Source organism: Gavia stellata, chromosome 1 (genome assembly GCF_030936135.1).
Source record: "Gavia stellata isolate bGavSte3 chromosome 1, bGavSte3.hap2, whole genome shotgun sequence".
Classification (NCBI taxonomy): domain Eukaryota; kingdom Metazoa; phylum Chordata; class Aves; order Gaviiformes; family Gaviidae; genus Gavia; species Gavia stellata.
The window spans coordinates 98,459,483-98,518,796 of NC_082594.1; the positions used below are offsets into that span (position 1 = coordinate 98,459,483).

The following is a 59,314-nucleotide window of genomic DNA, read 5'->3' on the forward strand; positions in this document are numbered from 1 at the left end:
ATAGTGATTTCAGCAACACATGTAATGATACAGCAGTCACTGGGGGATTTTTAGCAACTTTAATTTCTTTAACTTTCCACTGGTACTCCTTCAGGGGCAGTAATGTGTTTGGGTATGCTCTGGGTCACTCAGCATCATTAGTCCTTAAAAGGATGTTTCAATAATATGGAAAGTAAAAGTCATTCAGAACTAACTTCATCTTTTGTGTTTTGGCAGGTTTAAAAAATGGCTGAAGATGGCAGCGATGAGACTATGTTTATTTGTAAGTATTAGAAAGGAGAATTATCTACTTCTCATGATGTGACTTGTCTACCCAGAATGTTTGACATTAAAGGCTAAAAGAGACCAAGTTTTTATTTAGGAAAGTATTTATGTAAAGGAAGCTCAAACAGGTTATGGAAGAGTAGAGAGAAGGTTGCTAATTTTAAGCATACGCATTCTCCTGGGTTTGTTGGCAAACACACAAAGAGACCTCTGAATGTGAGTTAGTAGAACAGCTTTTTCATGGTTGAAGTAAGTGAGATTGAAGGCCTAGCACACGTCCAAGCTCTTCGTTTATACAGCCAGCTTTAGCAACCAGAGGTGTCTGTGGGGCACTCTGACCTCTAGCCCGAGTGGAAGATCTGCAGCTCCACAGGAGGAGGATGCAGGCTCGTTGTTCTTTCTGGACAAGCCCAGTTTGAGTTGCACCGACTGCCCTGACAAGTTTCACTTGCGGCATTCGCTGCGTGTTCTTGTGCCTCTGTGGCTAGGCCTGCACTTCATGCAGCTCGGCTTTGTGGTCTGCCTTCTGCTGTGTAACCTTGTGTGCCGGACTGGGCTCTGTGACCTGGGATCGGAACTCATGGGGTCATGGTGCGGGAAGAGAGGCTGCAGTGGTGGTGTGCCCAGGGAGTGTGGTGGGTGGCGTTCTATGCTTGATGGAGCTTGGCTAGTATGCTTGTTTCCCAGTGGTATACTAGCCCTGCAGCCTCTCCTTTGTCACCAGCCTGGACATGCAGAATCTGGTGTTACAGTGGAAAAAAAGTTAAGAGTTGTAGAGTCTGCTCACCTACTTGTATGAGCAGAGAGGGCCCAGATATTGTGGATCCGATCTGGGGAGAGCAGAATGGAGCATATGTCTTTGGTGGTATGGATCCACAGTCTTTTACCCTTGATGGTTTCACAGCTGCACGTTAACCTTATGGCAATTATATCAGAAAGTAAGTTGCACTTTTCCCTCCACCACAGATTCACCAGGATTCCTTCAAAAACAGTGTTGACTCAATAGGCATTTTTACTGAGTTGCACATACCAGTGGTGAAGTTACTTTACCTTCCTCTTCATAAAAAGACCCTGGTGGATAGCAACAAGGATTAGGATGTGGTACCATTCCCTATTTGCACAGATAGAAGGTGTCACACAACACGATTTTCCCCCTTCCAGTGGAGGCTGTGGTCATTGAATTTCTTGAGCTTTCTTGTGCTCTCTGTAAGTTTTTCTTGTGGGATATGGGGACTGCTTATGTTCTGAAGAAGTGAGTTGTTTTAAATGATACTGTGCACTTCCATAGTTAACATCACTGAGTATGTATTTCATAGACATAAGAGAGTTTTGGAATATTTTTTATAGAAGTCTGTGAATATACTCCCCCGGGGTATTTTACCATTTATCCCCATGCTTAATTTTGTGTTTCTCCTGTGGCTGTAATCTCTTGAAAGTGTCACATATGGTGAGTGTAACAGCCTTGGGGAATGTCTGCTGTAAGGCATCCCTTAGATTTTGAGAGACACGCTACACAGTGTCAGTATCATATTCCTCCTGCTTTGATCATTCATCCGCAAAGGAGTGAGAGGAATGTGTAGCTTATTCCTGCGTGTAGTTTTGGACAATGGTGTCTGCACCTTGTTGAACCTGTGCAGTGGTGGTCTTTGCAAAAGTGAGGGGTGCCTAGGTGCAGTCAAAAGATAAGGGGAATGACTAAGTGCTTCATTTCCCATGGCAGCAAAGCCTGTTTAAGAAGCTGTCACTCTGGCTATTGCTTCCTGTCCCTGTTGGTTATGACAACCCTTTGTGCATGATAATCCGGTTCTTTTCAGCAGTCTGGTTTACACATTCCTCTGTGGCTCCTCCACCCTCTCTGGTTTTAGAAATTTGTATTTAGCCCAGATTATTTCAGTAATATTAAATGCAGTGTGAGCTACAGGCACACCTAAGGGAGGGGGTGGTATGGTAAACAGTGCAGGATGGGGGAGGCCATTTGGCTGTAGGCTTAGTTTTGATGCTGGTGCTATATGGATAGCACTTGCCCGCTGGTCCTTTCCTCTGATACAGCTGTCTGGTGCTATACAGCAAAACTGGACAGGAAAAGTCATTCAGCTGAAAAATAAACTGATGGGAAAAGCTGTTTGTTTCATTCCTTGGTTCACCAGAAGGCAGCACAAACAGCTGTATAAGAAGCAGTGGCCAGGCTTGGGGGTTGCAGGAGCCAGTACTCCCGTTTGTCAAATGTATGCGGATTTTCACTGCTAAGCTGTTTTTGTTGCCAGAAGAAAAAACAACGTGGAGCTGTATTACTGTAGTTTGGGATCCCTTTTCCACATCTTAGAAGAAATCGTTTTGTTAGTTCGCTGGGACAAATACGGGGAGGGAGAGTTTTCCAGTTAGGAGTACAGAGTAGCTTTACTGGGGGGGCATACCCTGTGATGAAATGGCTTTTGTCTTGTTCTCTTCCCAAACAAGGTGTAACCACCCTCTACTTTGCATCCTTACTGCGGTTACCTGACTTGCCCTTGTGAGCATGGCGCTCAGATGGAAATCGCGTTATAGGAATACAACCCCTGCGCAATGATCTCTTCTTAAGCTGCGTCAGCAGCTGACCAGGCAGGGCAGTTTGACAGCTATTTTTCCACGGTGAAGCAATATATATGCATTTGAAATCCTGTTAAGTTGGCTTATTTTAGGAAGCCTCAAGTTATCCTGGTCTGAAAATTGTTTCTTAGGAACCATTCAGTTCTGGGTAATTTACAGCCACTTAAACTAAAAGTTAATTTGCGTAAGCTGACAGTGAATTAAGAAGTGGCCAAAGTGTATTGCACAGACAGCTGACTTGTTTGGAAAGGCACCAGAAGGTATCTTGGAGGTATCTCTCCATGCGCTGTGGGCAAGGAGCGTGAGTGGGCCAGGCGCGGTTCTGGGTAGAGCTGGGCTCACACCCCGTGCTCGTGCCCTGCTGAGGCCCCGTGCCATTTCCGCTACTGGTACTGGGCTTGTGCTTCCTATCGCTGAAAAGACCGTGCTACCCAAGCTGTTTCTAAAAGCCTGGGTTCTGGTGAAGGTAGTAATGTGGTTTTCTTTAGCTGCTAGATGTTATGGCACTTTATCTGAAGTATAAGGCCATCTTTAAGAGAATATTTACTGTGGATGTAAGGCAATTATTTTCCTTTGAGAGAGAATTTAAACAATTGTCTTCTGATAGTACTGATCACAGTGTGTGTTACCTCACCTACACAGGTGCCAGCTATCAACTTGATGTTCAATTATACATGTCCTTTTAAGCAATATAAATAAACATCTGCCTCTATACGTATTTATTTTGCCTGGTGCTAGATTTTATATTTGGCTTTTGAAAAAAGGAGGCAGCTGTCTTACAAAAGAGTTTTCCATCAACCTTTCTGTATGCTGTCTGCTTCCTTGCAGGGTGCGAGGACTGTGGGCAGTACCATGATTCAGAGTGTCCTGAGCTGGGCCCAGTGGTGACAGTCAAAGACTCCTTTGTATTGAGCAGGGCAAGGTAAGGAATGTTTGTGTTAGTTATGACTAACCCAACACCCATGTTAGTTCTTTAAAGCATATTTGCTGTTTAATGGGTGTCACACTGACGGCTGAAAAGTGAGTCCCAATCTATAGAAAGCACATGGCCTTGATTAAATAGAAAAATTGATGCACACACTTAAGTGCTCTGATGAAATGAAGCCAAAAAATAACTTGCTGCTCATCAGGACTTGGCTGCTTTGTTGAGGCTTCCAGCAAAAAGTCAGATAGTGCCAGATGGGGTGATGACTTCTGTCTTGGTCAAACACCAGCAACTTTTTCCCCTCCTCAGATGTACTGTATTAGTTTCAGAAAAGTGTGTGAGGATTTCTTATTCATATGAATGGTTGTGTCCTCCTGCTTGATATAACCTCTGTAGTTCCTCCACTGAGAAGCAAAACAAGTTGTTATTATTGTGAGTCTTTATGAATGATTAGGGGGACTGCTTCTGTCAGAAAATGTGACAGCACAGCAGAAACATTCATGCTTGCCAAAAGAAACAAATAGACTAAATCTATTTAAGAGAAAACAACACTGAGTAGTGATTTTTACAGAGAAAGGCAATCAGATGTTGTCAGCAAAATTCATATTAAGGTGTAAAATGTAAGGCTAAGGAAAAGAAAAAACTATCGTGAAGATGCAGTACAAATCCTGTATTGTATAACGTGCTTAGGGCTTCCATATTTCTTCTTGGGAAGTCATGGACAGAAAACACGGGCACGTGGGTGGCAAGTCTGACACATGCTGGCTGTGTAGGCCATACTGTGTATTCCCAGAATCATTTTGTAACAAATACTGAATGTGCATGGCAGACGCCATGTGGGTGCCATGACCCCTCTCTGCCTGGGCAGGACGCTCTTGGTGTCCCACAGTGTATGTTGGCTGCATGTGTGTACAAGCCGTAGCTGTTTATTCTGGGCCTTCCCAGAAGAGGAAGCTCCCTGCAGCTTCTGCCAGGCACCGCCTTCCCGTGTCTGGAAATGTGCCATGGTTGATCTCCTGCAGCAAGTGTTAGTGGGGACTACTGTCTTAACAGCCCTGATGCTAGAGGTGCTTTGTTCTTGAAGGTAATTTCAGAATGCCCATAGGAATAATAGAAACTGGTGATGGAGGTGCTTTTCTTAGACACAGAAACTGGGCAGTGCAGTAAGTCTCTAGCCCATACTAAACAGATTCAATGACAAGTTAGACTATTATTTCTTAGCTTTTATCTTTTCTTCTTTTTTTGCCTTGCAATTTAATGATCTTACTTATTTGTACAGTGGATAATTACCATAGTGTCCAGGTGTTCCAGCTGTGAACGTTTGCAAATATGGTGCATGCACTAGTTTTCAGCCTTTTTTGACATACAGATGTGTAAGTGTTGGCTACTGGATAGTGGATTTGAAAGTAGAATTTTAAAATGGCCGTGTTATAGAAAAATGTATTTATTCTCCTGAAGAGTTTATAGCTGAAAACAGGTAACATAAGAAAGGGAAAGAAGAAATATAATTGCAGCCTTTATTTTACATCTAGGGAACAGTAGCTGAGAGAGTGAGTTGTCTGAGGTTGAGGGCAAGTTTAACCACAAACTGGATATGAATCTTTTAAAAACCAGTCTAGTTGCTTAACTACATGATCGTTGTTTCCTCTGTCCTACTGAAAAGATAAAATGGATGCTTTATGGTTAGAAAAGAAGTGTTAAGAAACATCTCCTGAACTTCACTGTCTCTAATTTGCATATTCTGTTATTAGAACTGAAAGAATTTTTTCAATTAATTTGCTTATCACTAAGATTGCAATCTTTTTGTATTTCTCTTCATCTAGACAGGGAAGTGGATCTGCCAGTGTCATCTTCTATAGACTAGTCAGCAGCTTGTCTGATTATTTTTAGCTTTTCATCCGTTAGCACAGACCTGAAAAAACGGGGTTGCATTTGGTGTCTGTAACACCAATATGGTGGTTCCAGTCATATGATTTTTTTGGAAGATGTTCTCTGTGTATTATATGTAGTAACAATATTGACTACATATAGTTCTTCTCAGAAGCTTGTTTGGTAAACAAGAGAGGCAGGGAGCACAGAAGCATTTGTGATCATTGTTTGTAATAGGGGAGCTAGAAGACCGAAGGGAGACTTCCAGAGCTTTCATCTTTAAGGGTTATGATCTGCATAAGTATATAAGGTGTTAATTTGGGGAGGAATATAGGTTAAATTTTAAAATAAGCATAATCAAAATCCAAGATCTGTAGAGTCATAGGATAATTCATTTTGGAAGAGGTCTTAGGATAGTCCGGTCAGAACTAACATCCAGGCTGAACCGCTCGTTTTTCATTTTTATGCATATTGTCTCTTCTACTCTTGACATGCACCCCTGTGAAGAGCTTGTCTCCTTCGTCTCAAAGACATCCCCATAGGGATGCACAGGCAGCTGTTTGGGCCCCCACAGCCATCACTTCCCCAGGATAATCAAGCTTTGCTTCCCCAGCCTCTCCTCACAAGGTGACTGCTCTAGCCCTTGACCATCCTGGTGGTCCTCCCCTGAGCTCACTCCAGTTTGTCAGTCTCTTTCCCGTATTCGGAGCCCAAAACAGGAGGCAATAGACAGATAGGATCTAGCAAGTGTAGAGCAGAGGGGCGTAATCACTTGACTCAATCTGTTGGCTGCTCCTGTTCATACCATTCAGGATGTGTTTGGCCTCCTTTGCTGCTGGGACATGCTATGGCCTCGTGTCCAGCTTGCTGCCCACCACCACCCCCAGGGTCTTTCTCCCTGGTGATGGTAGTGGCTGGGGTTCTTCCTTCCGAGGCGCAGGACTTCGCATTTGTCCTTGGAATTTCATGTGCTTCCTGTCAATGTATCTCTCCAGGCTATCCAGGTCCCTCTGGGTGGCAATCCTGCCCTCAGACATATGGATTGTGCCCCCCAGTTAGTGTGATCTGCAGACTGGATGAGAGTGCACTCCATTGCTCCTTCTAGGTTGTGAATAAAGGTGTTAAAGAGGACAAGTACTGGCACAGACCTCTGATGTACCCCAGTTGATATTGGCCTCCAGGTAGAGTAAGAACCATTGACGATGACTCTCTAAGCCTGACCACCCAAGTTATTTACTTTAGTAGTTGTGTACCCATTCAGACTGTAACATACCAACTTGGATACAAGAATCAGTGCCTTCAGGTGCAGCCAGTCAGGACCCCGGACTTACATGGGTTCAGCTCTCTCAAGTAATCAATCAGTGACTCAGCCCTCCTCCACTGCTGGTAGTTGTTCTCCTCTGTTTGTTTATAAATCTTTGTAGAAATCAGAAAAAAAAGTTTTCTGTCACTGGAGATTGGCAAAATAGATGCTGACGTACTTTCTTCCGTGGATTCCTGCAGCTTTGTCCCATGTGTAATTATTTTTTTCTCAATTCTCTCTTCAATTCTTAGGTCATCTCTGCCTTCTAATTTGGAGATAAGACAATTGGAAGATGGGACTGAAGGAGTGTTTGCTCTGACTCAGCTAGTGAAACGTACCCAGTTTGGCCCATTTGAATCCAAGAGAGTTGCCAAGCTGGAAAAAGAATCAGTTTTTCCCCTGAAGGTAAGACACGGCACATGAAAAGCAATAACAGAGTCAGTTTTACCCATGATGATTTTATGCTATCTACTACTATGGAAAAAAATGTGCGTAGGGTGGTTATTTGGGACATCTTTTCAGCATGCCCTATAATGGACTACCTAAACAAGCATTCTCTGGGCAAGATACAGAAGAACCAAACTAAAGGCTCGTTCTGCATGTTTGAAGTGAACGCCCTTATAGGAGATAGGGCTAGGATACAATCAGCAAAACTGCTTGTCTTTCACCTTCTGCATGTGATGATACAAGAGGGGCTGTGACTATGGCAGATCATTTCAGTTGTTTTAGTGAGTCTCTTCAATTTGATTGTATTTGCTTAATGAGTGACATATGCATTACGTTTATGGAACATGCAGAATAATTTTTTTCTTTCTGTCTTGCATTTGTTTTATTCTTCTCTTGACAAGTTTTGATAGGAAAAATGCTACAGTAAAAAATTAATTCAGGCTTATGTTTTCAGTAATACGTAACTCAGAAGTAAAGATTTAGAAATGTGACTTGGGCTGACGGGTGTTTCGCAGCATGCTGTTTGGATTCCCCTCCATTCTCCTGTATTCAGTCATTCAAATTTTGTGAGAAACTGGTGGCTATAGCAAGAATTTTTAGGATAGAAGTTCAGTTTGTTCCCATCCTGCCCCTGGTAGTCTGTCTCAGACTTACTCATCTGAAGATGCCTGATGCAAGTGTTGAGTCTTGCTTTGTTTCTGGTGTACATTGAATGGAAGCCATTGTAAAAGCAGAAAATAAAAATTCTTCTTAAGTATGTATTATTTGTTAGGGTTTTATTATATGCATATTTTGCTTGGCAGGTGTTCCAGAAGGATGGGCCCCTGGTATATTTTGACACCTCAAATGAAGATGATTGCAACTGGATGATGATGGTGCGACCAGCCACCGAATATGAGCATCAAAACCTAACTGCCTTCCAGCATGACAATGATATTTACTTCACCACCTCCCGGGACATCCCACCAGGAACTGAGCTGCGAGTGTGGTATGCAGCTTTTTACGCCAAAAAAATGGAAAAGCCAGTGCTGAAGCAGGTCACTAGTATTGCCAATGGTATGTGTGGGGGCCTTTTTTCCTTCCTAAGGGCCCAGTCCTGATAGGAACTGATAGTCCCCTGCTGTTGTAGTTGACAGTGCTGTTTATCAAATAGGCTCTGACCCTGTATTTGTTAGCCTTTAGAGTCAGGCTGACCTGCATACATGGTTGCCCTACAAGAAGAAAGCATAGATTCTTCACCATGATACATCTGAGTTTTTGAAAACAGTTGGCCTAGTTGATGATTCAGCCTCTTCAGAGTGAACAAGCTGAATAAATAGTTGTTAACTAAAGAACTGGTGTTGCATCAAAAACATTTCTGGGTAGAAGAGCAAAGGAACCCAAGTGTCAGTCTAAGTCTAAACATATATGCAGATTTGCTAAAGAAGCCATTCTTTTTCAATTGTAGTGAAAATGTTTTGATTTTGCTCAGAACTGTTACACAGTTCTAAAAAACTACTTTTCTCTTATGCAGCCTTACATGAGACCCACTAGAATAAGATAAGCTCAAGAGTGAACTGCCATTCCACGTGATCGCTTGTGCATTGCGAAGAAAGGCAGCAGATTTTTTAGAATCTGAATTAGAATTGCCGGAAGTCTTTTGTTCCTCTTCCCCCTTGTTTTCTTCTACTTTTACATTTCTACAGCTAAAAGGGGTGATCTTTTAGCATTGCAAGGGCATTTTCTTTCTGCTCTTGAGTTGAGCATACTCCCCGAATGGTATTACTGCTACAAATGGTCTTACTGCTAGCTGTGTGTAATTTGGGGTGACAAATGGCTTGGGGAGAGGCCATTGCCATCAGCATGCTTTATGGCTGATCTTGATGGTAAACACAGTCATAAGTGCTACAGCTGAATCAATGAGGTTAACAGGTTTCTGAATTCTGAGATGTTTCCAATTGGTATTAACTGAGAAGTTTCATCTTTTTCCTCTTTAGTTTAACCTGTTCATGTATTTTTGCGTGCCTATGGGTATTTAAAAATGTTGTTCAGGTATGTCCCACTTTCTCTGTTCAGCACTTTCATTATACACTCCAGAATATGAAAGGCACATTGTATGAGATTCAGGCATAAGAATGTCCTGGTTAGGATTTTACATGAGAGTGTTTTTTGCAGGCCTGCTATAGGGCAAAACTTTCTGACTATGGTTACCGTCCTCAGCACAGAGCAAGAGAATCAAAGGGTCTGGAAAGTAAAGAAAAGGAACTGTTTTTCCTCTTCACAGATATGTGCTTGGGAGTGATGGAATCTGATAAAGAGGGGAACAAAAGCTCTTCAAAACCTTTGTCTGCTGTCTTCCCCCATAAAAAAACGAAGAAATCCAGCATACCAGCAGCTGATCCAGCAGGTATGCAAAATTGTGGTATTTTTAAGGGAGATAGAGGACAGATACAGATCTAAAGAGCTGTTAGGTGTACCACTTCTATGCATATATTATGGTTATATAACTTGCAGCAAATATTAATTTAGAGATGATTTGAAAGTCTGGATTTGAAAGTCTGGATTTTTTATTTTATTTTCATGGGCACAGTGCTTAAAATACATATGCAGGTTAAAAAGTGACAGAGGGGCCAATAAACGTTTAGGCAGATGATTTTCATGAAAACCTCAACTGCTTCTGTCTTTGAAGGTGGTTAGGGTTGGGGTGGGGGCAATTCCAAAGAAAATCTTTAGACTCTGTGCAAAGTGTAATAGTTCAAATGATCAGATTCTAGAAGAAAACATGAGACTGGGAGTGAATGTAAGAACAGTGCTGTTTGGAAATGACAAGAACACTCGCCATCCCCAAATTACAATAATACCAGAAGCCTGTTAGAGTTCAGACTGTACTTGATTACAGGAACTCAAATTTAGATAAACTTACAAGCAATAGAGATACTCTTGGTAAAGAACATATGGCTCAGGAAATGACTAGTGGTGTCATAGGAACTCAGTCCCCAAGGTCAATTATGAAGCAATGCCCCCCCACCCTGTAATCTCTGATAAGTGGAACAATGAAATTAAGAACCCACTTAACACAAATTGCCATGTCTAAAAGTAAACTCAGAGTACGTAGTGTAGAGATCAGGATCAAAAGAAAACCATTGTGGGCCTGTTCTTTGAAAAGGTTACTTTGCTATATTTTGCTTACTAGTACTTAAAGTAGCCAGGAGAAGAGGAGAGTTGTTGCAGATGTGTACAGAGCAGTTCCTCAGAAGATCCATTCATTTAACTTGGATATTGTCACAGCTAAAATGTGAAGTTGACTGGGGAGTTGTCTTTCAGTTTGGCATCACTGATTTTTCTGAGGGGAAAAAAAAAATGGAAAGAATTTGATCAGCCCCTCCTACATCCTTCATCCTACTGTCTGAAAGTCCAGCTTCAGTAGAAACAAAGTGCTGCCTATTATACTTTGAGAACCCTAAAGTGTTCCCACTGCTGTAGTGTTTTGGTGTTTCCGAAACAAAATATGCCTCTTTTGATTCTGACTATTTGCCTCAAGTTGTACAAAGCTGTTGCCAACTGACAGATCTGTGCTTCCGGGTAAATTGGGTTGCCCTGCAGCCGCCCTGGAAGCCTGAAGAAGTGGGAACCTAAACAGGACCTGACTCTTCCTGGCAAACCAGTGCACAAGTAGGGTTTCTAGTTTTACTGCTTGAGGCGGCTAAAGCAGCAAGGGAGGTGCAGAGTCAGGGAGAGTTTTCCAAGACAGACTTCAGTTTTGCAGATAGTGCTTTTTCTGTTTTACTAGCCTGCAACTTCATGAGACAGATACAGTAGCTTACATGTTGCTTACCAATCTGACTTTTTTTTTAAAGTTATGCAGAATCTTGGGATTTAGGTTTGCTGGTTTTGGCCTCCCAGGCAGAACTTTCAAGATAAGAAGTTCTTTGTGTAGCCTGTGAAGAAGGAATTTCTGGAAGCATGGATGAGATCACACCTCTCTAGTGCAGAACGTTGAACGTAATTTGTAGCAGGGAACAACCTCTGCCTCAGAGAATCTTTTATTTTGGTTTAAAAGCCAGCAGCGAAAAGGAGGAAGTAAGTTTATTGACCCATTACAGATGGGGTCCTTAGGCAGAGAGAGATTAACTGACTTGCTAACAATCATACAGGAAATTTGTGGCAGAAACTGAGGTACAGTTTGAATCTCCTGTGCTGCCATTCACTTAACCTAATTTCAGTGTTATCTTCCTCCTCTGGGGGAGTCTTGTAGACTGTGGAATATTCAGCTTTGTTTGTACCAAAAAAATTGCTTAATCAGTCCAGATATATCAGATCCTCTTGACAAATTCAGACATATCGTCCAAGGACTTAAAGACAATGGACTGTGAACAGAGTAACCATTTTCTTCTTTTCTTTTTTTTTCATTCCAGTTCCATTAATTCCAGTCCCCTAATTTCTTCTTTATTTTCTTTATCTGGTGTGAGCTGATATGTTAATTAAAACATGAATATGGTGGTTTCATAGAACATCTAATTAACGAAACCGCTCAAAGCCAGGTTATCATTGTCCTCACCCTTACTTCCGTTAATCCAAATGTTCTTACTCTGCAATGCTCTTCACAGAGAGCAAGGAGGCTTCTCCTGCTTCTGTCCTTGGCTGACCCAGAAAAGGACTGGTAACCCTGGTTTTAAAGGTCCTAAAAATTGCTTTATATTGTGCCTTTGATAATTACAGTTCTTTAGAAAGTGATAGAGGGATCCTCAAGGCTTTGCAAGAGCACTGATATTCTCTCCTGGCATCATTTAGTTTCTGTTCTGACTTCTCATCTGTTCTGATGTTTCAGGTGTTCATGTTTGGAAAATACTGAAGTGATCCCAGCTGCCCCTGTGGGCCTCTTACTGCTTAAATTGTAACTTGTGATACTCAGGGAGTTATTGCAAAATAAACAAAGCTACAGGGATTTACCACCTTCCCATTTTCAAAGCTTTTCAGTATTTCTTCTTGTGATTTAGTGAACACTCCAGAAGGCAGTGGAGCTGCAGAAGCAGAGTCCAGCCAGTGGACTTGTAAAGTGTGTTCATCTGCATTCCAGGAGCCTCAGCTGCTGACAGGTAGGAAGTGCTAGAAATTCATGAAAGAGTACTGAGAAGCAGTGGGAGAATTCTGCTCTTCCAGACCAGGACACTGTGAAGCCATGCCCCATCTATGATGCAGTAAGATAAAGGTTTTAGGTTTTGTGTTCCTTTAAGAAAAAGGGTAGCAGGGAAGGTAAAACAGTGGTATTTTGGATATGGCAGTGGTCAGTCTCTGGGCAAACAACTGTGATGTTGAATCTAGAATAAATAAAACTTGTCTAGAAGATGACTTGTGAATGTTAGGAATATCAAGGATGGGGAACTGCATGAGCAGTGTATAAGGACAGTGATGCCAGCTTATACTTAGTGATATTGTCTTTGTGGTATTTATGGCACAGATTTAGTAAAAGAAATAGATTTTTTTTTTTTCTGCATTTCATTTGCAGCTATTTTATGCAGTTTTCAAAAGAACTTAGAATATTTAAGGGCTCTGAATAATTTTTGAAAAGGGGACTTAGGCTGCTAAATAACTTAGGCATTTGGAAAAATTTACCCATTATCAGGGGGAGCAACATTTGTCCAGGGGTATCTAACAAATGTCTTAAAAAATTCAGTCCCTGTGAGTAATTGTTTCAATGTTTAATAGACTGTATGCTTTTATTTAGGAAGGTGTTGTGACTGCTTTTGAAATACTTTGAAGTGAGTCTCTGCTAAGTGAGGGTGACCTGATAGATAAGCTTCAGCTGGATCCATCTGTTTGAGTATTTCCTGACAGTTTCTTTCCTCCTTACTCTCTTATTCTTTACCATCCACCCAGAGCACTTGCTGAGTCACCTGGAACAAGCTAAAGGTGCCCCCCAAACCAGCCAAAATGAGGCTGTTGCAGAGAAAGCAGCAGAGGCTCCTCCTGTGGATCAGCCAGTGATTTGTGATGCAGCCAATGCCAGTACAGATTCAAGGAGGAAGGTCAGGCGGGGAAGAAAGCCCAAAACAGCAAAAGCAGAAACACCTGTTGTCATTGTTGAAGAGAAGGATTCTGCAGGTAAAACAAAATTTAAGAAAATGCTAAGCACATATCCCCTCATACAGCTGTATTGAGGCCTTCTCAGAAAGACCTAAAAAGTAGCACAGAAGCAAGATGGGGGTTTTTAGTTAGATCACTAAAGCAGACGATTTATAAACTTCGTTAATTATCTCTGAGGTCCTTGTCTACACTAAATGTTGCAGCACCTACACTTAGATTACCTGCATTCTCCTGTGACAGTTTTAGTAATAGAGAGGCCCAGAGAAACACAGGATAGTGGATATGAAAGACCTGCCTAGCTTTCTGCAAGTAGGAACAGGAGAGAAAGCATCCTCCCTCTCAAAAGGAGATACCTTCCTCTCTCTACCTTAAGGTTTATTATTGAAAGGGGCTTTTTTCAGGACCTTACCTTCCTTCAAGGGAAGTTCTAGTAGGAAATTTTGTGACGCATAGTCAACTGACCCCTTAGTAATAGGTTGGAAAGGTATGAAATTACGCCTCCGTAAGAGATGGTGGCTACATCTTACTTGTCCATCAGTAGCCACTTTCTCTGTCTTGTAAGTGCTACCTACTCATTAGCAATTCATTACTTGTCATGGACAAGTAATATGTTCAGTGCCACATCTCATTACAAAAGCAAGTTTCTGCATTTGAGGTTTTATTTCTAGCTGTCCACATTAACACTATATTTTTGTGACATGTTTGCAGCAGAACGTGTAGCTGACGTTGTAACTGAGGTCCCACCAGAAGAGGTAGCCCTGCCTTCAGCTGCAGAAGAGAGAATTATGGAATTGGTTTTAGGAAAGGTGCCTAGCACCACAAATAGCATCAGTTCAGTGACAAAGTAAGTGCTCTAGGATGCAGAATTTCATTTTAGGCTTAATTAAGATTATGTAGCATGTAACAACTCTGCTCAACAGATGCTGGTTTTTAATAGCGTAAAATTGTGTAGTGCTGCTGCTGTGGCACAAAGATGCCTTGTGTGCTGGAGGATGGTGCACAGATGGTGAGATACTGGTGGTAGAATTTTGGAGCAAACCATGAGAATTTCATTTTTATCATGTTACTGCTTTTATTCAGTGTGATTCCAAAAGCCTCCTGCAGCTGCAAGGTGAAATGTTACTCTCGTTGAATGTTGGTGATAAAACAGGCAAAGAGATTTTTGCTAAAAAAATTATGCTAATCATTATTATTCAGTCTTGCTTGTCATCTTAACTCATAAATGACTTCATGTTGATTTGTGCATGTGGTACTTCAGATTTAGAGCAGTGGGAGGGGAAAACTTCAGTATAACAGAACCTCAGGGAGACTCTTAAATATAATTTGATTAATTTAGATTCTTTTATGTCTTTTTGTCTTGGTAAAATTGGCTTTTTGGATTTTTTTTTTTTATAATAAAGCACTGGATGTTTCAAAATTAGTTAGTAATGCTAGCTTCAATGCTATTGAAGTCCTTAGCAGACACAGAGCCATCAAAAATGCATTCCAACGGGTGGTTGTGCTGGAAAATAGAACAGTACTGCTTCTTGGCACCCTGCTGCCCTCTTATCATATACGCCTTTTGCATGCGAACTACCAAGCTTTCTGAGCTGAAATAGTGCTAATGTTTTCAGGGGATAAGCAGAACAGATCTTTATGTTCCTCTGAGGGGCCTGCAAAGAGAATCTCTGAGGCTGGTGGCTGCTGCTTTTTTCCTCATTTGTGCTGGGTGAAGATAATTTGGAGTGAGCCGCGCTCTGACATCTGCCGCTTCCAGGGGGTGGCCAGGAGGGTGCCTTGGCAATGAGGAAACTCTAGGCCCCCCTCTCCTGCCAGACGCTGAGCATAACACTCTTCTAGCTTTTGCCAGCTGGTGGGATTCTTTCTTGCAACCTGTGGGATACCTTTCAGTCCCTGCCTTTCTTTCTCTAATCCAGTAGGTTTGCCCATCACCAAAACACCATGTCCCTCAAAAGAAGTTTAATTCTCTCCAGTAGACATGGTATACGGCGGAAGCTGATAAAACAACTCGGGGAGCACAAGCGAGTCTATCAATGCAGTATCTGCAGTAAGATCTTCCAGAACAGCAGCAACCTCAGCAGGCACATCCGTTCTCACGGTGGGTTTGATTTTGCCTTGCTTGCATATTGATTTTGTCTCTTGTTGGTTCCACCTTTGAGTAAAAGAGCTAGGCTATTTTTAGATACTGGGATACGTAATTTTAAGAGAGCTCTTTTTTCTTTTTTTTTTTTTCTTTTTTTTTAACTCTCACTAGGAAACTCTTTTAGTTACGCAGACCAAAGCATAAGAAGATAATAGATGAAAATTGAAATTAGAGTATTTAAATTTTGAATTTAGGTACATATTTTACATGGGGACAAGGATGTGATGGTTTTTCCAATACTATTCTTCCCTTTAAAAATAGACATATATATTGCCCCCCACCTTCACAGGCACATGGGTAACATTGCTGGGTGCTTTTTAGCTTGTGATTTGCAGTTCCAGGGGTTTGTGACCTACTTCTAAGGATTCTGTGAAAAATAATCACTGAAAAAGGGTGGGGGAACCAAACAAAATTGTTGTCAAAATTGTTGCAAAATGTTAAAATCCACTATGTGGATCTCCTGAATTACTAAAGCTTCTCATCACTAGCCTGTTTGTTTGCAGTTGCTTGTGCTTTGGTTTCCCCTGTCTTGCCTGGAGTTTATTATTATCAGTCACTGACTACTTTCTTTTTTTTATTTTATCTTGATTGATCCCCTCAGGTGACAAACTATTTAAATGTGAGGAATGCGCTAAGCTGTTCAGCCGTAAAGAGAGCTTGAAGCAGCATGTTTCATACAAGCACAGCAGGAACGAAGTGAGTGGAAATGACTATTTCTGAGGTCAGGTGAAAATGTACAGTCAGCTTCCAGGTGCTACATGGGGAGCTTGGGTCAATTGTATTTGAGCGGATATCCGTGTAAATAAGTGAGGCAAGACTGATAGGGAGAGGTAATATCTTCTGTTAGAACAGCTGATTAATTTTGGAAAGTATGGACACGCTTTTGAGCATACGAGTCCTTTTTCGTGTCTGAATTTCCTGTAGAAAGTTGTTTTCAGGCATCCGTTACAGCAAGACAAGCTGGAGTTAGCTGGACCTTCATGTTCTAGAGGTGAGATCTAATTTCAGTTTATGGTACTAAATAGGATTTTTCCAGTCTTGTTTGCTTGTCCTGTTTCATTTATCCCCACCTATAGCATCGTTTAATGCATAAACTCTCTGGGTAAAGGCTGTGTCATTAAGGGCTGTGCACACATGTGTGAATGTGCAGTACTTATAATAGCAGCACCATGCCTGTTGGTGAGGGCCTTTCAGTGCTGCTGCTGTGTAAATATTAAAACGTGCCTGTGGTGGGGCCTTATCAGTGAATATTTCCATTCCTGCTCAGCATCAAGGTTCTAAGCTCTCAGATTGATGGCATCTGTTCTGGAGCTGGAGGATGAGTCACATTACATCTTGCTTCTCAAAAATTCTGTCTCTGTGTTGGACTGAGGGCTATCAGGAAGACTGTTACATGCACACAGGTGCATGGTCTACTTTTTCTTTTATAGTATAGAGCTCAGATGTAGGAACGTGGCAGGATGATATAGCATCAGAATTTTTCATTAATGTGTATTTCATTGTCATGCTGAAGGAAGAAAAATTGGAAAAGACAGAAACAGAAAAAGTAGTTGAGATTTAGAATTTCTCTGTCAGACATGACTTGGCTTTTTTCCCTCTTAAACACTTACTGTTTGCAATCCTCAGGTTGACAGTGAGTACAGATACAAGTGCACCACGTGTGAAAAGGCCTTTCGGATAGAGAGTGCACTGGAATTCCATAACTGCAGGACAGGTGAGAACGGCTAACCGTTCTGCTTCCTCTCGTCTCTACTCTGTTTTGTGGGGATGTCCACAAATCCATCTCAGCATAGTAACTACAAAGGGGGAGTAAGCATTTAGATTTTTTTTTTTTCATCATCACAATAAGCAACCTGCTCCTTTCCTTCCCAGCTTCCCTCAGTGCTGTGATAAGAAAAGTATAGCTCTGTAGAGCAACACATCCACTTATGTATTGCTTTTTTTAGTTTTTCCTGCTCACCTGTCTAATATCCTCACTGGTATTTCATTTCTGTGTTCACAGATAATCCTGTCACCATGTCTCTTTAACTTGCTTTTCTGAAACTAAGTTTCACCTCGTTTCTCTGAAATAGAGGAACTGGAAAGGGGGACAGTTTTCGGAGATTACAGTTTTCTTATGCTTTCTCGTGCTTTCTGTCTTAATACTTGCAGTAGTCTCTCTAGGTGTTTTTTTTCTTGGTATCACTAGAACCTGTCCTTTTCTCCCATAGCCATCCCTTGTGGTTACTCATATTATTTATGATGAGTGATCTTATGCTTAGAAAATGACATCGTGACTACTTTTATGAACCCATGATAACTGTCAGTCCAGAATCACCTGAGTAATTGCCCCTTACAGCACCATTCAAAGTAGGTTTTCTCATTTCCTTTCAGAGGGTACAGCTTGTATAAAAACTCAGCCTTACGAAGAATGGAAAGTAATGCCAAGTAACCTCAGTATTCTGTTTATTCAAAGACAGCAGCTCATTTTCCCTCTGAGCTGACTGTTACCAAAATGAGCAGCAGTTTTTTCTCTACTCTTTAACCCATCAAACTGCTACTTCTTTGTAATTGCTGTAGCATTGACACATTCCATCTACAGGACTATGCTTTCGTGTTCCAACAAAAGTCACAACTACTGAATACAAAACAAATTCCCCATAGGCCTAGTATCACATAATGGTCTGGAGATTTTATACTTTCTGGCTCGTATGAGGAACCAGTGCTGGCAGAAATATTCTGGTGCTTAGACACAGCTGTTCATGTGATGTTGTGTTGCTGTATGTGCAGTGATTTTACCAACATTAAAAACTTGAATCAACTGTAACAGAATCCGCTCCAAACATAATTTTAATGTATGGGCAATGGAAATTGCCCATGTGAGGAAGTTAGGATGCAAGAGTCAGTGTTCAAGTTAGCATCATGTATATTTATTGCCTTTAAAGAAATGTCCTCCAATGCATTCCAGTGATATTTAAACTCATAGGAAGCAAAAATAAACTCAATAGGTTGTTTGATGTTTATTATCTTTTTAATGGGAAGACAAATTTTAAAGTAAAAGAAAAATACATGCTTTTGCATTTCCCTCCTCAATCTGTATAATGATGGGTTATATGTTAAAACTCAGGTCTAAAAAAAGACCTGCCTATCTCATAAATATAGAAAACCTGTTTTCATCTGTAAAGAGCTGCATGGTTTCTCTTGCTTACAGATGACAAGACATTCCAGTGTGAGATGTGTTTCAGATTCTTTTCTACAAACAGTAATCTTTCAAAACACAAGAAAAAGCATGGAGATAAGAAGTTTGCGTGTGAAATCTGCAATAAGATGTTCTATCGGAAGGATGTCATGCTAGACCATCAAAGACGACACTTGGAAGGTAAGTATAGTGCAGATGAACCTAATTATTACCCTTGAAACAGCAGTAGAGGTAGGAAGGTGAAGGAAATGATTGCACACTAGATTATTCTAGATGGTAGTTGTCATTTTTTTGTTAGTTACCTGATCTAGAGTAGCAGGTTTCAGCAAAATGTGACATTTATTAAAAATAATAGTAATGGATCCTGGAGGGGAGTTGTCTAATTCTATGGAAAACTTTCTAGGAGGTCCACCTACCTTTTTTTCTCAGCCTCAGATGATTGGATCCAGTGCTACTAACAGTCAGGAGAAAGTTGCTTGGCTTATTATGCAGCAGTTTAGACTAGCTGATTTTAATTATATCTTTTTCTTTCTTTGAATTCTATTCTTTCTTTTTTTTAAAAATGTGTGGTAACTTGAAAATTTGAAGGCAGAGAATTAACTTGCAATGTATGACTGAAAGTGACTACTGTATAAACATAGGATAAATGGAATGCTCTGTGATGTTATCTTTCAAAACCTTGAGAATATATGAAGATGAGATTATAAGAGTTTACTGTTCAAAATCTCAAACATCTAAGGATGCTATAGGTACTCAAAGACTCTGGAAAAACGTGGGTGATGGTAGATTGCCAAAATATGTATTAAAATGCCTCTAGCAATCTAGATGATAAGACCAAAGGTAATTTTAAAAAAGCATTCAGTTTGTCTAATTTGGTGCTTTGGGCATAGCTGACCGTCACTGGCCATTCTTGTGATTCAGACCTTTGTGTCATGAACTAGAGGACAGCTAGAGGACAAGGGGTTGAATGGCAATGGCAAGGCATCTCATGTTTAGCTGTCACAGAACAGCAGCAGCCTTCTTCCCTCCTGAAAGTAGCAGAGAAAGAAGTCTGAAATCCTCTTTGAGCATTAAAGATGATGCTGGATGGTTCCCTCTCTCCTTGGAGACTGAGAGGGGGAATTTCTGGGCCAGATACCTGCTCAAAGTGCCAAGACCTACTAGATCAGCCGGTTTCCTGGTGTTGACAGTAAATATCTGTTCTCAGACACTTTACAATTGATGTAATAACCAATAAGCCATAATACATCATTTTGGCAGACTGCTTTTATATTCTTAAGACACCATTTTAGTTTAGAAAGTATCCTTCTGTTAGCAATTAAATTCTGCATTGTGGCTCTTCCCAGTGTTTCACTCTTCTTTACAGTATTCACCTGAAAGGGCATACAGATTGGAGTGGAAAACCATGGTTTATTTTTTTTGTTTTGTTTTTTTGATGGGGACTGTTCTGTTAAGGGGTGAGGCGTGTGAAAAGAGAAGACTTTGAGCACAGCACAGAAAACATGGTGCGCTACAAGAAGGAGCCTTCGGGATGCCCTGTGTGCGGGAAGGTAGGTGTCTTTGCCAGCATGTGCCATGTGAAGCTCTGCATTGTAGCTCCAAGGATACCCCAGGGGTACGGTGCGCCTCAACCCAGCGCCTCCAAACGTGTTGGCGTGGCATAACAAGTTACTACCCATGTATTAAACCACAATAGTTGCCTACCTGAATAGGCACACAGCCTGCCAAAAGGTTGAGGTAAATGACTTGCACTGAGGTATGTGCCAAGTCAGATTACATTGCAAATGGGACAGGCACGTGGTCAGTTACCAGCGAGCCCTGTTGCCTAGCCAAGATGTTACTCTTTAAACTGCCTTAGCTCCATTTTATATCCAAGCCCACTGTGGCCAGGGATGGTGCAAGCTGTTAAGGCAAAGATAAGAACAAAACTGAGGTTCAGACTAGATTTTTTTTTTCAGGACATGTAGCACAATATAGAGTGTAGCATGGCCACTGTGTCTGTCTGTGAAATGTCATGGCTTATGTTATTTAGAGTGAAATTTTTCTGCCAGAATGTAAACAGGTGGAATTGACTGTATGCATTGGGAATAACTTTCTATTAGAAATCCAAGTGAATTCATGGTGTAGTCATGGCACTTTTGCATTTGGGTGTTTAATGCTCATGATCTGAAGTGCTGTTATCACAGGTATGAAGATTGTGTGATTTTATAAATGTTTCATGATTCGTGGTGCAAGCTGTACTCAAGGAAATCTTAAGCTGGTGTGTAGACCTGTGTTTTTGATTCTTTGGATATGTTACGTATCAATGAAGGTAGATTTTGTGGGTATGTCTTTCTATAGATAGATAGATGCAACGTTCATGATTCAAAAGATTTAAATATTTCTAAATCTACCCTATATAATTCTGCTGCAGCTTTTTTTGGAAGTCCATATCTGATGAACGGCCAGTTTCAGTCAGTTCTTTGGAACTGTGTATATGTGTTTTGCTGTGCCAGCATTTTCTGAGGTAGTCTGCTGGCTGCGTAACAGGAGCTCCTACATGTTTCTGGCCAGAATGAATAAAACAGGACAGTAAATATGTTCTGGATAACTTGCAAAGAATTGTAGCCCTGCTGGACAGAATTCCAAAACCCTTCCTTTCTTTTCTTTTAGGTGTTTTCATGTAGGAGCAATATGAACAAACACCTTTTAACACATGGAGACAAAAAATACACCTGTGAAATCTGCGGACGTAAATTTTTCAGGGTGGATGTGTTGAGAGATCATATTCATGTTCATTTTAAGGTATTGTGTTAATAATTTATTAGAAAAGGCCTGTTACTTAGCAGACATTAATAAATATAACAATAAATATATTGAGACTGTTATGGCCACGTGTTCATACTGGCAACAAAACAGTGATTATATACCCTGTGCAGTGATGTTTCTACAGCAGCCTAGCAGTGGTTGTGCTCTGATTTACCCATGGCTCTGTGTTTTTACAGCTGGATTGCTACAGAGTATATGGACTATAATATCTGAAGTTATTTCAGCTACCACTGCAGAACACGGTTCTGAACGTTAAGGAAAAAACACCTCTGTGACCTTGGGTGAATCACAGAGGTTGCTCAGTTTAAAGCAGAGAGAATAACTTAATAGGAAGGCTGCAGACAGATGTATTGTTCCAGTGGTACTTTGGTTGGGCTGAGGGGTTACTGTCATACCCTCTCTTTGCATGAAAAAAAAATAAACAAGAAAACTAATTGTTCTTGCCCTTTCCATGCCAGTGATTGTGATTCTCTTGTATATATGCCAGCATAACTGCCTGTGTGTTGAGTTCCTCACCTGGCTTTATCAAAATGTTCCAAATCACCAAAAAAAACATATTAATAGTGCTGAATTAGACACAGATTATTTTGACGTAACTAGGTTAACACTGAATTGTAAGGAATTTAATTAAAAGGAATTGTATCACTCAGTGTCTTATAAAGATGCTTATATGGATTTAATACTGTACCAGTTGAGTCTGGGTTTACGTTAAAGTTCCTTTTATACACAAAAAAATTAGTATTATCTGTTTAGATAGGTTGTTCCTTGTTTAGTCATGGACAGAGGAACTTTGCTTACCTGAATTGAATGAAGTAGGAGGATATTTTAAATAATGTTACAGTGATTGTTAATGCAAGGCAGTCTGCATGGCAACAAAAGCTGACTGGGTGTTACCTTTTGAAATAGAAGTTTAATCTATTAAAACAGAATATTCTTTCCCACCCTACACAGGACATAGCACTAATGGATGATCACCAGAGGGAAGAGTTCATTGGTAAAATTGGAATCTCATCAGAGGAAAATGATGACAACTCTGATGAAAGTGCAGATTCTGAGCCTCACAAGTATAGCTGCAAAAGGTGCCAGGTAGTTTTAAATACTTCCAAATTAATTTGGTTTGGGATGTGGGGAGGGAGTGGAGATGTCTATAAATCATTCAGAATTTTAAATAACATTAAGGGTTCACAAAGAGAAGGCCAGTCCACAGGTCTGCTTTCTTCTGCAGTGCTTGTTACTTCTAATTTATGAAGTGATGCTATTCCATAAGACTTCAGGTGGTGTTCTGTAACGTGAATGCTAACACCTAAAAAGAGAAATACACATATATACGCTTACCTGTGTGCAGGGAAGCAAGCAAGCAAAACTGGAGAAAGAAACAATAAAGGAACATTCAAAAACTTAAGCTACCTTTTATTTATGTGCAAATTAAAATTGTTATAGCATTTCTGAATTATACGGTCCACAAATTGATTAATTTTGATGAGATCAGATTGTCCTCTAGTGGATATGTAGTTTGAAGGATTAAGACTGCTGCTTATATTCAGCGTGACTGCTAATTCTTGGCCTACTCTATTACTAACAGAATGGCATTAGAAGTACTGCTGGAATATACCTTACTCAGTTGTCAGCTGAGAGAGGAAGACTTTTTAATCCTCTCACTGCATGGCTTTTGCCATTTTGTAAAGAAGTAATGGGGAAGAATGGGGTCCTTAAGGCCCATCTGGATTCTGTGCCCTTACTGGGTGAGCATGCTGTGGTGGCGCGGGTGGGATGCAAAAGCAATCAGTGAAAACAGCAAAACTGGGCAAACTGACATAAGGACAGGGGCATTTTGGTAGTTAAACCACTGAGTTGGCCCCTGGAAATCAGAGCTTATTTCACAGTCTACACTTAATGTGGTGAAAGTGCTTAACTTATCTCCACGTCTTTAAAATGAAGATAATAATAGTTCAGTTTTCTGTTCTTATCTGCAAACTGGTTTTAAGTGCCAACTGATTTTAAGCTTATGTCAGTAAGCATAAGAAGATGTGGTATCACAGCAGTTAATCACATGCTTGTTTTCAATGTGATAATTTTAACACTTGACACTTAATGGGTACGTGAACTATATAAAATTGTATGCTTCCAAATGAGGACAATCATGCCATTCAAATTAGAAGACTCTTTTTGGAAGCTGGGTATTTTAGAGCTTTTGCAGGTGTTTGTGAAGTAAACAGTTGTGTAAGGCAACAGCTGTGGAAAATGAGTATTACCTGTGATGAGATGGGGAGACTCTTTTTGGCTGAAAAATTCTGTTCACTTATTCCTAAGGCAGAACAACATACAAATGAGTCTTAGTGAAATATCTCTTCTGCGTTCTTAGGAATCTCTCTCTTTATTTTTTTTTCTCATCCCAAAGTACACCTTCACCGAGCTGGGCAGTGCTGTCAGGAATACCTTGACTAGTTCCAAAATTGGAGCAAAAGATCGTGTCATTATGGCACTGTGCCCTGATATGTTGGAGCATATATGCGTATGCAGGATTACTTAGCCCAGGGAGCTAAGTAGTGGACCACCTGTCTATCGTAGTTGTAGCACCTCCAGGAGCTGAGCTAGAACCACTGCCCTGCAGTGCCTAGAAATACCAACTCTTCTGGAGCTAGTGCCAAAGCTTACTATGCAGATTAGAGCTTACCGTGCCCCTAGAGCCCACAAGACATTTTCTTTGTGGCGTCCTTGCTTTGACAGCTAGTGGAGGTTAGATGTGGTTCTCTTCAAGGCTGTTCCTCAGTGCACAAATAATTGGAGGTCCTCTACTTGTGCAGTGTAAGAAGCAGAGATACTGTCTCAAGCTAGTTTTCCAAGTGAGTTGCCTGATGTCCTGTAGCAATGCACATGTAATGGCCAAAGAGGGTCAGGCCTAAATCCAGCTTTCACAGATTTTTCATCTAGTGATACACAGAATATTTATGTCTACTAGCTAAGACTCTAGATCCTGGTAACAGGTTACTAGATCGTTGCTGTTCCTGAGGTCTTTTTTCCCCTTTCATTCACTATTGGTTCATTCCACAGTTAACTTTTGGCAGAGGGAAGGAGTACCTGAAGCACATAATGGACGTGCACAAGGAGAAAGGCTATGGCTGTAGCATTTGTAACCGACGTTTTGCCTTGAAGGCAACTTACCATGCACACATGGTCATTCATCGGGAGAACCTGCCAGATCCTAACGTGCAGAAGTAAGATGATGTGTTGGACTAATAAGAGGAGCTATCTTTTTGAAGTTGTAGTGGCTTTGCCACCTCATGCTTTTAGAGAATTGGGCTGTACTAAAATATCTGAAATTGTATAATGGATGTTAAAATGTTTATTAGAAGATTGAAATATATATCACTAATAATTCACTTCACAAAGATTATTAGTCAACAGCCTCCCAGTTTGGGCTTTGTAAAGTATAAATTTATGGTTTGTGTAAAATATTTTTTTTTAAACTATGATTTGAGGATATAGCAATGCTAGACTGCTCCAAGCTTGCAGTGAGCTTACGGGTTTCTTAAGACTCATTTTAAAAATGCATTTATGTTTCAAGGAACTTTTATAGTAATTAGTATTACCAAATGAAATACAGTTACTGACAGAGATGCCTGAAAACCACCTCTGTCTCAAGAAAAGAATCAGGTTTTGGTCTCTTTGGTTTCAGATACATCCATCCATGTGAAATCTGTGGAAGGATTTTTAACAGTATAGGAAATCTGGAAAGACATAAGCTTATACATACAGGTAAAAATGTTGTGTGTCTTTATTATTATCAATATTAAAAAGAAATTTCTGTTGCCAGTGCCTGCCTTATTTTTTTCAGGAGGAAATAAGTTATGGGTTTTTACTGTAAGTTACAATAAGCTAAGTATTATATTTGTGCTTTTAGGGTAGACCGGTCTAAAGCAGGTAGTATTAATGAAGATATTTGGTCTAGGCACACAATCCAGATTCCTAGTTAATAGGATGCAGGATTCACCTGCTAAAAACCCTAATTCTGTATTCTGTTCTTCCCCAAATTCTTATCCATGCCACCTTCTCACCATTACACAGGCTGAAAACTGCTATTGCAAAATCATTTTAACAGCTCATTATTATTTCATGCTATTTAGTATTTTCCTACCTCAGGCTTTATCTTTTTTTTCAGATCTCACACAAAAAGCCAGCTTTTCTCTCTCTCCAAAGTCTTCTAATTTAGTTTGGGCTACAATATGCATGAAAGATGTGGTTGTCGACATAGGTGGACTGTTGCCCTCTAATTCACCAGTTTAGTCAGTTTTTAGGAGATGCACATTTTTCATTAACATTTTTTTTGTTTATGTTGTCTTTTAAATTTATTTTTAAGGTGTAAAAAGTCATGCTTGTGAGCAATGTGGCAAATCATTTGCTAGAAAAGACATGTTAAAAGAACATATGCGAGTCCATGATAATATCCGAGAATACTTGTGTGCAGAATGTGGCAAAGGTATGTCTAATGCCTTGTTTTCCATTAATTGTGATACTAAATAGCAGGTGAATATCTGGATTAAAACTACTTCCATTTTTAGAATAATGGGAAGGTCCATGGAGTGCTGTAAGTCTTGCATTTTTGAGACTTAGAAACTGTATTAATCAGGAGCCTCATGGTTACATAAACTACCCTTAATTTTATACAATTTAGTTTCATCGCTTGTGAGACAAAACTGTTTTTAATAAAATTTGCTTCTGTCAGATTGAGGAGTGCTTGCCCGACTGAGTTCCAATGCATTTGCAGCACCAAAGTGAATACAAGTTAATTTTTTCATTCTAGGCTGTAATTTCTCTCTGTAATAGCCTTAAGAGTCAAAGTCGCTTCAAATTTTTGAATTGTTCGCGTTATAACTTGAACAAATCTGAACTGGTAATTTAGTGGAAGGCAGTGAGTCTGACATCTCTAATGATGTTTTGTCTTTACTTGTCCCTGCTTTTTTGTTTCTTCCTCAGTGGTTACTCAGATGTTTTCCAGAACTTTTTCCTGGAATTAAAATAATAATGATAATGTGCACTGCTACCTAAACAATTAAAAATATGCAATTGCAGACATGCAGCAAATATAATCTCAGAGCTCTTGGCTAACAATATGATCATCCTGAGTTCTCTGAAGGTAGGAGCAAAGGACTAATTGTCATGCTGTACCTTTTTTCTCACAGGAATGAAGACAAAACATGCACTTCGTCACCACATGAAACTTCACAAAGGAATTAAAGAATATGAATGCAAGGAATGTCACCGAAAATTTGCACAGAAAGTCAACATGCTGAAGCATTACAAAAGACACACGGGTGAGGTCTCTAAAGATGTACAAAAGTTGCACTGAATCAGTTAAATGCTTCCTGAGAGAACTCTTATGTAGAACAGTCAGAGAGTATGAGGAACACTAATAAAAAATTACGCATATTCTGCTTTTTGGAAAGTGAGATTTTGTCCTCTTGTCAGCCAAGACCACCTGTTATACAATTAAGATATATCATTTAGTTGGTTTCATGTTCTGCTTTTTTAAGAGAGGTTGTTTTGGTCTAGGGTAGGTCTAGAGTGTTGGTTTTGTTTTAAGTTAGTCTTCAGGTTCTCATTTCCCAAAACAAAATTTTACCTCCCACATCAATTTCTCTTGGATTCATTTTCTGCCAGATATAGTGGCATGGCTTAGATAAAAATAGCTGGTGAAGCTGGGCTTCTTCTACTTGTTTGGCTGTGATTTATTTTATATTTTTAGTAATACCAGACTCGGAATTGTCCCAGATACCTTAGACTGTTTGACGCTAAATGTGCTTTTCATCCAGGAATCAAAGATTTCATGTGTGAGCTCTGTGGCAAGACGTTTAGTGAGAGAAATACAATGGAGACTCATAAGTTGATTCATACAGGTAAATCCTCTAAAAAACAGTATCCAAAGACAATATCTTAATTTTGTTCCTAGGCTTGCTTTAGACTTGTATAACTAGTGTTATACATCATGTTACAAACATAAAACTGTTCCTCTTGTTAAGATGCTGACAATATGATACTCATCTTTGGGGACTGTTGCTAACAGCATTTCCTTCCTTCTGCCACCAGTAGGAAAACAGTGGACATGTTCAGTCTGTGATAAGAAGTATGTCACTGATTACATGCTACAGAAGCACATCCAGCTCACTCATGATAAGGTAGAAGCCCAGAGCTGTCAGCTGTGTGGGACAAAGGTTTCGACCAGAGCGTCCATGAGTCGACATATGAGGCGTAAACATCCAGAGGTGAGTTAGTTTGGCAGGTAGATTGTGGTTTGGTGGGTTTTTTTTACTTGCAAAGAAAGTTTACGGCCTTCAGTGACTTGAACTTTTTTTTTCTCTCTCTCTTTTTTCTGTTCTTTTAGGGCCAATTTTAGGTAGTGTCTGTTGAGCATGCATTTAACTGAATCAGCCCTTTCATTATGTTATGTTTCAGTAGTAAACATATCTGATTGTCAGTCCCTAAAAATGAAGTTGTTCTGATTATTTAAATCCCTTTTCTTTTTTTACCTCAGCCTTAAATGTTTTTTTCATGTTTTGTCTTCATCCATTAGTGAGTATAATTGGTTCTTTTTTCTCCATTGTGTTCTCTGTATTCAGAAGTGATCTGAAATAAGTGGTGAATAGAGAGGTGATGGCAGCATCTGCTGGTGATACAAAATTATGCCTAGTTTTAAAGATGAATGCTGACTGCAGAGAATCTGGATTAGAGGGATGTTTTGTCTGACCCCAACGGGGCTTTTTCTGTGTTCTAAATTTCTGAATAGCTATTGTGTTTTTCCTCAGCATTTCTTGTTTAGGTTGACTAAGGCTTGTCCATTCCCTTTGAGGCATTTTTTTTTTTATACTACCAATTTATCATTACTATTGCTTTGCCGTGAACATTTTTTTATCATGATGACTGGGAAGGAAGTCAACAAAAAGCTTTGTTTATTGATTTTTGGATTAAAAATGGAGCTACATGTCTGCAATCCAGAGGGCAATTTGTCTCTGTTCTTTGATAAGCTGAGATGTATAGATTCAGCTGAAAATAATGAAGTAGGACACAGTTGATAGGTTTATAAATAGAAATGCTAAAATAATATATTTTTTTTCAGACACACTGTTTGTTTTCTATAGAATTCATCACTTCCCAATGGGTTGTGTTCTGTCTAGAATATGAAAATAAATATATTCTTCTATTGTTATCTTTAAACTTTGCTGGTTTTCAGCAAGAAGGAAAAGATTATATGCCAAAAGGTTATTTAGAAAAAAGCCATGGTTAATTCCCTTGTATTAAATGACACATGTAAGATGTTAGATTACATCATTTTTGCTTTGTGACAGGCTTTATTAGGGCAGTACTGTATTGTTTGACTGTGGTCTGCACTGCTGCAGTTCACCAGCTGATATATCTTTGTCTACAGATTCTTTCGGTGAGGATTGATGATTTAGAGCAGCTGCCAGAGACGACTACCATTGATGCCTCCTCAATTGGGATTGTTCAGGTAAATTCGTCATTGCAGAATTCTGGTAGCAACTAGGTTCCAGGCCTACTGGAGGGTGAGGTGGGGACATCACTTTTTTGGTACATAACGTAGCTGGGTGTAGGCTGATGGGCAAGGAATGTGCTTTTTTAGGGAGTCAGTCTCAGCTCAACATGTATAAGCAGATGCAAGCTGTTGATCTGTTTTGTTGTATAACATGGGTGCTGGTAAAACAGAGGTAATTACAGGGTGAGGTCTCATTCCCTGAAATCAGGTTTTTGCTAAAGTTTGTTTCTTCAGTTGAGAATGAACAGTAAAGCAACTTTAGGTGATAGTCTCTTACTTGGAACTTCACTAAGCAAAATTACTTAATATTTTGTTTGGAAATGTGTTGCTCCAGCCGGAATTAGCCTTGGAACAGGGAGAATTACCAGAAGGGAAACAGCATATGAAAGCTCCTAAACGTGGCCAGAAACGAAAACAAAAGTCAGGTGAGGAGGAGGAAGCTCAAGTGCCTGAGGACCCTGCCTTCAGTGAATACACAGAGAAGGAAGGTGAATTCACAGGGAATGTTGGAGATGAGACTAATTCAGCTGTACAGAGCATCCAGCAGGTGAGCTCCAGTAGCAGGGTGATGGGTAGCAGGCATTGCTTAGAGGGATAACTCTTCTTTTTTCCTAATAGCAAACACAAAAGAGTGGCTGGAACATTTAGAGCTAATTTGATAAATTGTGGTAATATGAAGATATGTAATAGAGACTTTTAAAAAAACAGGAGTTGGATCAGTAAGCTCCTCATGTTTTTTTTTCATTTCCTTTAGTGTTACCATCTCCTTGTTTGCCAGATATCACTAACTGGCTGAAACTGTGACTAAAAGTGTGAAAGTTAATTCAGCTGCTTGTTTTGAATGTTGCATATGCCTCCCTCCCATTACCTCCTTATTTCTATATGTGGAAGTTGTTATATTCTAACCTTTCTATGTTCCCCTCCATGTGTATGATTTCTCTTGCTGGCAGTAGCAACATGTGAGCCCATCAGCACTGAGGTGATCTTTCTTAATCCTTGATATTTGGTAGTCAGCTGCAAGATACAAGGTTGAGGTTACCTTTCTGCTTTTCCTCAGGTGGTGGTGACCCTTGGCGATCCAAATGTCACAGCCCCTTCCAGTTCTGTTGGGCTGACAAATATCACTGTTACCCCCATTACGACGGCAGCTGGAACCCAATTCACAAACCTCCAGCCAGTGGCTGTGGGCCATCTGACTGCACCTGAACGCCAGTTACAGCTGGACAACTCAATTCTCACCGTGACGTTTGACACCGTCAGTGGTTCCGCCATGCTGCACAACCGCCAAAATGACATTCAGATCCAGCCACAGCCAGAGGCAGCCAATCCTCAGTCTGTGGCCCATTTTATAAACCTGACCACCTTGGTGAACTCCATTGCTCCTCTAGGGAACCAGATAACGGAACAGCATCCTCTGACATGGAGGTCAGTGCCTCAGACTGATGTCTTGCAGCCCCAGGCACAGGCAACGCAACAGCAGTCAGGACAGCAACAGGTTCAAACAGAGCAACAACAACAGATGTATAGCTACTAATTTATACTTTGAAAAGTTTTGGAATGGACAGTACTTAGAGACAAAACACACAGATGTTTGGAAAATTTCTAATAGGATTGTTTGCTGGATACCAAACAGAGATGGGAAAATGTTTATACAATGAAATGTAAGCTAAAATTCGCATAGCACCCTGCAACACCCTAATCTTGAGATTTTCACGCTGTCTCTAGACCTTGCACTGTCTTAAAAAAAAGAAAAAGGAAAAAAATCTCACCATAAATTTAGCACCCCCTTGCACTGTGTATTTTGTGCAGTAAGATTGAGACTCGACAGGAATCATAATACATCATAATCAAAGCAGGGAAATCCTAAATATTACGGCACTGATGATTTACAAAACCCTTTAGCCATACCATGTTACTTCTTTCCAATCTGGAAATTACCTTTGAAGACCTTGTTCACAGTGAGGTGGAATGTGCTTGTGGTCAGCTGGTAGAGACTGAAATGTAAAGACACAAATGGGCAAAAGAATAATTGTCTTGCTTTTTATCTTCTTTAGGTCTTGTATCTAATGACATTGGTAAAGTAGGTGGAGGTGGGGCTTTAGGGTGGGGATGAGTGTGGTGTGGAAGAAAATACACCAATTTCACAAAGTATTTCCATTTTAGTCATGGGAAAAACCCTGTACCCATAACACAGTGTTAGTGCTACGTGAATCAGATAGCTGGTCTAATGCTAAAGCAACTTTTATGGTCTTCTAGTCAAGTTTGAATCAAATCAGTTATGAACTGAAAAAAGAATGTGATACAGTTTTATGTAATTTTTCAAAACTGCTCTTTCAATCTTGCTTTTAGCTAATAGGCTTGAAGAGCAATCAGTCCCCTTTGATCAAGTTCAGGATGTGAATTTTTTTCAATTAGTCTTTCATCGTGTAATAAACATTTGAGAAAGCATTCTTTTTATATATATATACACATATATATATATAGCCTTTGTACTTTACTGTGTGTTCCTGGTGAGTATTTGTGTAAAAAACACTGTTATCACTATGATACATTAATTTTTTCATCCCCATATTGCTCTTTTTCACAGAAATAATGTATGGATTCTATTCCTTCTATTTCCAAAATTCATAGCCGCACAAAAGATTGTGTGAAATGCAAGAAAAAAGAATGTCTGAAGCACATTCTGCCACATGGAGGCGGTATGCCCTAGTGTATAATGGGCAAGGTTTGCATGACTATTGGGGATATGAGTAGTGGGTTGGGTAAAATACATTATTGCCAATACTACGCTTTCATTCCATTCTCCATACACTGATGTGCAGTCTAGACTTTTGCATGTCAAGAAGATAGTATCTTTCCCACAGAGAAAAAACAGCTGATATCAAAAAGGAATAAACTAAATAAAAAAGGTTGCTGCCTGGAATCCTGAAAGGCAAATCTGTCCTTCCAGCAATGGCTGAAGAGCAAGGTCCTTTGGGCCAGCAGACTGAGCCACAGAACCATGCTAAAGGTTTTTGCTGAGGATAAAGCAGCTGCTGTGTGTGACAGTGAAGATAGATTGATGGTTGTAAAAATCCTGTCTGTGCCTATAGTATTTATGAAAATGTTCTATGTATTAGCAAAAATATGAGTAGAAATGACTTCAGCTTTGAAGGTATGCATTAACATGGACTACTTGACCCCTAAAGGATGCCTTATAATCTCTACAACAAATTCTTCCAAAGTATAAATGTCTGGATTTTAAAATTAACCTCCAATGGTTTTCTTGGTGCCATAGCAGTGTCCAGAGGCTCACTATGCTAGGCTCTGTGTAAAGGACATGTATAGGAAAGGGGGTTCTGGTGACAGATTATCTTTTACTGGTGTGACAAAGAGAAATTTTTCATTCCTTAGCTCCTTCTGTCTTCCTCAGATCCTTTTCACACAATACCGTGAGGTCCTGTAATTTTATTAGCCTCCCAATATCCTGAGAAGTACAGTTTTATGCCGCTCTATCACCTGGATTATTTCACCACTGGTTTGAGCCAGTTAAGTTTCTCTTCAGCTGTCCTGTCCACAAATGCTTCTCCTTCACACCAAACCCACTGGTCAAGAAGCAGCTAGGTTTTGTTTATGAAATATGTTGTTTATGTACTTGAAACTTCCCCCCCCCCCCGCCATGTTTGGTGCCTAATTGGTAAAGGCACGTTATCTTTTGGCAGGGTACTTTGGAGAAAAAATAAAAGGGAAGGAAAGCAAATGTAGAGGTCCTAGGTCAACTTGTTATGGTAAATAAAAGATGGCTAAGGTCTAATAAAATCCATATATATACACACACACACGGAGGGTTGCAGTGCTGCATGTAGAGTTTCTAGAGTTTCTAGAAGATCAGGGTTTTGTTTAGACATATGTAAATGGTGATTAAGCTTTTAAGTGGGGAAGAAGAGGTTTTTTGCGTTAGCCGCAGTGAGTACATCTGCTCTTATGTTAGTATTACTGATAGTAGCATTCACGATGCATTGAATGAGCCTGAGTCATTTTAACACGTAACTGCCTATTTGATAAGAATTGCATATGGAGGTAATCAACCATTATAGAGACCTCTCTGACTTCACAAAACCTCTTTATCCTGACACGATCCTCTGGTATGCTGCACTCTTACACTGCTGAGCATCCCTCCCATGCTAACTGGCCTGCAAAATCCCATCCAGGCAAGTTAGCGTCTTACCTTTCTGATAATGATTGATTCTAGCTCATTTAAAAAGGAATGATCACACAATAAATGTTTGCTTGTTGGTGGTCACATAGAAAAGAAATGTCTCCCTTCAGTCTCCCAGTATCTCCAAAAGCATAGAATTGTAGAACAGCCCAGGTTAGAAGGGACCTTGAAAGATCATCTGATCCAACCCTTTTTGGGAAAGGGAGCCTATATGAGGTTACCTAGGTCCCTGTCCAAGTGCATCTTTAAAACCTCCCGTGACAGGGACTCTACCGTGTCCCTGGCGAGGTTGTTCTAGTGGATGATTGTTCTTACTGTAAAAATTATCTTAAATAATATTCTGCTTCAGGAGGGAAAATATAACCGCTGGAAGGGCTTTGACTAGGCCAGGCAATAGAAGGTTCTATAAAAGCTAATCTTCCCAGAGCACTCCTTTTAGAAATGATCTTGACTTTCCCTGCAACCATTGCTAGGTACCTCATCATCTCTCAGTGTGATTTTATTATTACTACTGTTATTAACATCCCTATGAGAACACAGCTGTATCCTGGGTGTGCTGAAACATGAAAAAAAATCAAAAATTATTTTGTTGGTTTTGTTTCAAACAAATTACCTTGTTTGGAGATGTTGGAAATTGATGCCTTTTCAGACAGAGCTTACCTTGGACAGGTAGTGACTGCTAGCTGCTCTCCCAACTAAGCCTTTTTCAGATGAATACCAAAGTTATACTGATGCTGTTTTAAACTGCACAAGAAATAAAACTACGTAAGGGATGTGCAATCTAAATTTCCTTTGCCGATTTGTTACTAGCATTTTAAGCTATAGGATGTGAAGGTTATTGTTTTCAGCCATGTGTTGGAGATTTTGCATAACAACTGTTCAGTAACAAACTGGAATTACTTTGAGCCAAAGGAGTGATGTTGTGTAGTGTTCTGTGTATTGTCATTGTTTATTGCTAAGACTATTATTTAATTGAATGCTGTCTGTGGCACATGGGCTCTGAAGTAAAGGAGCATCAAGGTACAGAACCCTTTCTCTACCAGTGTTATTCTTTTCTGTTCCTTAATTAATGCATCAAACATTTTTTTTCTTCAAATCACATAGACTTGCTTCAAAAGCAATAAGCTTAATCATTATCTCATTGAACTTTGTACATCCCACAATGTACAGAAACACAGGGTAGCATTCTAAAATATTTACTCTATAGCTTGTTACTGGGTAATGACAGAAAGCAGAGGAGATTAAATCTTTCTTGGCTATGGTCTGTGGTGAGTTCTCTCAGGAAAACCTACTGTATCAAGTGCTATTACGCTCTCTAAAATTAAATTTTTCTTTTTAGATGTCTCAGTATGAAAAGTGAGTATTTTTGCAGAAACCTACCAGTCAGTCTCCTATCAGTCTAACCAGCTAAGTTTCTGTAGCTTTTTATCATTCCAGAAATTGTTTGAAGTTAACAGGCAGGAAACAGTTTATTTCTAGAACTGAATTTTCTGTTAGTTTGTCAGAGTGATTTGCTAGTGTTTTGCATACATAAAGATGCCTGAACTTCTCTTCTTGGAAACTAGGAATGGAAAAAAATACCATACATCCAAATGACAATCATATAAAAACTATAGGTACTACATGAAAATGGATGGGGTAAATAGCTTTGTTAGCCTTGCTTACATTTATTATTGATACAGGCATACCTGTTGGAAAATCTTTAACCTTTTGTATTTTGGCATGCCTTTTCATGGTGGTTGTGTGTTGGCCTCATCTGGTGTAAAGGGAGAAGGAAACATATTGGAGAAGGGTACTGCTGATCCATACCATGATGCACAGCAAAGCTCTGCTTGGAGTAGTTTCGGAGACAGACTGTGCAGCCAAGTGACTTGCATCTGTGAGATTAGTTACCAAGGTTTGTTTTCACATAAGGGCTTTTGCCCTGTAGCAAACCCGAAGTGTCATGGAGAAAGGAAAAAAGTGTTTCCATCGTGTTTGTCATAAACTCAGTCCTGAGTGGTTTTCTTCAGTACTGAGATGCTACTATGATATTTGCACTATATATGGCAAGAAGCTGTTAAATTTTCTTGATTAAAAATGTTGGAACACTGTAAAAAGCCAAAGGTACTTCACTATACAGTGTAACCATGGTTGGAAAATATGTTTCTTGCCCTAAAATGCTCTGAGAAAACTGTTCTGGATTTATTTTCCCTCCTGGGTGCTAAAGCGCTGTTCTGCATGTGTACTGCTGCCAGCTGCAAAGCGCACAGTTCAGTTCAGACTGGAATTTGGGATAGAGAGCCCCTGCAGTACAGCTAACGATGGCTGACACGCTGGATTGCTTTTCTAGAGAGTCCAAGCTCACTGTTGCTAAACGTGAATTCCCCAACAGCTGTGCTGAAAGGAGCAGAGAGGGTATCCTTTGTGGCAGGGAAGGTGAGCCTCATCCAGAAGACTTCCACTTCGCCCCTTCAGTCAAGATTTCATCCACATTTGTCACGTAATGCTATTCTTTTTCTGCCTTATCCATGAGCTGTTTTGACCAGTTACATTGCCTGGTTAGATGCTAACACTTTTGAAAAGCTGGTTGTTAGTTGCAATGGCTGTTAGAGCAGCTGATGTCAAAAGCAATTAAAATTACTGAGTTTGGGGATTTATTTCATCTAAAGCAAAGTTTTTAAGTTCTAATGTCTTTTTGCTGTCAGTTGAGAGCTTTCCTTTATTTTTCTGTTTAATTATAGATTTTGATTCTAAAAAGCTTTTAAGGAGTTCAGTAAATGTAGCAAAAATTTAAATGGCTACAAAAACCAGAAGTGCAGTAACGGCAGAATGAGGAGTTAAAATGAGGAGAAACTAATGATACCCATTTTCTACACATTTCCGCCCTTCTCCTACCCACATGAGACAGAGGTTCTTGCTGTGACACTAGCTCAAGGAAGGAGACGGCACATGCTCTGGCTCATTTGCCAGAACTGCTCATGGAGGGATCAATGTGCTGCGTGCTGTTAACGAGAGCAGACACCAGCCCAGTTCTGCCAGCCTTCACCTCAAGCCACGTGCTCATTTTAGTATCTCTTCCCGACGCAGCTGGCTGTTTTTACAGAGCTCACAGGAACGTGAGTGTCTCTGAGACTTGTACCTCTCACATGTAGTGAACTTCAAGAAACAGATTCAAAACTGGGGAGGAAGAGGGGCCTGAGAGCTGAGAGGCAATGAAATACATTGGAAGTACAGCTAATAACTGTGTGGGAGAACACATACTTAGCCTGCTGCACCGAATCGTGTGGTAAGTTGTGGTGGATGCAGTGCTGTTAACTAAATATTAATCATTATTGCGTTTAGGTGCTTTTTTCTAGCAGAACCTATATTCTATTACCTGTATAGGGGAAAGTGTTAGTGTGTGTTCAGTTTACCATAAATTAAATTCAAAGGTAAAACACACTCAATGTGTTATATGCAGCAACATGCAGGAACCAGAGAGTAAGATGCTCAAATGATAAGAGAATGAAGCAGGTCCACATTTCATCACTTTTGGGAAGAGCAAAAGCAAGGTTGTGGGCAGCATTTTCTCAAGAGTGACTGTCCTTTCTCACACACGGAATAGACCTACGTGATACCTCTATGCAAGTCGAGCACAGGAGTGCCATCGAGGGGACAACACTGGAATGAAGAGGGGTGTTTTACAATCAAAAAACAAAAAAATCAAATCAGCTCATTAAAGGAAAGGGTGGGGAAGTTCTAACCCTAGTTCCTTGCTGTGCCAAGGAGAGAGAGATAAAAAATAATGGCTCTCAATCTGTTATACTGGCTGGTAGGTAAAAAAAATAATAAATTAACTGCATGAGTGAGATCCTCTTCCCTCCTCTCCACACCCATGCCTGTGTTAAGACCCTAGTCTGAGCTTTCAAAGAAATAAATACCTTTGTCTGACTGATGTACAGATGGCACTTGTGCACAAGGGCCCTAGTTATCATATAGAATTCAGGGTTGCTTTTCAAAGTAAATGTGGGTACATAGGTTGAGGGTAGTTGGGCAGAAGCGGGTTCTTTTTGGGGCTGTGTTGTGTCTTCAAAAGTAAAGAATAGAATATTTCCCTCCTGTGAAGTCCACGCTGATGCAAACAGAAGACTTTTGCTGAAGAGACAGTGGAATCAGTGAGAAATCACCGTTTTTAAAGATGCAAAAGAGACGAGCTTAGATTGCATAATCAAAGAGAAAAATGAGAAACTTTGTCCTGAAGGCAAATGCACCTACTTCTCATTCACTCGCCTCCCTTTTCCACTACTTTTTTTCCCATGAAAGACACGCAAATCCCAACATGCACTAAGTTTTCCTCCAGGCATGATATACTTGTGTGGTTATTTGAGCAAGAAGTGGGTTGAATAGAGATACGAGGTGTTCCCGGCAGAAAAGTCTTGGAAAAGAGTGCTCTATTTACTGCTGCTGTTTTAAAGTAATCCAGTCACCCCTGAGAGCATTTCTAGTTAGTAAAGGGGTAGCTGTCATTCTAATTATACAGCATACACATCTCCTTCTTAATTTACTTTGTCTTCTCGTAGTATAGCCAGTATTTCTAACTGCTTTAAAAAATGTCTAGAAACTAAGTGTAAGCATTTTATCAAAATGAAGAGTGGTTTAAGAAGTAATTCAAGTAGAGCAAGAAGTTGCTGTAATCTATTAATACTTGCAAGAAGTCACAAATTCTGGTTGCACAGGACACTTATCAGAGTCTGGAAGCAGTAACTGAATGTGTGTGGCCTCCTACACTTGACTACAAAGATTTCCAGCTCTCAGTGGCACGCATTGCCAGCTAATGCACTCTTACCTTTAAAGGTGCCTGTGTTTGGTGTGAAGGATATTGAAAATGGTGGGGTTTACTCTAAACTAACAGCACTATAAATGGGAGAATTAGAGGGTGGGTGGCGGTGAGCAGGATTGGTCAGTGGTAGCTACAACAGCAGCCATACGAAGATGTGTTTTAACCACCCTAAATGCCTTTGCAGCCTATTGCCTGCTTCTCTCCTCTGGACATTTGCCTCCCACCAGCAGCTCCCCCGTTCCTACTCGTGAACTGGCAGTTCAGCCTTGGCTCTGGCACCAGAAATGAGGGCCTGCGAGACATGCCACTGTCCACCTCCGAGGCCCTTTGAAATTGCGGGACTTCATCAGCTGCGGGGACTCGTTAGCCTGCATCACGAAGGAAGCAAAATGGATGGAGCCCAGTGAAGGCAGGTCCTCACACCCCCGGCCGCCCGTACCAGGCAGGTGCACGGCCAGGCCTGCGCCGCTCCCCCACCCCCGGCCACACGCGGGGGACGCCTCGCGTTTGGGGAAAATCTTAGCGGGGGAAGGTTTGAAATGAGGAAAATAAACCTCTAAGGCTGCCTCCGCACAGCGCAGCGGGGACAGCGAGGGACAGATGGCCGCCGCGGCCGTTAACGGCCGGTGGGCCGCACAGGCGCGCGCTGACTCTGGCCTCAGGTAAAACCATGGGCTTCATCACCGCGGGGCAACCCACGGCTCCACCCGCGGAAGGGGCGCGCGGTGGAAACGCGGAGGTCGGCAACGAGGCTGAGGGGCACCGAAGGCCTGGCTCGGCCACCACTCCGCCTTCGCTCGGAGGAGAAGGACGGCGGCGACCCGAGCGCGCCCGTTTCCTCATTGTGAGGGCAGAGCCCAACCCGCTCCCCGCCTTGCGTACGGCTCCTGCGCATGCGCACCCCTGCGGCGGGCGCAGGTGTGCGTTCATTCCTGTCTCGCCCTGCAGCGACCGTCCAGTCCCCCATTTCACGTCCCCGCCCGCGGGGTCGGTTAGTGCCGTCGGTCAGGCGTGTGGAGAGCCCCTCTGCCCGGGGGGGCTCGCTCTCCCCCCCGCCCCCTGGCCGTAAGCAGCTAAGGGCGGCTGAGGTGGGGTGTAGAGACAACGGGGCGGGGGGCGCGAGTGGCTGTGGGCGGCTGAGGGGGGGTGTAGAGGCAGCGGGAGGCGCTGAGGGTCCGTGTCGTTATGGACGGGAGGATTTCAAGGTCGCTCCCAGAGTTTTTGCCTCTGGTCTAGTCTGCTTGTTAGGATATTGTGGATACCGGCATTGGTCAGTCAGAATAATTATAACTTGAAGTATTTTGTTCCAGCAGTATTGATATTGTGTCTGGAATAACTTAAAAAAGTACTTGACAATGGATTATTTAATGTGTAGCATAAATGGTAGTCTTCTTACCTTTCAGCCTGTCTTTAGGGATGCCAGCATTTCCTGCTTCAGGTCAGTGAGGTGGAGCATTGGTGAAATAAAAGGCTTGATTGTAGCAGTTTAGATTAAACTGTTACAATGTGAGAAGAGTCCCATTTGCAATCTGCGATGATCAATTCTCTGAGAAGCTTTCTGATAAATTAATTTGCTGGTCGGGGAATGCTTCCAGATTGGTATTTTTAGTGGTGGGAAGTGCAAAGGTATTGCTGGTTATGTTGATAGTGTCTGCTTAACACCATTGAGTTGGCATACTGATTCCCACATGCTTTTCCACTTGCACGCTATTTTTTTTAACCCAGTATTATGTCAGTGCCTGACTTTTTTAATCAGTAAGATCATCAGAGAAGACACAGTCAGACTTTTATACTGATGCTTTAGGCTATTGGGCAGAGTTTGTCTTCCAGATCTGTATGTGTTGATGAGAAAATGAAGAACCTCCTCCCAGCTGCTTGTTACTATCCTCCTTCCAAAGTCTGCTGCTGACTGAGATCCATCAGCTGATCTGCTTGGAGGCTATTTAAACTCTTAAAACTAATCCAGATTGCTGGGAATAATGCAAGTTAGGGAGTGGTCCTCTGAGCAGTTGAACTGGAAGATCTTTGAAGCTAGTAACACAGGGAAGAGTAGGGGGTAGAAAACTACTGACAGTGGGCCAGTAGTTTTTAATGAAGTTTGCTATTGTTGTATCTGTTCAGAGTAATGAAAAAACAGTGGAACTATTTCTCCTTCATTTATATTCCTGTTGCTTCCTTTATACTGATACAAACATGCATACAGTTGAGCAGAAAAATGATGTAGCCATCTGTCTATCATTCCCCCCAAGAATTAGCTTTCAGTTGGATCAGTTTTCTCATCAGTTTAGTGGCTGGCTGTGCCAATTCCAGAACTGGACCTTGAGAAGAACAAGAAGGGGTGGATGGAAGCAGCCCTGTTCAGCAGGAGGTCACACTGATGTCAGGCTAAAGTGACTGTGGAATTGCACTCTTGGTAATGGTTACTTTGGCTTTCTGTGTGGAAAGAGGTTTTACAGTACTGCCGTGGAGTTAAATTACAATGATGGCATCCTCAGCAGATGTTTGGGATGGTGATCATAGGACTCTTACTGTATGGTTGTAATGAAAATGTTACAACTTGTGGCTTCTGGCAAGGTGTAAGTGTTTGCAAAGCATGGCCTTAGAGTCTTAAAATAATGTATCCAGTAATTAAAAAAAAAGAAACAAACAAAAAAAAGAACTAGAACATCTAGGAACCTGAAATCTTAACTGCTATTTTTACAAGAGAAATGTAAGATGATACAGAAATGTAATATGATAACTAAAACTACTCTGTACTTCTAAAAATTTTAGACAATGGCCCCTGGAAGCAAATTTAAGAACGCTGAATTGATATTACCATGTGAATGGAAAGAATGCTGCTTTGTAGGGAAATGCATGGAGGACTTCTGTAATCATATTGCGGAACACTTGGAAGAGTTCCTACAGCACCCCCTGGAAACAGCAGGTCATTTATGTCTCATCTGTCACACAGATTACGTTGCAGTTTGGAAGATTATTCCTAGCCTAGAAAATAATACTGACTTCAGTTTACCTGCATTGCAGATGTTCATAGCTTTTCTAAGGCCCAGCTGCATGAAGCCCTTAGACAAGTGCTTATACCTACTTTTTGCTTCATATCCGATTGTCCTGGATTTTTGTTTGTATTGATAGCTATTACTAATATGGAAAGAGACTGGAGAGGTGATGTCATGAGAACTTCTGCTGAGGATTTTTTTTTCCTAAGATTGGGGCCTCAGCAGGTGCAATTGTCTAAAACAGATTTTAGAAAATTGTTTTTGAATGGCAGAGTTCTTCCTTTTTGGGGAACTGGCCTGCTGCTTAAGAATTCTAAGTTTAAAGTACCACTTGTATGGATCTTTATAGACAAATGGAAACTTTTACTGTTTGTATGGTATTTGCCTTATTTGGATACATACGCTGGTGTTATTTTATGGCAGGTATTGTATTTTACATCTTTTTAATAGTATTAAATGTATGTAAAAGGAAAAACAAAACCATCCAATTCTGCAGAAAATTATACGCGGTCTCTGTGGATGTAATAGCAATAATATACTAGACTTTTTAATATAGCTATTTTGGCTCTTGTGTATCCTGCTCTTTTTCTTAACACTGTAATCAAGTATAATTATAGGTGTAGACATTTTAATTAAAGGTGAATGAGTTTTAATTAAAGGTAAAAAAAGTAGAATTGGACCAACATTAACAGTGTCTCTGTGACCTAAGCTGAAGAGTGTCATACTATATACCTGAGAAAAATACTTATTTTAACAAAATTTTCCTATTGAATCTATGAAATGCCTCTCTGCAAAAAGTTGTGTTTTAAGGTACAAAGCGCTCTAGTATTGCTGCAGTTGTGAGACAGTGGAAAATCTGTTTGCCACTGAGATTTGCAAATTTTATCTAGTCCATTATCAGTAGATAGCAATTACCAGCTTCTCTGCTAAGGTTACTTACAGATTATGAGGTTACTACAAATGTAACTACTATTGGCATTCTCACTGTTGTGGCACACGGTTGCAGATTTCATGCAGTGTTCTGTAAAATGTTACTTCTTTCTTGTGTTTAGAGCAGTACCAGTGTTGGTGGAGAAGTTGTGAATTTGGGGCGAAAGATCCCAGACAGCTGATAACACATGTCAATTTTCACAGTCATCACACCAAACTGAAATTCATAGGGTCTCAGTTACGGGCATTGCACCACGATTTGCCAGCGTGTTTGCAGAACAGCCGTAGCTGGCATCAGTTACCAAAGACTTCGGAGGAGTTTGTTTGCCATTGGGAGAATTGTGATGTAAGTGAAATATGTTGAGATATTGCTATTATTTTTCCTTTCCTAACTTCACCTTAGCATTCTTTGGATTTGACTCACTATTGGGAATTTTTGCTCAATCTTACCTCTGAACAGTGTCTCCCACTATCTTTGTAAGTAATACATGATAATTATTATGGTAGCATTCACGAAAATGCAAACAATGTATTTGTATAACATCTACGACCTGGAATCCAAATTTTCTTTTTGTGGTGACTAAAATTATCTTTTTGACAAAAATGCAACTTCTCTTGTGTTTTAAGAGCATATATGCAAAACTTTAATATACCCAGTTTAAGGATAAATCAATGAACTTGGTAGTTTGTAGACAGGTCCAGAGTGTTTATTGTTTGTCTGAAGAAAGGCAACAGAATATCTGATGTTTCCTTGGTCAGTTAGAAATGTTTGTTGGGTTTTTTTTTTTTTACTGGGACAGAAATCGGACATTTGCAACAGGCTGTTCGTATAAGTCTGACGTTCAAATGTGGCCAAGATTGGTTTCAATTAAAAATGGTTTGTATCTTGACCACTTTTTGGTGTCCTGTATTAAATAAAATCATTATCCATTCAGTTTTGACTGTGCTATTTCTATATCAAGTAAACCAAGATTATTAGCAGTAGCTATCTTTTTTTGACAATGTTAACATAAATAGTCTTGCCTATATAAATTTTTTTCTGCTTCTTGGAGGTGTTCATTCCTGATCAAAAGTGGCTTCATATTGATATGACATTATAGGGAAGTATTTTCTCTGTCACTGTTGGCCTCAGAACCTCAGCTGTTATTTATGGCTAGTGAGCATTACCTTTGTATCCACAGGTGTGATGCCTTGTAGATGACATTTTCTTACTATCTCCTTTTGTGTAACTGTTGAGCAAGATAGGTCTTGGAGAAAGAAGTAGTGCAGGAAAATTGTCCATCTGGTCTACATTAATTTTTTCATGTTGTATGAGTTTTTTGTTTAATTTGAGTTAGGTGATATAACTGAAAAAAAAAGAAAATATTGGCAAAGAAGAAACAACTAAAGTGAGTTGTACTGTGGAAGTCAGAAAAACTGTAAAATTAAACTATTTTGCAAACCTCATATAGGCAAATCTGATGTAGGTTTAGTAATGTTGAACTACAAATCAAAACAAAAAGTTCAATTTTTTCAAAGGCCTTTGATCCTTTTTTCCTTTTGTCTCTCTAGGCCTTTTGGTGGTTCATGGGTTATCATCCTTAAATCCTAGTTCTCTATTATCTATGACTTTTTCTTATCAAAGTTCTGATAAAATTAATTTATGACATAAACTATACTTTTTGAGGTTATAAACAACGACTAATGAGGATGTAAATATTTCCACACAAGGAAATGTCAGACTGGTGGTGCTTTACATAGGTATTGTATCCCTCACGTGCATCACACTGTTGAATGGGAATCAGTGTGGTGTTTGAGTAAATATACTGCAGTGATGGAGTGAAATTGCTTTTGTTTTCTGATGGTGATTATAGCCCATGCTTTGCTTTGCTAACCTTCTCCTTACTATGGCTAAAATTATTTCCAGTTTCCTCTTAACATTTCAGCTTACAGATTATTTGTGCCATAGCATGTATAAAAGGTGAGTGACTCTTCATCGGTATGTTACTACTGGACAGAATGTCTAGAAATATTCATTTGGCTCCTCTGGCTCTGAATTTAGAATATCTGTATTCATGTAATGCTTTGATACCTCTTTTGTCATTAATTTTTCTTTACATGAAATAAGGAATGACATAAAAATCTGAGAGTGAAGTTTATAAAGAGAGGTAATTCTTTCGTTGAGTCAATCTGTGAGAAACTATGTATCTGTAAATAAAAGCTTTTATTTACTAGTGGATTAAGCATGGAAGTACCCCATTCTCTTCTTTTTAAAGCTATAAGCGTAAACATATAATACAGAGCATTATTTGTGATAACTTTTGGATTGTTAGCATAGTTTGATTACAAACTATTGTTACAAACAAATCTTATTGCCATTATGTCTCATGGTTTATAGGAATCATATTTCTTACAGTAGTTACTTTTGTTATTAACGCTTTTTAATGCATACCAATCAGTCTTACTTGCATACTGCAATGATTGGTCTATTTATTTTAAAAATTTAAGAGGTTCAGAAAAACTTCAAAGCCCTCAGAATTTGATTTTCCTGCATCTGTCAGTAAACACAGTCTTCTGAAAAACATGCTTAAAAAACAAGAAAAATTTTCCCGTTAATTGATTTCATGTTCCATTTTTCATTTATTTAAGTGGGCAGTTTTGGCTGATGGAATCTTTTAGTCCATAGCATTTTGCTAAATCTTTTTGTACATGTTTTTTCAAGTTCAAACTATGTTGTGAATTTTATTAATTAAAAGAATGTTTCCCAACTTAGTAGGCAGGCTAGACTAGACCCAGGAGGTGGGGTAGGGCACACTGCGAAAGAGGAGAACTTTGAGGGCAGGGAAAACTGCTTACCTTTCCCACCCTCCTGCAAATATGTTCCCACAGTTATGAATATAATTCTCTTTGAAAATCACCCATACAGCTTCCCCTGACTCTTGTGGTGCCTCCTACTGTGTCAGATTAAGTTTCCCCAAAGGTAAAGCTTCTGACTCAGGCAACAGCCCCAAAAACTTCTCTCCTCTCCTATTTACATATAAAGAAATATTCAACAAAGTTCCGGTGAAACACTTAAAGAGATGGTGCCAACAAATTCAAATGGGTTTAACCCCCATATGGTTACTTTGATTAAGAAGTGAAGAGGTTTTCAGTCACTGTCTAGCTCAATACTTTTAGTTGATTCACCTTAATATGCCTATATGTTTTCATATACACAAGACCTTGGATCTCTCAGATCGTTTTTCAAGCCCTTCAGAGGAAATAAGGGCTTGTCTCCCTGAGGGAGCTATTGTGAAATACATTGGAGTATGAATTTAAAATGCAGCAGTTTGCCTGCATTAACTCCTCATGTGAATGCTCTGTTCTGCACACAGAATGCCTAGCAGCTTAGTTTAATCCTCTCTGCTAAGATGAGGATGCTTAAAACCAGATAATACTAAATAAATGGGTTTTTTCATGTATGTATTTTTCTTTGAAAAAAGCCCAAAAAAACCTGTTTAAATTTGAATCAACTGTACATTATTGGCAGTGGCAGTATCAGCCTAAGCAGTTTCACCTGTTTCCCATGTCCTCTCCGCAGTGTTTTGATTTGGTTGAAAACCAGATCAATTACTTGTCCCAATTCAATGTGTAGCCTTACACAGTTGTGCCAGCACACCAGAGGGGTTAAGGGGTTAAATTATTGGAACTGAGAGGAATACTTTGAATTGCGACTGATGACAGTATGCAGTTGAATGACACCCTATGTTACTTGAAGAAAATGCAATATGCAGTCTACTTTAACTCTGCAGGTGTGGATTTTTGTGGAGTGAGGCACAGGCTAATTAAGGTTTAGTCCCCCTTGTCACATAAGTACTGACTCATGGAGTGCTGTGTCCATAACACCTAATTCAGTTTAATCATTGTGCAGCCTTCCCATTTCTGTTGGAATTACCTGCACTGCCCTCATAGCCTTCTCATGAGTAGGAGCAGGTAGAAGTGAAGGGAGGGGAGAAGGTGAAAATATACCAAAGAAATAAATCAACAGAAATACATTAACAGACACATTCCTGCCCCAAAGAATGGGTAGCATTCACTCAATTAGTCTAGATAGACTTTTCAACTACTAGATGGTAGGTGAAAATTCAGGACCTGGTTTGTGTGGTGGAGACTGCAGAATGTTCTACATTTTTGTAGTTGATGTAATTGTCTCTGTGTTGGGGTAGGTTAATGAAATGTTACTGCAATATTTACTGGTGTCTGTTTGGTTTCTAAAAACACTTAATTTTATGTTTCTGTCAGTTGATTTCCTGCCAGAACTATCTTGTCTTCTCTATGTTTCTATTTTGTTTTTAGGTTACCTTCAATAACCCAGTGTGGTTTTATCAACATGTTGCTATTCATGCCTATGCTATTGAGGAAGAAACTGTTACAGATCAGAAGCAAGCTGTTTATTGTCACTGGAAAGGTAGTTCATATAAAAAAAAAATTAATTTCAAATCAATTTCACTGCAGTGTTTCTTATAAAATTCACTTAATGCTACAGTATTGCATGGAAACTTGTGAGAGATCTTCAGATATTTTTTCGTCTATCTTAAATAGTTGCAGAAACATTTCTGTTTCATAGGCACCATGACTTAAGTAGAATAGTTCCTATCATCCATGGGGTTGAACGCCCTCAACTCCCAATTAGTTTAAGTTGAGAATTGCCAGTGTTGGGTTTCCTCATAATTCTGCCTGTGGTTGATAGTTCATACACCATTCAAACAGATTTTTCACGTATACTGTACCACTCTGGATCAGGGTTGTCTCCCTCACAGTAAACTTTCATGGTGAGCTTACTCTTTGCTTTCCCTCATCTGTTCTCTTCAAATCAAGGGAAGCACACCTATTGCCGTCCTAGTTTTTCTCAACTCTGTGGTAAGGAAAGAGCATTTTTAATGCATTCTCTATATTGCTAGCTACCTCTTCTGTTAAAATTATTGTCATGGCTTCAAAGCTGATGTTCTGCCCTTGGCTCTATTGTAGAAGCCACATTCCATTGACAGTCTTTCATAGCAGATGCCTTGATTGTTTGAGTAAGGGCTAAACTATGGACTGCCATTTGATGTGCATACCATTGAGCTTCAGACCTACAAAGTGTACAAGCAGAACCTCTCCAGAAGAAAAGACTTTCTGCTGAAGAATAATGAGACAATTTGTGGGACTCTGGTCCTGGAACAGATCATTCTGTGCTTGCTTTAAACCAATCAGTTTGCCCATGTCTTGTAAAATGTGTCACCAAAGTCCAGGTTTAATTGGAATCCTCTTGGTGAACCCCCCCACATATGTCTTTTATGGGTTAAAGTTACTTTTTGGGTTAGCTGTTCACTGCAATGATGACAAAATCCTGTCAGTGGATGCAAGGTGACGTAATTTTGTTCCTCTTCCCTCTTGAGATTAGCTGACAGGCGCAGTATTTTTTGGCTGGGAACTCACTCCGGTGACCTGATAGTGTAGAATCTGTAGTCCTTAGGGGAACAAAAGTCACACATCAGTGTGATGATAGCTTTAGAAAATATAACCCATTAGGATAGGTGAAGGGACTCCTCTGACGGTATAGCCTAAATAACAGAATGGGGAAAAGGGAAATGTGAAAGAAAAGGAATGCGGTATGTCTTCAAATATGTTTAAGAAATGTCCTGCTGTTAGAAACAGTGAAATCATCTGTTCTCCATGTCTGTGCTAGAAAGGGTGAGAAGTAATGAGCTTCAGTTGTAACAAGAGAGGTGCAAGTTATGAGTTAGCAAAGCCATTTTAATAGGGTATTTTAAAATACCGTAGCAGTTGCCTGTTGAAATTATGGAGGTTGTCTGTCACTGGGGAACTGAGAAGACCTCTTCTGAGACAAAGGTATAATTGATCCTGCCTCAGAACAAAATAATAGGTCCTGGGTTTTACAGGGTCTGTTGTAGTTTGTGATCTTGACATTCAGGGTCGTGGCATACTTTTGAAAGTGACATGCAGAATCATAATGTCCAGGCAGTGAAAGACAGCTTTTCTTTCACACCCTCAAACTTAACAAGCAAGTACAGGCCAGTAAGGTCTCATCTCTGTGAGGAAGCAGTTGTCATGGAACTGGAAGAACAGATAGGAAGTGACGAGTCTTTTCCAGGGACGCTCTGTATACTAGCTGGTGGTCTGAGCTGGTTTGAATTTGTAAGGGTACAGCAAGAATGGGCTGCCCTGCAAGGGAAGGGAAACTGGGAGTTAAGGGTGACAGTTGGGCAGGCAGGGACCTCACTGACAGGGTGCAGTCTCACAGAACCTGAACAAGAAGAGTAGGTCTGGTGGTGCTAGCCAGGGTCAGCAACAGCCCAATGATCACTAGCCAAGTCTACTGTGACAAGAGAGGTCTGAGGTCAAGCCAGGAAGTCCAGATAGCAAGTCAGAGGCAGGGCCAGTGAGGTGCAAGGGGTGGGTAACTGCAGCTCCCAAGCCAGAGACCACAGGGTGTGTGAGTGGAGGCCCTGGATGAGGCTTCTCACTGCTCTTTCTCACAACTTGGCTGTTTTCACAGAAGTGTGATTGAAGCTTGAACAGCGTCACCATATTAGAGCAGACCTCAAACACAGGCAACGAAACTCCTGAGATGTGTGGGGTGGAACTGGCTGCAGAGGAGGATTACAGAGAAAGATGGCTACAGGCTGGTCAAGGCAACCAGAGTCTGTTGGTGTACTCGGGGCCCTCATATTCATCCGGCTGTCGATCAACACCCCCAGGTCCCTTTCTGCAGGGCAGCTTTCCAGCCACTCATCCCCAAGCCTGTGTTGTTGCATGGGGTTGTTGTGGCCAAAGTGCAGAACCTGGCACTTGGCCTTGTTGAACCTCATACAATTGGCCTTGGCCCATCAATCCAGCCTGTCCAGATCCCTCTGCAGAGCCTTCCTACCCTCAAGCAGATCAACACTCCCACCCAACTTGGTGTCATCTGCAAACTTGCTGAGGGAGCACTCAATCCCCTCATCCAGATCATCGCTAAATATATTAAACAAGACCGGCCCCAGAACTGAGCCCTGGGGGACTCCGCTTGTGACCAGCCACCAACAGGATTTGACTCCATTCACCACGACTCTCTGGGCTCGGCTGTCCAGCCAGCTTTTTACCCAGCGAACAGTGCACCCATCTAAGCCATGAGTCGCCAGTTTCTCCAGGAGAATACTATGGGAGACAGTGTCGAAGGCTTTACTAAAGTCCAGGAAGTTGCCTGTATTCTACCCATTGGAGTGGATGTGGGTTGTTATCAAGGCTATTACATTCTTGTTCTACTTGAGAGAATGTCCTGATGGATAGTAGAAACGGAACTCACGATGCATCTACTTGGTTAAATGAACTAAGCAAATCCTTTTTGTTAAATGAATTTTCTGTATTAATTTCTGAGACCTAAGGGTATCCAACCTGTCATTGAGTTTGAGTCACTTGATTTATCATGTGTCATCCACTAAAGAATATTTTTATCTTTCCCTACCTCTTGCTCTTGAGTTTGAATTTAGTCCTCTTGATTCTCAGGAGTCTTTGATTGGGTCCAGGCTATTTTTTAACCTTTCTAAAAAGGTAGCTTTCTGCATAGCTGTTATCTTTGTTAGGTAGATGAGAGAGACACATGGCTGCTTCTCCTTATGTGATAGGGTAGACTATTCCTTCACATCTGTCTGCAGTTTTCTCCTGAAAGTAGTTCTTTAGCTCCGTTTACACCAACACATTATCATGCTAGGGATTTTCCCCTCGTGTCACATGTCAATAGTCGGAGCTTTCTACTTGTGCTGTTAAAACTTGCACTGTGTCCACAGTACCAGACTGTTCCTGAGCTCAAGAGATCTGAGGACATAGCTATTTATACGCAAAGCTTGTTTGGTGGATAGCTGATTGCTTGTGGTTAACCACTATGTGAATGTGTATGTAAAGATAGAAAATGTGAAGATTAAAAAAAAAGCGGTCAGTAAGCGGAGTTCTTGGAGATGTTCTGTTGACATGTATTCACTACTCCATCTTGTTCTCCTGGTTCTCCAGAGACCGTGAAGATTGCTGGAGTTCTGTGATTTGGCGGGGGGGGGCGCAATAGAAATAGTAATGAATGTTACCTCTATTCTACTGTATAAGCATACACGTGGAATCGAAAACTTTGACACATAAGGGTGGAAAGTATAGCAGCATGGTCTCTGCTGATTCAGAACTGAAATTTTCCTAAGAGGGACACATGACAAACATGTCTTGAAGAATTCTGATTACTGACAAATAATCTGGTTTTGGCATGGATATTTGCTGGGTTAAATGTCACATGATGGTTGTAATACTACCAGTCTGATTTTTTTTTTTTCTAGAAGCAGCTTTTTTTTGTGTTTATAAAAATATAACAGTAACACATAAGTATGTAATAGTCTTTTCTGTTTCTGCATAAGAAAGAATACAGTACTCGTGCAGCTTTTTTTCCTGTTTGTTTTAGATTGTTTAGGCGTATTTAAAGGAAAGCATAAGCTATGGGATCATTTAAGAACCCACACGCAAGAAAGAGTTGTAGCATGTCCTACTTGTGGAGAAATGTTCTCCAATAACACTAAATTTTTTGATCACGCAAAGAGACAAGTTTCAGAAGATAGTAAGTGAATATGCTCTTATTTCTGTTTGTATTTCTAAGAGATTATCATTTAAGGTGCTTTGTGATAATGTGCATGTGTAATTTAATAAATTATTTCTATTCTTCATATAAGTAAATTGCATGAAAGCAGGGTTTAATCCAGGAAGGCAGTTGTTTTCATAAAGCATAGAAGTTCTCTTGACTTTGCATGTCTGATGAATCAGGATAATGAAAGTGAGCAACAGAACACCCTTAGATCCATGTTTCAGCAGAAAAGCTCTTCACTTGGCATCTGTGGCATCGCACTGACTCTCTTCACTTGGTGCCCATGGTACAGCGTGACATTCTACTGACGCTGGCAAACTGCCCATGAGTGGGAAAGACTTTTGGTTATTGAGGAGAGAATATCCACAAGAGCCAGGCTTAGATTACAAAATCTCTGCAAGTAATCCCAATGAGCATTTAAATACTTTCAGGTCAAAAGGCAATTTTTTTCACTTCAGCTTTGCTTTTCCAGTGAGTATTTTCTTCACCAGAACACTCCCTACCTCAAACAACTGTGTATTAGTTGGCATGCTTTTCTGCATGCTAAAGAGGGAGGGAGAGGTAGTTGGTTTTTTTTTTTAAGTGCTTGGAATATATTTAGGAATTGTGGATGTTTAGGTGATGGAAAGTAGGTGCATTCTAGGTAATTGACAGAAGAGCTCAAATTTCAAACTGTTAGTGTTTCGAACTGATTGTTATTCTGTTTAGGATAAAATTAAGTTACTGGTAAACAATCCTTTTCATTAAGCCTAAACTAAATTTTCTTCTGAAGAGTATTGGTAATGAAAAAGAATATTGAATCTGTCTCAATGCTGTGTTAGTTTATTCATGAAACTGGCGGCTATAGGTTATTAATTAATAAATCTTTCATAAGTTATTTGTATTGCCTCTAAATAATTTCTGTTTAAATTCAGAACAAATATTTGTTTGCCAGAACTGTCAGAAACATTTTGCCAACGAAAGGCTGCTACGAGATCACATGAGGGGACATGGTAAGTCAGAGCTTTTTGAAATAAAACTTACTTTTCTCAAGGTCACCTTGTACAGAACAGGTTTGATAAACTACGGAGTTATTATAAGTATCGTTATATCAGCTAAGAAAATTAATGTACGGAACTAGGACAACTGTGTTACAAACGCTGGAAAGTAGGAATTTCTTTGCCAGTCCCTCTGAAGCATGGCAATTCCCTTCATGCCTTCTGATCAAAAAGCTTAAGGGGCTTTTCTGTTTTGCAGTAGGTCCCGTGCAGATGCTTATTCTTCACTTGCATCTCTGTTTACTTGCTTTCATGACTAGGGGCATGGTTAAAGCCAAAGCTATGTTTTAGCTTGGGCTGCAACTCCGCTCACCTTGCAATGCGTAATCAGCCTCACTCAAATGGTGTAGTCTTTCGTTGACCTAACCACCATCTCCCTGAGGTCCCCAAATTATTCCCACAAGTTATACTACAACAGCTATGACTTGCTGGGAAAGAATCCTACAGCATCTAAGCACAAGGAAACATGTGATACTGCTGTTGGACATACAGGAAATGCAGAAGCTGAGAGGTGGGTGGGTCTTTGCTTTGGGAATAGGAATATTTGAACCATGTAGCTAGACCTGGGCACCAGTCATTTAGGTTGTATAAACACACAAGTAGGTTTGTGCAGACTTGCTCAGTCAGGGTAGATTCTACTTTCTAGTTGCATTCTTAAGGAAACATGATTTTTCACTGTCTGCAAGTCAACACATTGATGCTTAACAACTATGCATTTGATTTGGTGCTTACTGTGAGCTACCAGAAATGACCATGTTCGTATTTAAATGGTTTTAGAGTTGACATGCATCTGACTAAAATATCTTAATTTTTTTATTTTTTATTAGAAAATAGAGAATTATTTTTGTTTTGTTTACTAGATTAGGTCTATTCCTTTGTTTCATGGTGATTTGGATAGAAATTGGAAATAAATACAAAATAATTTTTTTTGTTTGTTTTTATTTGCTGATGAAGCAGTTTAAATATGCTGTTGATTTTTTTTTTTTTTTTTTAAATTAAAGCATAACACACATTAAGATAGATTTGATATATTAAATAAAGCATATGGCTAACTGAACTATTTGTTTCTGGTCACTCTGGCTGCACTTAAACCTTTGTGAATTGTACAATGTGCCTGGCTGTTCTCATCCCCTGATAATTCAGACTGTTTTCTGTTTGCACAGCCAGGGAAAATCACAAGGTGGCTGGACCTAGGAACAAGGGTGATGTGAACCTATGTCATCTCCCAGTAAGCCACAGCGAACCAGCTGCAGTATGAACTTGGCTGAAGGAGCTGGGAGGCATTCCTGGGTCCAACTGTTTAGGCACAACCTAAATCCCTTCAGATATTAGAGCCAGTTACTTCCCGGGTTAATGATTCAGCTTTCTTTAAAAATTCTGGCAGCATACGTGCCTGCATGTTAGTGCAAATTGCCAGTGCAGACATGACATTTTCAGATTCTTAGCCCAGTGTATTTCATAACAGCTTGCTGGTATAGATAAATATTGAAATTTTCTTTTAAAGAGCTTGCCTACCTATAAGAAATTATTCTGAAATAAGCTGTGATGTGAAAGCAAATGCTGTAGATATTCTGAAATCACTCCCTACATGGACATATTTACATACCAGACAACTAAGTAAACTGTTGGATACTTCCATTTCAAGAGACTGCTGAACTTCACTGATGCAGTTTTGCAGATTAAGTTATTCCAGACTAGTTTTCCACATGAAGCCATTTATTTTAGGAAGGAAAAAAAAAAAAAAAATTCCTGGTTTAAGACAAACCGTGAGGAAAACTGCCTATGCAGGGAGTGATTCCAGAATAGTTACAGTGCGTTATATTTACTTCCTTTTTTGAGAAAACATGAACACTTCAACTGCATGTTTTTCTTTGGCCACCACTGGGCTGATTGTAAGGTAACGCATTGTTTCAAAGTCCTAAATGTAACAGGTTTTGTCTAAATACAAAACTTCTTTATTGACACTCTTCCTACTGCATTCTTGAGGTTGCTGATTCATATGCAGCAAAGCAAGCATTTGTTCAGCTTAAGATGTTACAGCCCTGCCTGCCAATCTGCCAGAGGTTCTCCCCAGTTCCAGAGTCGACAGAGCAAACCTGTGTCTCAGCCATTGCAGCTCGTAGTCTGGCAGCTTAGCAAGCACCTGGCATTATTACGCCTTAAGCAAATATATCCGAATGTGAAATGGGGAGGCGGAGAACAGACATATATTCTTTCTGCCACCTTTTTAAGAGTGGTAATACTTTACACACTAAAAGTAGTTTTGCCAGTGCTTGTCTGTCAGAAGGCCTCCAGACAACATCCACCTTTTAGAAATCTTCCCAAAGTGCCAAGGGCAAGATGATAATCATCCTTTTTGTTAAAGCCTAGAGAGTGAAACATGATCTTCTACATCTTTTTCCCTTACCATCTATTTATCGAAAGTAACTTGAAATATTGTAAGATTGACCATTATTTCCCTACTGTCTTTATTGTATCTGCATTACATTTTTATCTCTTTTTTTCTCTGTATATTTTATTCCCAAATATATTATCTGTTAATTTTAATATGATATTTTAATACATTTTTTTGTCATATGTCATAGCAGACAATGTCCTGGTGAAGTTGTGATACAGAACTGAAAGTATCTTTCTTTTTACTATCTTTTCTAGTTAATCATGTTACATGTGCCCTTTGTGATATGGTATGCACAAGTGTCTCCTCACTGAAAGCACACATCAGATTCCGACACTGTGATGAACGTCCTTTCCATTGTCACCTCTGTGACAGCGGGTAAGAAAATTTGAGGCTCATAGCTATGTGAGCAGAACTGTAGAACCAAGTTAGTGTTTTACATAGGAGTTAGCAAAGAAAGAAAAGTTTTCAACCACAAAAATAATCAACTGTTCAATGAGGAAATCTAATAAATTCATCTGCTGTTCATCTGCTGTCAGCTGCTGAGACATTGTAGTTCATGAACTTCTGGTGCGAGTAGGACTGATGTATTAAAAGGTGAATTTTCTGGCAAGACTATCATTTTTTTGTGGTGGTTTCTTTTCTGCTTTCACCATATAATGCCACACAGCAGTGAAATAAAATAAATAAAAAGTGGCATTGTGATGTGATAGACCAAGTTACATATATAAGCACTGGCAAATTATGTTTAACTTTGCCAGAGAAGATGAGAGGTCTAGCCTTTGTATGCTGGAAGTGGGATAAAGTGAACAAATACTTCTGTGTTCACACTGTGGGTGAACAGAAGGAAATAATCTGAATTTCTAGACTGGAGAAGATGAAGTGACTGATCGATAATGGACAAGAATTTTTCTCTGTGTGAACAGAAGGAAAGGGTGATGCCTTGCAACACAGTTGTGGAAAAATTACCTAGATTTGGGCATGGTGTGGATGTGTGGGAAGAAAGAAGGAATGGAAAATGAAATCCAGAGCACATCAAAGAGATGTCTGTACTATCCCCTTTTCACAGGTGGAAAAAATGAGGTAGAGAAGCGATTTACATGTATTCCGCTTTCACTTGTCATTGTCAGAGCCAAAAATTACTACCTCCCAGTCCTAAACATTAACCACAAGACTACTCCTCTGTACTATTATATCTGTTATTTGTTTTACCTTGTTTTCAGTTTTAAGAACGCGTATGATCTGCATAAACATGTTGAAACACACAATGATTCAGATGCCTACAGCTGTGATGTTGAAGGATGTGGTTTTACTTCACGGACTTTACGAACTTTGAGACAGCATTACAAGAGAGCGCATGTGGTGAGTATATTAAATAGCAGAATAAAATATATTGCTATAAATGAGACTAGAGTTTCAAATTTACATGTGTTTAGTTTCTTGTGAATTAATGAAATGTTTCATTTTTGCATCAAATCAAGTATTTATTTGCACACATTTCTAGGACTTTTGCAAGTATCATGCAAATACCTGACTCATCCTTACCTATAGATTTTATGTGCTTATCTTACGTGCATGCAATTGCATACTGACAGAGTTGAACTCTGGCCAACCCCTGCCCCCCCCCTTTTTGGGGAAAAAAAAAAAAAGAACATGCCAATCCTAATGTCAACAGCAAAATATTTCAGGGATTAAAATCTAATGTCACCTTTCTCATTTTGGTACTCCACCCTTAGAACTAATATGTTACCTGAAAATAGAGAAACTATAAAGTATGTAAAGCTTACATCACTTTTAGTCGGGTGAGTCTGGCCACAACATTAAAATACAGTTTTGGCTGCTATAGTTGATGCACGCTTGTTGCCTGTTTCTTTAACTTTCTGAGTTAGGATCACTGCTATGTTGTAAAATGAATATATTTTAGTGGAAGCTATGTGTCACACTGCTGTTGGAGATATCTACAGTACTGATGGCCAATGCAGAGAATTTCCATGTTCACTGGGTTCCTTAATCAGACAAGTTCTAAACCCCACAAATTTTAAACATTTTGGGAAGTTAACTTCTAAAAGGTTTTCAGCTAGTTAGTGTGGTTTTCCCCTTTTCAACAATGGATTATTTTTTGTCATATATACGTGCAAGCCTTCAATGACTCTAACAGTCTTTCTTTCCAAGAGTAATGGCATTCTGAAATACAAATGCCACATCTGTCAGAAATGTTTCTCTTGGAGTTATACATTGACCCTACATCTTCGAAAAGCTCATAAACTCAGCAGTCATTCTCGTTTCAGGTATGTTACCAGTTGTTTCTTGTTCAGATCATAAAGTATATTTTTAATGTTTCATTTAAGAGATCCAGATATTTAATTAAATACTATCTTAAGTTTGGTTCAGTTTTAAACATTCCAACATGTTGGAAAACATGAAACAGTTTACTACTTAGGTTTTCCGTCATGATAGCGAAACCTAGTGTAAAGATGGTTAAACCAAGGGAAGAAAAGTGTCTTTTTGCTTTTATAGCTTTTACCACTGTGAAATTCTTGTAACCTAGATTGTTGAAAAAATTTTTTGAGCCTGCAAAGTTGCATCCACCAAAGAGAATACATAAATATATCAACAGCTTCTGTAGTATAAACAAGCCATACTCTCAATTTTGGGACAAGAAAATCCAGCAACTAAAATATAATTACTAATAGGTATCTCTTATTTTCTGTGACATATGTATATTTGATTAAAAACTGCTTATTGGAACCCTTTTGCAGGTGTTCCTTCACATAGAGTGTCTTTTGGGTGCCACCTAATAAATAGCAATCTAATTCACCTTTTAATTGCTGACATTCTCAGTTTTGGCAATCTAATTAGATGTTATTCTTATTTTTAGCTGTAAATGCTATGTTTGTAACTTGTATTTTCAGTATTTTCAATTTTATTCCCTTAGATATAAAGAAGATGATGAGGGTCATATGAGTTTGAATTTAGCAGTATATAATGCTGTCATGGGTTTAGGTCAGGCTCTTAATAAGAAGGTAGTAACAAGTAAGTCTTCACCAAGTCAAAACAGTTTTGGAAGAGAAGGAGGGGACTCTTGTGAAAGAGACACTTCAGCAGCAGAAGTACTTTTCACAGAGCTTCAGCCATGGTCACAAGCTACTGAAGAAAATGTTCTGGTAGAAACAGAGACTTCTGTGCCAGAGCCTGTGTATTCTGAACTTCAAACTGCTGTACGGCCATTTGAAAACTGTTCCACTAAAGTTGATGAAACAACACCAATGAATGTGAAGGAAAAGCTAGTAGAAATGGAACTGGGCTCGGGAAACTGTGAGAATTATAGTCTTCAAAGAAGTTTATTTTTTTAAACAAAATACGTTTTAAAGTCTTCACTTCTATCCTTGTCAAATCTTGTATATAATACTGTGTTTTCTCAGCTTTCATGTTAAATTATTCTAATGTGCTTAGAGAATACATGCAAGATACACACAATATTATGCATATATAATACTTGCATTTATAGCCTTTTGGAGAAGAAACTTTTAAGTTCGGTGTTTTCATACAGCATATATGTGTGTCTGTGTATTTATTTATTTATTAAACAAATACAGCCCGTGGGGAAAGTGTTGAGTCAATGCATGAGACAAACAGTTTGAATTGGTAGGTAAAACATCCCATTTTTTATTAGTCCACTATGTTATTTATTAGAAATCAGATAACAGCTTGTGAGATGTGTACAAAAAAATTACAGTTTTGGCAGGTTTCTTAGCTTTACTTAGTGACTTCAAAATTATTTCAAGAGTTATTAGAGAGATTTTATTATTATAATGGACTTTTAAACTACCGTGTATTGTTAAATGAATACATTTAAATAAAAAAGAAGGTTATGTCTAAATAAAACAGTTAAAGTTGTTCATAGGATTTATATACCATTTGGTATAATGGAAATTTTATAGTTATTTGTTGGGTGCTGCAGGTACAATGACAAGGAAGTAAATGAATGATATTGGCAGCATAGTTAAATGTACCTAACTGTATTTTCATAAATAATTCCGCATAGCCACAGTTATTCTGACCTGTTAGGAAAAGTGCTTGGCACAGACATTTATTTGATTCTTGTATAAAGGGCATAGACAAAAAGACAGGTATCTTCCATCACAGTAAGAATGGATTACAATGTTTGAAACATTTTTTTAAAACAAGAACTGAATGAGCCCTCCAACTAAAATATGTAAGACACATGCACAGGAGAAGGTAGTATTCAGTAAGCTAGAAGACTAACTTACCCTGTATTAGCTACAACAAGCCAGTGTCCCTTGAAGAACCCAGAGGTATTCTTTAAGAAGGGCTTGCTGTGCCACTTTGAAAGCAACTTCCAGCGCATACGCAGAGCAGTATTGCATCAGCACTGCTTACTGAATGTTTATTCCTTTATGTAGACAAACTGATGCTGAGAACCCAGGCAGGACAAGCAATCAACCTGCACATGGGTGAGTCCCCAGCCAACCAGAATGGAGTATCAGACAGCCTGGGAATAGTTTGAACAAAAATAGGCTGTCTGAAATTGAAGTGAGCTTGCCATGTAACCCCGAGGATTCTGGGGCACTTCTGTTTGGGAGGATTTACACTGTGCATCTTCTGTAGGAAACTGTCTGCCCTGAACTGGCCCCTCATCCTCTAACTGCCGACCACCTTTGCATGTGAGGACTATGAGGCCATGCTAGGCCTGTGTGCCGGGCTAGGGGAAGGAAGGACTCGTTCCCTCCCATCCCCACAGCTGGAAGAGGGCTGTGCTCTGCCCAGGGCCCTCAAGGCTGGTAGGAGCGGGTGAGGAGGTGGTGTCAGCATAGGATCTGGTAGGCTTTTACATGAACTGATCCTTCTGCTTCTCAGATTTGCTGTCACAAAGAGCGTGGGGAGATTGAGCCAGCTGAAGGATCTGTGCCATTTTGCTACAGCTGCATTATGAATGAGAGCAGGGCTTGTTGGAAGGAGCCCTAAGTAATGCCTCTGACTGTCCACCTGTGCGCAAACCACAGTGCTCACTGCTGCTTCAGCCTAACAACCTAGGCCAGGGTGTCTATGATGTTCAGCAATCTTGGCCAGAGAGAGAAAAGGAATGTAAGAAAGAAAGATCCCTGTCACAAATATAGGCAGATTAAAAGTGACAGCTGTAAAAATCTCCTTCCATAGCTGTCCACCTTGTTACTGCCTTGAAGGCTC

General features: G+C 40.0%; 1 protein-coding gene across 1 annotated transcript; it reads left to right on the plus strand.

Annotated features, from left to right (window-relative positions):
- The first annotated feature begins 225 nt into the window (after window positions 1-225).
- Window positions 226-30,769, plus strand: PRDM15 (PR/SET domain 15). Its single transcript, XM_059819558.1, has 23 exons — window positions 226-262; window positions 3,679-3,772; window positions 7,199-7,352; window positions 8,198-8,450; window positions 12,371-12,469; window positions 13,251-13,475; window positions 14,169-14,301; window positions 15,377-15,555; window positions 16,202-16,296; window positions 17,227-17,314; window positions 18,791-18,958; window positions 20,234-20,328; window positions 21,431-21,562; window positions 22,538-22,672; window positions 24,638-24,801; window positions 25,263-25,342; window positions 25,944-26,063; window positions 26,767-26,898; window positions 27,397-27,480; window positions 27,671-27,846; window positions 29,007-29,087; window positions 29,467-29,679; window positions 30,190-30,769. The coding sequence occupies exons 1-23, from the start codon at window positions 226-228 to the stop codon at window positions 30,664-30,666; spliced, it is 3,414 nt and encodes a 1,137-aa protein (XP_059675541.1). The 3' UTR covers window positions 30,667-30,769.
- Window positions 30,770-59,314: the final 28,545 nt, after the last annotated feature.

Excerpts from the sequence above, each read along its gene's own strand:
- PRDM15 (XM_059819558.1), top strand. The coding sequence starts at position 226 with ATGGCTGAAGATGGCAGCGATGAGACTATGTTTATTT. Across the intron at positions 3,773-7,198 it reads TTTGTATTGAGCAGGGCAAG|GTCATCTCTGCCTTCTAATT; the intron begins GTAAGGAATGTT and ends TTCAATTCTTAG. Across the intron at positions 21,563-22,537 it reads ATATTCATGTTCATTTTAAG|GACATAGCACTAATGGATGA; the intron begins GTATTGTGTTAA and ends CACCCTACACAG.